The following is a 71,813-nucleotide window of genomic DNA, read 5'->3' as shown; positions in this document are numbered from 1 at the left end:
CCCTCCTGTCACGTCTCAAACACAAAAATTTTTACTTCCATTTCACAAGTCAGTTTGCCTGAAAGTTCCTACAGTGAGAGAGTGCTGTCACTGTTTTGTTTGCTAAGCTAGACAGAGAGTGCTTCTGCCATAGCTGGTTTTGACCGTCGTATCCTGGGAGACAGACGCCGGGATTCCTCAAGCACTCGACCAGTGAGGCGGCGAAATCTATTTTAAGGAAACTGCTTCCGTGCAGGCTTCGGTTTCGTCTCTTTACCCTTTTATTATTCTGTGTATTTTTGTTGAAATTTAGTTGTAATTATTAGCATGTGTTCTTAGTATATATATAATTTGATTTCTTCATAAATCTATTTATTTAATTTCAAAATTTGAACAACAAACACAATGAGCAGTACTATCAAACAAGTTGAGCAATTTACCCACCAGTTTTGCAGGAGCCATATTAATGGCGTATCCACCCTGTAAATGGTTTCTTAGTAAGATACCAAAATAAAGCTGGATTGGAAACAAACCAATATCAGACTTACCTGCTGGTGAATTTTAATTCGCTCCTCAAGAGAATTTAGTAAATTTTTCCACATGTCCACTTCTGGTACCCGACTAGTTTTTAAACACTTCAAAATAGCTTGACCCAACTAGTTTTTAAACACTTCAAAATAGCTTGACCCAACTAGTTTTTAAACACTTCAAAATAGCTTGACAGTATCTGAGACAGCACATACACATTATATGATGGAGGGAAAACAGGCACAGCCATTTCTGGAACAAAAGTCACATAATACCTACTTTAAAGAACCTGAAACCTTTCCCACCTCAGCCAGCATGTGTGCAAAGATAAGCTTATATGGTTGAAAGGGTAGTAAACTGAATTGAGGATTTCCAAGGACCTTTGAATATTCATACAACTCTGTCCTCTATCCAAATTTCACAGAAGGTTATTTCAGTTACATTATTCAGGAAATAAAAAATGAAGAATTTCAAAATTCACAAAGCAGATGAAGACCATAGATTTATCTACCACGTAGTGCAGAAAGTGGACAAAATAGTGCCATTCATAAAATATAACAAAAATGTAAAAATATTCCCCATGAGCATTAAAACAAAATCACTAGAAGAATGTATTAGAGCATTTGCCCACTACTGTTATATGCAAACAATTAAAGGGAAGTGCAGCACCTGAATAGCCTCAGGACTAGCATATATTCTAGGGAATTTCAAATGATCTGCACCAATGAGACAGATTCGTGCAGTGTCTGAATATGACTCGCAGTTTGCTTCAGCTACTAAATAACAAATGTGGGCAGCAGTAACCTGCAAAAAATTGGTCTTATTAACTAAATACAGAAGATGATACACAGAAGATTATCATCTTGCATGTGCTATTTATTGCTAAGGTGTTGCATAAAAAGAAATTTAATAATAAAATGTTAGATTTTCATTCTTTGGAGCCTGTTAAAGAAAAAACCTCTGTTCAATTGAGCTTAACAACTAATTGGTTTAGTCGCCCGTGAAGTAAATCATCACACCTACGGTCCAACCAATTGGAAGAGAATCAATAGATTCATTTTTGAATTGAGAAATTCTTCAGAAACAAAAACAACATAAATTATACACTTTTTTTTTTCTTTTCTTTTTTCTTTTATATTTCCTCAATTTTCCCTGCAGTGATAAGTAAAATTTTAAGCATGAGAGGAAAAAAAACCTAAACCTCAAAAGAATCCAAACACAGCATTCCTCGCCCCCCTCCTTCCATAAGCAATCTCCAAGATGAATAACCACAAGCTCATCATCTTTTGTTCTGTTTGCGGTTATGATGGCTAAATTCTCCTCCCATTCATCAAGCATAAAGGTAGCTCCAATCTGTAGTTCATGCAAATCTAAATAAATAAATAACTGAATGAACAAAAAATTAAACAGCTATGCAGGTGAGATTGTGCCAGGGAAATCTAATGCTATGACTGCAGCATGGCTTGAAAGTAGGACATCATATGCTTAATGATCACCAATTACTATTAGGTTTCTTTTTCTAAAGTTCTCATACAGAGTTTACAAAAATATAGGAGAAATCTCGAATTTGAGTTGTTAAACCTATATAACTAATTGATGCGGTAAACATACTCCAAAAGAGAATGTTTCAAAGGCTTTTTAGGATTGGGAAAAAGAATCCATAGCATCATTAGCTTCAGTGGAAATATAGTTTGGGTGAAACAGAATTTTAATAATGTACTATTAGAACTGCATGGTATCCAAGTTGGTGTTTGGTTATGTGGTTTTTTATATTTTATGTTTGGTTATGCGGTTTTTTATATTTTATTCTTGACTAAAATTTGTTGATCCATTATAGAGGTTTAGAAGGTTTATTTCCTCAAATTTCTTCATCTAGAAGTTTCTAGTTTTATAGATCTGTTACGTAAGGTAGAGTTCCCATACCGTAAACATTCAAATTTGAGCTGGGTTAGAAGCCTATTATTGGGTTGTAATCATGTCTATTAGTAACTTCCAACCTTTTTCTTATGATGGAATTTAAGACTAATTTGGATGAAAATTGAGTGAATCAATCTATATTCTGCAGAAGGTCAATTTGGTCTTTAAAATTTCAAGAATTTATCATGAAATCCCTTGATTTAAGATGCAGTTACAAGTTAAAGAATGGTTTCCTTAGGTTAAAGAATTAATGATAAACTCTTCTATAGTCACGTGTTAAGTAATGCACTTATCTCTCCATTTCTCTCTTTCTCTTCTTTTTTTTTTTTTTGGGATAAATAAAACAAGCTTTATTGAGAAAGCATCAAGGTGATGCAAAGAATACAAAAGTTAAGAACCAAAAGACACAGCACATAAAACGTAAAACAGAAATCTCAAAGACTAGCTAATCAAGCCGTCCACAAAAGCCAACAAATCTAGCTCAACGGAAAGTTTGACCCAACTATGAAGCACCAAGAATAACCGGCTTTCCAACCATGTAACCGAACGAGTTAAACCCTGAAAATTGCGCCTGTTATGTTCCAACCAAATCAGCCAAAATAAACAATGGGCAGCAAGTAACCACGCCTTCCGACGCCGTTTCCCAACCTTCCCCCCACCCCAACTCTGCAACAACTCCATTCATGGAACCATTTTGTTTAAATAAATAGATACAAAAAGCTTAAAACCGATAGGCATATGCACCATCAAGTGTGTCAGCTAAGCTCACTAGTGGGATCGCAAATTTGCTTTAACAAATTTGCTTGAACTGTTTTAACAAATTTGCTTCTCCAATGTGAGGTAAGTACAGGCCCTTTACTTTTTCAAGGAAATATCTACCATAGACCTATGGAAATTGAGTTTCAACCCTCAAGATTCTCTTACTCAAGTTCCAACCCTCAAATTCGAAATGCTACTTCCTTTGGCCTCCTTTTGCTCTTTTTTACATAGGTAAAATATATCCACTAAAGGTGCCAACCAAGTCAAGATAAAAAAAAAAAAATTATAAAAAAAAAATTCACAGAATTGAGTTCACCTATAAAATCTACAAAAGCAAAGGAAGATAAGCCAAGAATGAAAACTATGAAGGGAAGACATCTTTAGCTCAGTATGCTGATTCCTCGCCCTCCACACGCTACATCAAGCACATAAGTGCCAGCATCCATGCTTTCCCCATCCTCTGGAAGTGACACTCACCTACACAACAGTCGTATAACTAGAGGATTAATCTAAGCATGACCAACTGTATACCAGAAGTAGAAAATAACATTCCCCAAATCCCTAACCAACTCATTCTGAAGTAAATGATCCACACTAATTCCTTGGCTTTCTTGCACCAGCAGCACCAATTAGGGAGCAAAAAACCCCTCTTCCCCAAATTGTCAACACGGATAGTAAACAAAAAAAGACACTTTATAGGAACTCCCATCTTCCAAATGCTACTCCATGGTAATTTACAACCCATGCTACCCAAAAAGAGAGAATGGAAGAATGTAATTGAGAATTTTTCATTCGTTTCCTTTCACTTCATCACATCTTCCATTTCTCTAGGATCCATCCCATGCAGGAGCTCGAATCCTCTGCCTCCAATTCCCAAGCCTATACCACTGTTGCCGATCAAAAGGAAAAAAAAAAAAAAAAAAAAAAAAAACCTATACCACTTTAATGAATTAAGGCTCACTTACACTAAGATTGTAAACCAAACCCAAAATAAGGATCCAGCCCCACTCTTGAAAAAATAAATCCCTTCTCCTGTTGAATACTTAATGTTTTTTCCTCAACCCCACTGAGACTTCATTTCTATTCCCCACACACAGACAAAAGCACGCTAACCCAAGACCTATGTGGAAACGTTCAGAATTTATTTTTCCAGAGTATTAGCATCAACTTGATAACCTATTCTCAGTAAACATGTATCAATCTTCATGATAATGCATGGTTATGGCTAATAATCAGTCATATGGATGGATTGTTGCATTTGAAGTCCAAAAAAGGAACTGAAAAAGACACTGCTTGTGCAGTAATAAATTGAAGCCAAGTAGTTGAGATATAAGCCTTTCCTAGTAGAGTTTGGAACTAAAAGTGACAGTAATGAAAAAAAAAACATTGGCAAGACAATAAGATGTCTTTTCAAGTTTTCAGCAATAGTTCGAGCTCAGATATCACCTCAGAAGAATGTTGAGATATTAACTGGCGAAGAGCCATTTGTTTCACAGTAGCACCATAAAACTGAATAAATTCAAAAGAAAGATGAGAATGTTAGCCTTAAATAAAAATACGTTGATAAATTAGGGACCAAGTCATTCCAAATATGCCTGGAGGACACCAAATGGAAGAGAGAAAAAGCAAACAAACAACCTGATCACCAAGTTGAGCTGCAAGAACAAGGGCTCGCCCCCACAATTGACCTTCTTGTGCACATTGTTAAGCCTCTCTTATTCTACCAGAAACCAGAAGCTTCTGCACCTTAAAGGCAATAGTAGTAGCCTAGGGAACCAATAAATATTTGTTAAAACGAAGAAATTCTTGAACTCAGTGACAAATATTTGGAGAAGCCAAGCAGAAGAGACTTGTCTACCTGAATCTCTCCTTCACGTGGCAAGTTCTGCAAGCAGCGACTAGAAGCACCATATTCACTAACATTCCTCTTCTCTTGGCAGATGCAAAGAGCTTAGCTACAGCAGATTCTAGAAAATCACTTTCCTAGTAAAAATAAGCAACCCAGAAAAAAGCCATTTCTCACTAGTCAAAACTAAAAGAGAGCTGTCAAAAAAGAGGAAATAAAAGGGTAAACCAGTGGGTTCTTTGTTAAGAGTTTATTTTAATTATTGTTATTTCTTTGAATAAGTCTATGTTGTACTGTTCTTCTGGGAGTCAGTTGTAGTGTCCTAAGTTTTAGGAGTATTCTATTAACTTGGAAGTCTGTTAGTCATGGATCAAGATTAGTTCCATATTATCTGCTAAGTTTGTTTAGTATATTCTATTTAAAGTTGCTTTCAGTCAATGAATAAACAGAGAAGTTTAGCAACATTCTTCTTTCTATTGCTTTCTGTTTTTCTCACAGTCTTGAGTTTTTGTGGTACACATCATTTAGATAATAAAGCACCAAAATATCTATGTTTTCATTAAGGATGGCCAGAGAAAGTAAAGAAAATACCCATGTGTGTGCACACACACACGGGGCTGCTTGAAATATGCAGCAGTTATATATAGGCAGTTACGAATGATGAAACTTATTGACTGCATTTGTACTTCTTTTATATCAGATCTGGAATTTTAACACTTACGTTTTATGGTGTTGCCCTCCGGCTAACTTACGTGCCCCTCCACTAATTCCTTTCCTGGCCCGGTCAAAGCCACACCACTCATGTCAGGATTAGAATGTTGAATATTGGCTACAGATTCTGGAGGTCACCCCATGTGAAAGGAGTGATCCTCATGTCAACAATGGAAGGCAACCTACCAAGGCAACCAACCAAGTCAAGCTTGGTGGCCACCAACCATGTCAAAAGTCAAGAATGAAGGCTCTCCCACCTACTCCTTTGTGTATAAATAGAGACGGGAGGGAGAGGATATAAATCATCAGGTGTGGAGCTGAGAGGTGTGAGTTGAGAGCAAAGAGAGAGAGAATTACCGAGAGTGTGTAATTCTTACCATTTGTTCAATATAGTGAATCCGCTGCCCGTGGACGTAGGCGACTTGCCGAACCACGTTAAAACTTGTGTGTTATTGCTTGTTTGAGTTCCCTGGTGTGCCCCCGATCCACAACAATTGGTATCAGAGCTCGGGTTGCGAAAAATCGAATTTTTCCCGAAAGTGCCCAGATTTCGAAGTGCTCAAAATCCACTTTTGACCATACCAGGAGGAAGAACTCCCCGAGAGGAGTCCAGAACAGCAAAAACAGAGCCAAGAAGCCTTCACACGCGCCCTCACGCGCTCTCTGCACAAAGCGCGTGTGCCCCAGTCGCACCACGCGCCGCCACGCGCCGTTCAGTTACCGGCGCGTGATCTCCAATCTCACCCACGCGCCACACGCGCGGCTCCCAGGTAGAAGACGAGCCACGTGGCGCCACGTCATCCGCCACGCGTCCGACAGTCAGGCCACGTGTCAGACACGTGTCAGCCACGTGTCAGCCCAGTCAGCCTGAGCCGCTGACCAGCCGCGTTGACCAGCTGTCAAGCCGTTGACCGCGCCGCCGATCCTCCGTTGACCGCGCCGCCTACGCCGTTGACCAGCCGTTGACGGGAGAAATTATCCGGTGCATCTCAGCGCACCAGATTCTGCAGATCTGACCCGTCCAAAGTGTTTTTGCCAGATCGGAGCCATTCGGAGTCCGTTTTTGACGATCCAATAGTGCTTCCCAACTATTTGGAGTATTCCGGACACATCTGAACGGTCAGTTTTTTGAATTGAAGTTTCTAAAAAAATGGCAGAATCTAGAGCATCCGAGTCCGTAAGTAATCCAGCCAGTACAAGCACTTCTAGGCATTGGACCCCGGTGTCCCATGCCAAGTTCGAGGTAGAGAAGTTCGATGGAAGCAGCAACTTCGGTATGTGGAGATGCGAAGTTAAGGATATGCTTGTCCAAATGAACCTGCACTTCACTCTGGGAGACAAACCAGATGACCTGGACGAGATAGAATGGGAGAGGGTGAATCTCCTGGCCTGCAGTTCCATCCGACTTTGCCTTGCAAAAGAGGAGAAGTATGCCTTTACAGAATATGATATTGCGAAGAAGCTTTGGAAGGCGCTGGAAGATAAGTTCATGACAAAGAGCATTGAGAACCGGCTCTACTTGAGGAAGAGGTTGTTTCGTTTCGACTACATTAAAGGTATTTCGATGAACGAACACCTAAATAATTTCAACAAAATTATTACGGATTTGAAGAATTTGGATGATGACGTTGGTGATGAAGACAAAGCACTGTTATTGTTAAATTCCTTGCCTGACTCGTATGATCATCTCACTACTACTTTACTGTACGGTAAAGAGAAGATCAAGTATATTGACGTTGCAAACGCCTTGGTGAACAATGAGTTCAGAAGGAAAGATAAGTCCGCAAACAGGGACTCAACATCCGAGGCATTAACAGTCAGAGGCAGAACAAATAACAGAAGAAATACAAGGCGAGGAAAGTCTCGCTCAAAATCCAGGGGGAAACCTTCAGACAAAAGACGTCTTGCAAAAGACGAGTGTGCAGCTTGTCACGAGAAGGGACATTGGGCAAAAGATTGTCCAAATAAAACAGAAGAGAAGGTGAATATTGCACGAGATGGAGATAATGATGAAGGAGGAGCCTTCACAGTTTCATCATATGGCCAGTCAGATGAATGGATAATAGATTCCGGATGTTCATTCCATATGTGTCCTAACAAGCAGTGGTTCTCGAGCTTACGAGAGTTCGATGGAGGAGTTGTGCTGATGGGCAACGACCAAGCTTGCCAGACAAAGGGGATTGGAACAATTAAACTGAAGAGCCATGATGGAACAATCAGAATTCTTGAAGATGTACGGTATGTACCAGATCTAACCAAGAATCTCATCTCAGTGGGAGTTTTAGACTCCAAAGGTTACAGAATAACCATGGAAGGTGGAGTCCTTAAAGTTGTTCGAGGAGCATTGGTTGCAATGAAGGGTACTCGACAGGGAAATTTATATTTCCTAGATGGCTCTACAGTCACAGGGAGAGTGGCTGTCTCCACCAGCTCAGAAGATGATGCATCAGACACTTCCAAACTTTGGCACATGCGCCTAGGGCATGTCGGTGAGAAGGCTTTACAAGGGTTGGTAAAGCAAGGCCTGTTGAAAGGCGCCAAGACGGGGAAGCTTGAGTTCTGCAAGCATTGTGTATTGGGCAAGCAAACAAGAATCAAGTTTGGTACTGCAATTCACCGTACCAAAGGGATTCTAGACTACGTCCACACCGACGTATGGGGTCCTTCCAAGACTGCTTCGTTGGGAGGTAAACACTACTTTGTGTCGTTCATTGATGATTTCTCTAGAAGAGTTTGGATTTATACAATGAAACACAAAGATGAAGTCTTAGACATCTTTCTTACGTGGAAGAAGATGATTGAGACCCAGACAGGCAGACGGATCAAGAAGCTCAGATCTGACAATGGTGGAGAATATACATCAGATCCCTTCTTTAAGGTTTGCCAGAATGCAGGGATAGTGAGACATTTCACAGTTCCTGGAACACCACAGCAGAATGGAGTTGCAGAACGCATGAACCGCACTTTGGTGGAGAAAGTCCGGTGTATGCTGTCACAGTCTGGATTGAGCAAGGCATTTTGGGGCGAGGCATTGAACTATGCTCGTCATCTTGTCAACAGATTACCTACTGCAGCATTAGATGGGAAGACTCCCATAGAGGTATGGTCAGGAGTCCCAGTTACTGATTATGACCAGTTACGTATCTTTGGATGTCCAGCATATTTTCATGTTACAGAATCTAAGTTGGATCCAAGAGCTAAGAAAGCCATCTTCTTGGGCTTCGGTGACGGTGTCAAGGGATACAGACTGTGGTGCCCTGAATCAAAGAAAGTTCTCATCAGAAGAGACATTACCTTTGATGAGTCTGCAATGCTGAAGCAATCAGATCCTCAACAGAATGAGGAAGCATTGAAGAAGTCAGTGCAGGTGGAGTTTGAGACTCCAACAAAGACTAGTCAGCCAATTAACCATCCTGAAGAAGTCTCAGAGGATAGCTCTGAAGAGAGTTCAGATGAAAATGAAGATCCAGAGGCTCCGCAACAATCAGAACCCATTGCAATCAGGAAAGGAAAAAGGGTTACTAAGAAACCCAGTTGGATGACCGATATGGTAGCCTATGCACTTCCAATCATTGAAGACAATATTCCTTACACTTTCAAAGAAGCCGTGCATAATGTAGAAAGTGTCAAATGGAAGGAGGCTATGGATGAAGAGATCGGGTCACTTCACAAGAACCAGACTTGGGAGTTGGTGCAACTTCCAAAAGGCAAGAAAGCAATTGGGTGTAAGTGGGTTTACACCAAGAAGGAAGGCATTCCAGGCAGAGACAACATCAGATTCAAAGCTAGATTGGTAGCTAAAGGCTATGCTCAGAAGGAAGGAATAGACTACAATGAGGTATTCTCACCTGTTGTGAAGCACACGTCTATTCGCATCTTGTTAGCTTTGGTTGCACAGTTTGATCTCGAGCTCGCCCAACTCGACGTCAAAACTGCCTTCTTACATGGAGATCTTGAAGAGGAGATATACATGTCCCAGCCAGATGGTTTCAAAATTGCTGGAAAAGAGAATTGGGCCTGTAAGCTGAACAAATCGTTGTACGGATTGAAGCAATCCCCGAGACAGTGGTACAAGCGATTTGATCGGTTCATGATGAAGACAGAATACACAAGAAGTCAATTTGATCATTGTGTATATTTCCGTAAGCTTCCCGACGGTTCCTTCATCTATTTGCTCTTATATGTAGATGATATGCTGATTGCATCTACGAGCAAGGTGGAGATTGACAAACTCAAGGCACAGTTAGCAAGGGAGTTTGAAATGAAGGATTTGGGAGAAGCAAAGAAAGTTCTTGGCATGGAGATCCAGAGAGACAGGAAGAAGGGCACGGTTTGTCTGACACAAACCCAGTATCTGAAAAAGGTGTTAGACAGATTTGGCATCAATGGGAAAACCAAAGCTGTAAGTACACCATTGGCCCCTCATTTCAGGCTTAGTGCTTCGTTGTCTCCACGCACAGAAGAAGAACGGAAGCATATGGCACAGGTTCCATATGCAAATGCAGTTGGTGCATTAATGTATGCTATGGTTTGTACACGGCCTGACATCTCGCATGCTGTGAGTATGGTAAGCAGGTATATGCATGATCCAGGAAAAGATCACTGGCAGGCAGTGAAATGGATCCTAAGGTACATACATGGCACGGTCAATCTGGGATTGAAGTTCGAGAGAGATAACCGACTCGGGCAGAATTTGGAAGGATATGTGGACTCAGATTATGCTGGTGACTTAGACAAACGTCGGTCAACAACAGGGTATTTATTTACGCTTGCTAAAGGGCCGGTAAGTTGGAGGTCAACGCTTCAGTCAACGGTGGCTTTGTCTACTACAGAGGCAGAGTACATGGCAGTAACGGAAGCCTTTAAGGAAGCTATTTGGCTACATGGGTTGATTAAAGACTTGGGAATTGTTCAGAAGCACGTTGAGGTGTTTTGTGACAGTCAGAGTGCCATTTGTTTGGCAAAGAACCAGGTTCATCATGCCCGCACCAAGCACATTGATGTCCGTTTCCATTTCATCCGAGAAATAGTGAATGAAGGGGATATTCTGCTTCAAAAGATTGGTACTGCAGATAATCCGGCCGATATGCTCACAAAGGTAGTTTCTGGGATCAAGTTCCAACATTGTTTGGACTTGGTCAACATCTCTCGGAACTAAGCACCTTCGGGTGCATGGCAGTATTGATCGATCACTATGTTGGATAAAAGAATCCTCGCCAAGGTGGAGATTTGTTGAATATTGGCTACAGATTCTGGAGGTCACCCCATGTGAAAGGAGTGATCCTCATGTCAACAATGGAAGGCAACCTACCAAGGCAACCAACCAAGTCAAGCTTGGTGGCCACCAACCATGTCAAAAGTCAAGAATAAAGGCTCTCCCACCTACTCCTTTGTGTATAAATAGAGACGGGAGGGAGAGGATATAAATCATCAGGTGTGGAGCTGAGAGGTGTGAGTTGAGAGCAAAGAGAGAGAGAATTACCGAGAGTGTGTAATTCTTACCATTTGTTCAATATAGTGAATCCGCTGCCCGTGGACGTAGGCGACTTGCCGAACCACGTTAAAACTTGTGTGTTATTGCTTGTTTGAGTTCCCTGGTGTGCCCCCGATCCACAACATAGAAAATTCACAAGAAATTTCTTTCTTGTGAGATTGGGTATTTGGGTTTGATTTTTTTTTAAGTGATTTTTTTCTTTAAGTTTAAAATAAAGAAAAAAAATTTAGAAATGAAAAAAAAAATTCAAAAACAGTTGGCTTATTTTTGGTTATTTATTTATTTATTTATTTTTAATTTTAACTTTTAAGATTTGTCTAGACTAGACGAGTCGGGAAAAAAAAAAATTGACACAATTTTTATAAAAAAAAAAAAAAAAAACCATTAAAGAGATTTTTTTTTAATTAAAAAAAATGTCACTTTTTCAGATTTTTCAAACCACCCACTCATTACATGCATTTAACCGCACACAAAGGATCAAAACAAATATAAGTAATGCTAGGAATCATGGAAAAAATGTCATGACGATAATCACGAAAGATACTCTACCTTTGAATTACACATACAATAAAACACCACACACTAATCAAATGATGAAAAATCGTTATGATACATTTTATGATATTTTTTTCATAATCTCTAACATTACTCAACCAATATAGACAAGAAGATGGTAATATATTTAAAATGTACAGATCAATGCCCACATCAAATTCCTTTTTAATTGTTTGTGTTCTTGAAAACAAAATTTGTTTCGTTTTTCCTAGTTCATGGCACGTCAAATTCAAGCAACTGCTCTCATTTTTGTTGGATATATGTGTGTGTGTGTGTGGGGGGGGGGGGGGGGGGGTTTGTCATTAACGTATGCCCTTAAAGAGTATGTTAAGCAAACTTAAAATAATTATACATTGTTTGTTATATGCACTTTTATGTAAAGCGTACTTAACATGTGTTTTAAAAGTACATATTAATAAAATTTATATATATATGTAAAGCGTACTTAACATGTGTTTTAAAAGTACATATTAATAAAATTTATATATATATATATATACTATATTATGTGAGCAATTTTTTCTGCACTATGAAAGTAAATGCTATAAGGTGCCCTTCTCTTTTTTGATTGTCTTTGACAATTGGTCAATTAGTGGTGCTACACGCACCAATAGGTATATCAATATATATTATCTATGAAAAAAAATAATTTGACCCTATAATCGTAACATTTTCATTTTATCGCTATTGTCTCTAAAAAATAGACAACAGATACATTTTTGACCATTCATTTTTTCGAGACAAACACAATAAAATCAAAATGTTACGATTGTTGAATCAACATAATTTTTTTTATGAATGATATACATTAATGGCCCTACAAAATGAACAGTTCAAATAATCGAAACAAAACTCGTGATAGCTCTCATGAACCCTTTAAGTTCTCTCATATTGAAATGTGAACCTAAGAGAAGCCCAACTCCAAAATTTTACCTCCCTTTCTTTTTTCTTTTTCTTTTTTTCTTTTTTTTAAAATAGAGTTTCATTGTCAAAATAGATCTTGTTTAATAGATCTTAATGTAAGATTCTTTAAATATTAATTCGAGAATGCTAGAGACACCAAACTTTTTACCAACAAATGTACCAAATCACTCACATCCACAACCATGTGAGTGATTTGCTAGATTTGTTGATATCCCTAACGTTTTCTTATTAATTTTATTAAAAATCAATATATACATAAAAAATTATGAAAATTTAAAATTAGACAAATTTCACTAGTAGTTTTTATATTTTGTTACTTGTGTCATTTTGGTACTTACATTTATGTGCGCATTTGTCATAAAAAAATATTAACAATTGGAATCAATTAGACCAATTTGAAATAAAGTAAAACATTTCAAGCCAAATTTGGTTAATTGAAATTATAAGAAACAAAATAATTCAAGGATCAAAATACAGGCACTAGCAGTATAATTTGCCTTCCAAAATTTAAAAAAGTTAAAAGAATATTTTTATGTTATCAGTTGTGTGCTTCTATCCTTAGCGTGCCAAACATCAAAATGATGTTTTATGTCTATGAAATGTTGTTGATGAAGGGCATTTGGTCAAAACCTCATTTTCAAAAATCATTCTAAGATCTTATAATAAATAGGTAAATCTAAAGTTATATTCATATAATTTGTTCAACTTCCTATTCATGAATTTGAGTTGCCAACCCACCAAGTGTTAGGGTATTTAATTCACACCTTAAGTGCTAGGTTGTAATTTGAGAGGGGAATTTGTTCCAGACAAATGGGCCGAGCAAAACCTGTGTGCCTTGACCTGGCAACCGTGCCACAAAGTCCTTGGCAGATGAGATCGAGCGAAGCAGTGGATTCAAATCTTGGACTAAGGTAGGTGAGATGAGTGTTGATTCTAGTCGAGCTACAAATCTCGGCCGAGCTACATCAGCGTCCCCCGAAATGAGGCCAAGAAATGGTCAAGATGATGTGACCCTCAGCCGAGTTGCAAGTTGTAAAGGGTTGCATAAGGCTAACCAAGATGCAGGCCAAGGAAACTTGGCCTACGAAGTTGCTCACGGTGGTCTAGCAAAGCCAATCCGGTCTGCAAGGTGTTAAGGCAGACCGAGCTATAATCAGCTCGGTGGATATATGCTACGTGGACCAATTGGATTGCAAATAGGAGAACCCACCTGTCATACGCATCAATACCGTTTGGAAGTTTAGCTAATGTTGTTTGGCAGTATTGACGCGTACATGTGTAAGGCAAAAAAATGATAGTATGTCCACGAGTCCAAGAAAGAATGAGCAAGGTAGTGTACGCACAAACTATATAAGCTCTTCGGCGCCTCCATGCAAAAGGTCTATAACTTTCCTTATTGAGAGCTACTTTTGCTTTTGTCTTTCTTCTCTCTAAAAAGGTTCTAACTTGATCATCGGAGGGGTTTTTCGACTACACACTGGCCGAGTAGCTCACTTTTGTTGTGCTTTCAAGCTAAGCGATGCCATTTGGAGTAACTTGGAGCTTAGACATTAGGAGTACGAAAGTAAAGAATATTTACTCCCCGTACAATTGGCACCGTCTGTGCAAATTCGATATACGAACCTTGTTATCCAAGCTTTTCTGATCACTTTACATGGCAAACAACAATGACATTCTGATGTCCACCGTCAATGGGATCACGACAGAGTTTGTTCGGAGGTGCGACCACTTGCCTACCGTTCAGACCATGACTAGACTGGAGACCTCTGAATGAGGGTTACATGCAAATGCGCGAGACAAACGCACAAGGAGTTCAAGGCATTCACAGAGCCCTAAAGGGAGACGGCAATGGTGCGGGTCTCACACTCAGCACCTGGAAAGCAAGATGAGAGACCAACCTCATCTACAAGATGGTGACGTAGATGGAGGCCATGAAATGCCAACTGAAGGGAAGGGACACTGCTGGGGTAGGAAACCACAATGAGCGCGCCCAATCCCACTACTCTAGTAGTCGGAGTCGACGACCAACTCCTTCACTCTCTATGTCGAGGAGTTTTAGAGCCACCGACTTCATCACACCAGCAGAAATGTCTCGCCCTTGAGATAACAATTATTGTCTCTCGCGTTTGTCGACAACGTCAAGATACTCGTACTCCCCTCATTCGGAGGATCTATGAGACGTTTTGGAGAAGCAAGCGTGTCAGCAGGAAGTGTCAGCGCTACAGCGGCTAGTCCCCGGAGGGCGTCCAAGTGAGGAGGTCATAATGACGCCACCACGCTTGGTGGCATACATACCATTAGACAGAGACTTGGCAAGGCTGTGCGCCACTCCTTTTTCCCTTGAGATCAAGAATATGCCGCTCCTCACTAGCTTTCACCAACTAAAATTCACGCTCTATGATGGAAAACCTGATTCGCTTATGTACTGAGCCACTTCTGGCAAGTCATGGTTGGCCATCGGCGAAATGATGCCTTAATGTGCCTTATTTTCCCATCAAGTTTAGGTGAATTGGGTCTGAAATGGTTCGAGAGGCTACTGGAGGAAAGTATTGAAATGTGGCAACAACTGGCAGAAGCGTCCGTCACTAGATTCAAAACAAACACCAAAACGCCCAAGGAAGTTGACCATTTTTTAGGGGTCAAGATAGAACCAGGTGACTCTTTGAAGGCATACAACGCCAAGTATTGGGAAACTTTCAACGAGATCCTTGACTGTCTAACCAACCTAGTAATCACCTAATATAAGCGTGGTCTTCTAGTTGGACATAGACTCTGAGACTCGCTTACAATGAATCAACCGTTGACCATGGAGTTGCTTATGCAACACATCAATGAGCACATCCGAGTTGAAGACGATGTAGCTACAACTATTGTGAAGGCAAATCCAGTAGTGGCAGACAAGAAAGTAGCCGGCAAGGTTCACGTGGTTGACGAAGGAAAAACAGTCTGAACAACCACAGAAGAGAGCAAAATCGTGGAAAAGGCCGCAATAACAAGAATCTCAACTTTGATTGGGCAAACTAACCCCATGATGTTGCAGATGAGAGCAAGGATCCTCTAAAGTGGTTTTTCCCTAAAGTTTCCTAGAGTGCTACATTGTGTGGTTGAGATTTACTGGCAAGTCACATCAGAAAAATTGATGTCTCTTGCCAGTAAATCTCAACCACACAATGTAGCACTCTAGGAAACTTTAGGAAAATTTGACTCTAGAGGATCCTTGGTGTGCAGATGATGCCAAAAGAAAGCTGAACCCCCGAATTGGCATCACCATGGTCTTCAAAATTCCAATTTACCATATCCTTAGCGAGATTTGTGACGAGGCATATGTTTTGTGGTTGGCTAATTTGGGCAATGTCACGCCCCAAGTTTTATTACTCGAAATTATAACCAAAACCTTTAATACAAGTCCATTTTATTAACTACAATTATTACAAACACCCATTACATGGGGTAACAACAACATTGTTCTCTCTCAAATAATACATGTACAAAATTCACATTGAAATACACCTGAATCTCTCATTTACAACAAGCATCTCTCATTTACACTATGACCAAATAATAGAAAATAAACTCTTCAATCTTCAATCTGGCGTTCCAAACTTTGTTCCTGAAAAATGGTTAAAATAATTGGAATGAACACGAAGTCCAGTAGGAATCTTCCCTGATTCTAAACAATATAGTCCTTAGATATATGAGATCATGAAGTGCTAAAGAGTGATATAAACATAAATTCTTTGTGCTCTTTTTATACTCACATTACAATACATATAGGTAACACCATTCTCATAAAGGAAATTCATGAAAAACTTTTCAAAGAAAAATCCTTTCATTTGTTTCTGTATCAGTCAAATATATGTTTCGAAAAAAAAAGTCTTTTCAAGAATTCCTTGCTAACTTTATCTAGAATTATAAACATAGGAACGAGTCATTCTCCTACATGTCACAACACATTATAACCCATTATAATCCACATAAAATGAACCCATACAATTCCATATATTCGACTTAACCTAATCAAAATTACTCACTTTCCATTATCTCAAAAACCCATGTCCAAATCTAATTATAATCATTTCACACAATCCAAATTGGACACCGACTCCATTACCAAGCCTTAACATCATACCACACGCTTTACTGGTCACAAGCCGGAGGGAATGTGGAACCTCACGCTTTACCGGTCACAAGCCGAAAGGAACGCGGAGCCTTTACGCATTTCATTAACCCACACGCTTTACCGGGCGCTACTCTGGAAGGAAGGCGGAACCTTTATTAAACGCCATGCTTTGCCGGCTCAAATACGGCAGGAAACAGACTCCAAGGCAACATTACAATCCATCAATTTCTTAAGTCATTGCTCATTATGAATTGTGGGCAAAGCCAACACATTCATTAATCATTTCCATTACTTATTAGCTCAAGAATACGTACTCATTATTTTCCACCATTCTCTAGTATTCATCAAGTCATTCATTGTTACAATCCCAACAAAACCAATAATAACATTCATTATTTTTATCACAACATTCATCCAATAGCACATCCACTAAGAGCTTTTGGCGCATTTTTAGAAGCATTCTCAATTCTTATATTTCAATGGTCTTTTAACTTTTCCACAAAATTATCAAATCTTCATACTCAATTTCATAACACAATAATCATCATAAATTATCCCCAATTAATTAATTTAATTACTCATCTTAATTTCTTCAAAATAACCTTTCTATACAATCGTTATTTTCTAACCATTATTCATCGTTATTTATTCTCATCTTCTACAAAACATGAACTCAATTCCATAAATCAAATGTTAATTGAAGCTGTCTTTACTCCCAACATAGATTCCATGACTAGGGTTAAACATAAATTAGGGCTTTTTGCTATTTAACACAAAACCACATTCTCATGACCCAAACATCATATATTCCACTTAAATCATCAATTTAAATTCCATAAATCAAAAACCCTAGCTCCCTTCGCATGCCATTTCTAAAAATCTCCTCAAAATGAGGGTTTTATGCAATAAATAGTATCACCCATCTATCCACAAGACAATATTGAAAAGAAGCAAGGAAAATCCCTACCTTAAGCAAGGAGAGAGAGAAACTTGAATTTCTGACTTCAATGAAAACACGATCCGCTTGGATGGATTGAAAGCCCTTGGCACGCTCTACAACCTTCCTCAAGGGACCTAGGTGAGAAGATGCTTCTAGATGAGTAGATCTAGTAATCTAAGTGGGAAAAAGTTGGGTTTAGAGAGAGATGAGAGAGGCTCATGGTTTGAGAGAGAGAAAGGAGGAGAAAAATGAAATGAAACCATGCTTGGAGCCTATTTATAGTAGTAGAGAAGTAGCCCTAAGGTCAATAAAATAATAGGCCCAAAACCCCCAAAGGTAGGGCCCATTTGAACCCCAAAATCTGAAAAAAAAAAAAAAAAAAAAACATGCAGGGGTCGACCCTTCGGGCAGTGGGGTCGACCCTTTAGGTAGAAAAGACAATCTAGCACAAGCAAGGGGGGGTCGACCCTTAGACAAGAGGGGGTCAACCCTATTTTCCAGCAACCAACACAAATTCTGCAACATAAGAGGTCGACCCTTCCCAGACTGGTGTCGACCTTATAGAAAACTAATAGAGGCATTAAGAATTCAAACAGGTATAACTCTCTCGTTCGGACTCCATTTTAGGTCGTTCTTGTGTCCAAATCGAAGCCCGGGAAACAAGCTTTCCAATGGTTCTAGCCTCACATTCAAATTCAAAGTGTGGAAGGGGAAAAGAGCTAAAGAGTGAAGGTTGGTCAAAAATGAAAACTCAAATTTGGGGCTTTTCATCTAATCTTGCCTAAATACCTTGTTAAGGCTTCAATCAAGATTCCAAACACCACCCAAGGGTCCTCAATTATAATATTTAATGTTCATTTTCCAACCCATCAATACCAAGAGTCCGACAACCACACAAGTTTTAAGGTGACGAGCACCAATTTACACCAATCTGATACGTATTAAAATCCGAGCAACTACAGGCGACGCCAAAAGAGTTTTTAATTTGAGGTACCACTGCACTTACCACGACGAGCGAGGGCATTGCATAGAAGATTGCATCCCTCTGAAATAACACCTAGAAGAGCTGGTGGCAGCCGAGCATTTAGACCGTTACATCGACGAAGGTGTCAAAATCACACCCCAAGGTCAAGCTGAGCCTAACAGCTTAGTCGCCTTAGACACCCCTCCCTAAGGTTTCATCAATGTAATCCATGGGATCATTGAGCCAGCACGGGTATGCGAGCTCAGAGGGATGATTAAGAAGCTGAACATATGAGGGAGTTTCTATCCGTTTAGTGCACCATGAAGAAGAGGAAGACTGAGGTGAAAGATGTCCTTAATTTCTCAAATAAAAACGTGGAGAAAATCCAAACCCCACACAATCACGCACTGGTCGTCACGATGTGCGTCAAGAACTTCGATATCATACGCATTCTGATTGACCAAGGCAGCTCGGTCAAGATGATATATTATGACGCTTTAAGTAGCTCAAATTGGAAGACAAAGACTTAGCCTCAGCGACCTCGCCTCTGGTTGGCTTCAACTCACGACTAGAATGGCCAGTTGGGAAAATCATCTTACCGGTCAAAGCAGGGTCTATCATCAAGCAAGTGGAGTTTTGGGTATTGAAGGTACCTTCAACTTACAACATGATCCTAGGCAGAGGATCACTTCACATTATACAAGTGGTGGCGTCAACTTACCACTAAGTAATGAGGTTTCCCTCTACGACCGGGACAATAGAGGAAGTATGGGGTGACCAAGTGATGGCCAAGCAATGTTTTGTGGCCGTAAATGGAAGTAGAATGGCTAAAAGCTTTATGCAAATGATCAGAGGACCAAAAGATCAGAAAGTCCTAGACGATGTCAGTAAGAAAGTTGAAGATAAGGCCGTTGAAGACTTGGTAAAAGTAAGAATCGACGAAAACGATTCGAGAAAGTTCTTTTTGCTTGGGTCATCTTTGTCTTCCTAAGAGCAATTAGAGATTGTGAATTTCTTGGTGGCTAACATTGAAGTGTTCGCATGGACACCTTACGGTATGTCTACCGTCAATCCAAGCTTCATTTGCTACCAACTCAATGTCTTTCTAGATGCCCAGCCAATCATACAAAGAACACGGTGATCATCATCTCATCATGCCGAAGTGGTAGCAGAAGAAGTTAAAAATTTACTGGAAGTGGGGGCAATCCAAGAGGTACATTATACTTAATAGATTTCCAACACGGTGGTTGTACCTAAGAAGAATGGGAAATGACGAGTCTGCGTCGACTATAAGACCGTTAACAGGGCTTGTCCCAAAGATAGCTTCTCATTACTGTGAATCGATCAATTGATGGACCTTATGGCTGGGCACAAGAGACTTAGAGTCTTAGACCCTTACCACGGCTATCACTAGATTACCATGTATCAGCCGGACTAAGAGATTACTTCTTTCACAACCCCAATGGGATTATTCTACTATAAGGTAGTGCCCTTTGGGCTAAAGAATGTTAGGGCCACATTCCAGAGAATGGTCACCAAGATGTTCACTCCTTTACTTGGCCGAACTATGGAGGCATACATCGACGACATGGTGGTCAAGAGCAAATGTGAGGCCGATCACTTGACTGACCTAGCTGAGATGTTCAACATTCTTGGGTGGCATAAGTTACGCCTCAATGCATCTACGTGCTCCTTCAGCGTGGGATCTGGAAAGTTTTTGGGCTTCTTGGTGACCAACCGAGAAATTGAGGTAGACCCCTCCCAAATCAAGGCCATATAAGAGCTAGAAAGGCCAAACTCAGCAAAGGAAGTTCAACATCTCACTGGAATGTCAGCCGCACTTAATAGATTCATAAGTTGGTCATCAGATCATTGTTGCCCTTTCTTTCAAGCTCTAAAGTCAAAGTTCTCATAGGACAAAGAGTATGACCAAGTATTGGCAGATTTGAAGACGTACTTGTCATCCGCTCCATTTCTCATAATGCCGAAATCGGGTGAAAAACTCTTCTTTATTTGGTCGGTTCCCAATATGCCATCAGTGCGGTGCTCATTGGAGCCGAAGGCGTGCAGTACCTCTTAATCTTCTATGTGACCAAAACCTTGCTATTAGTGGAGCCAAGATATTTGCTACTGGAGAAGCTCGCTCTGGCACTCATAATGGCTTATAAGAAGTTAGCGCACTATTTTCATGCCGACACAATCATTGTGCTAACGAAATTCCCATTGAAGGCCTTATTCGAAAGGGCAAACTTCTCTAGTCGGATTCTAAAGTAGGCAGTCAAACTGGGGCAGTTTGACATCAAGTTCTAACATAGAACCGTCATCAAAGCCCAAGTGTTGGCCGACTTTGTTGCTGAGTTCTTACCTAGGACTTACCCGGTTTGCCTAGTGGATCTTACCAACACAATCGAATAAAGGGGAGTGGGCACCGCGGAAATTACAAAGCCTACTGTCCCTCCAACCAATCCCACGAAGTCAGCCGAACAAAGTGGAGAAGGCACTGTGGAAATCGCAAGGCCTATGACCTCACTAATCTATCCCAACCTACCAGACGAACAAAGTAGGAGAGACATTGCAGAAGTTGCATGCCCAATCATAGAAAGACCGCAACCAGAACCCAATAATGCATTGATGAGTTTGGAAATATCAAGATAACCTGTTGGACCCAATGATGCATCGCTAAAGGAGAAAGAGGCCATACAACTTGTAGTCTATGACGGTGTGGTCGAAATGGAAATAATTGAGCCACCAAGTCAACTACGCCAAACAATACAAGCAAAGAAAACTTGGATCTTCAAAAATCTCAAGATCCCTCAGAATGTTGGAAGCTATTTGTCAAGGAAATGTGAAAACTTTTTGTTGATGGCGCTTCGAACAGACATGGTGTCGGACTGGGTATCGTTTTAATCTCGCCCGATGGCTTGACCATAAAACATGCAATCACACTTGGGTTCCCAACATCGAACAACTAGGCCAAGTATGAAGCACTGCTAGCTGGGCTAAAAAGTGTGCTTCGACTAAGAGCAATCGAGTTAATGGTCTATAGTGATTCAAAGCTTGTTGTCAACCAGGTGTCCAGAGAATACGAGGCCAAGGAAGACAAAATGGCCAAATACTAGACCCTGGTAAGGAAAGAACTCAAGAAGTTTCAAGCAATCAGAGTCAAACAAATTGGTCACGAAAGAAACAGCTGAGCAGACAAGCTGGCCGGTCTGGTTTCCATGGCCAACAAATCAATGCCGGCCCTCTATTGATTGAATTCCTTCCAAGGCCTAGCATTGAAGAACCAAAAGTAGCAGCAGTACTTTGTGTCGAGTTAGGATCCTCTTAGATGGACCCTAGTATAATCTTTTTGAAGGATAGAGTTTTGCCCACCAACAAGAAAGAAGCAAACAAAATTTGGGCTAAGTTTGAGCGGTTATGGCTCTTCTCGTTTAATGTTTTGTATAAGAAATCTTTCATTGGGATATACCTGAAATGTGTCCATCCACGCAAAGTCGAAGCCTTTCTCTTTGAAATCCATGAAGGCATGTGTGGAAGCCACATTAGGAGAAAATCTCTATCTTACTACACTATTTCACAAGGGTATTGGTGGTTGTGCGTGCAGGCCGACGCACAGAAATATGTGAGAAAATGTGAAAAGTGCCAAACGTTTGCATACTAGATTCATCAACTAGTCAGAGAACTTTTTCCCCTAATGAGTCCTTGTCCAATTATGATGTAGGGGCTGAATATATTGGGACCACTCTTAACCGTACCAGGCAACCGCAAGTTCTTCATCATTATGACAGATTACTTCACCAAGTGGGTGGAAACCGAACCTTTGGTGACCATCAAAGAAAAAGATGTGAAGAAGTTTGTCTGAAAAAATGTGATCACACAGTTCGGGGTTCCAAAGGCTTTAATCTCAGGTAATGGCACTCAGTTTGACGAAAAACTCTTTAGGGGATTCTACGAAGAATTGAAGATCGAATTTTACAATTCCATGCCAGCATACCCCCAGTCGAATGGCCAGGCTGAAAGGTTGAACGAGACCAATTGTGATGGATTAAAGAAAATGCTGGAGAAAGCAAAGGGAAAATGGACCGAGGAACTTCGTAATGTCCTCTAGGCTTACTGAACAACGCCAAGACGTTCAACCGGGGAGACACCTTTTGCCTTGGTTTATGGCATGGAGGCAGTCATTCTACTTGAGATCGGCATGCCTACCATTCGGAGTGAAAATTTTGAACTAGACCTGAATACGGAAGTTATTACTCTAGAGTTGGGCCTCGCAAAAGAGCGGAGAGAAAAGGCGTTGATCCACATCGCAGCATATCAACAGGAGTTATCCGAGAATTATAACAAGATGGTTCATCCCAAACAATTCAAGATTGGGGATTGGGCTTGCGCAAGGTGATAGGTAACATCCTCGTACAGAGCAAAGGAAAATTGGGGATAAACTGCGAAGGACCTTACAAGATCACCGGTTTGGCAGGTAAATGAGCATACTACTTAGAAGATTTAAATGGCCAAGCAATACCCCGACCATGGAACACGGCCAACCTGAATTTATTTTACTTCTAGTTCAAATCTTAATGTAATTTCTCATTTTTTGATGTAACTTCAACTTTCGACAATTGTTCGAAATAGTAGTTTGCTTTGTGTGCAAATTGTTGTATTTTGGCATCCCTTCATCTAATATAATACTGCGGTTGAAGGACAATAAGTTACCAGACCACTTCTTCCTGAACTGATTTTGCTCAACTCCAAGCTTCTTGCCGAGCTGATTTTGCTTAGCATGTTGAGTTAATATTTTGTTCAACTCAAAGCATTATGCCGAGCTGATTTTTGCTCGGTAAGTCGAGTTGATATTTTGTTCAACTCAAAGCATAGCTCGGCAAGTTGACTTGATGTTTTATTCAACTCAAAGCATTTTGCTGAGCTGATTTTGCTTAGCAAGTTGAACTGATGTTTTGTTCAACTCAAAGCATTTTGCCGAGCTGATTTTGCTCGACAAGTGGAGTTGATGTTTTGTTCAACTTAAAGCTTCTTGCCGAGCTAATTTTGCTCGGCAAGCTGAGTTGATGTTTTGTTCAACTCCAAGCTTCTTGTCGTGTTTATTTTGCTTGGCAAGTTGAGTTGATGCTTTGTTCAACTTCAAGCTTCTCGTCGAGCTGATTTTGCTCAGCAAGTTAAGTTGATGTTTTGTTTAACTCAAAGCGTTGTACCGAGCTGATTTTGCTCAGCAAGTCGAGTTGATGTTTTGTTCAACTCCAAACTTCTTGTTGAACTGATTTTTCTCGGCAAGTTGAGTTGATATTTTGTTCAACTCAAAGTATTTGGCCGAGCTAATTTTTTCTCAACAAGCTGAGTTGGTGTTTTGTTCAACTCAAAACTCTTGGCTGAGCTGATTTTTCTTAGCAAGATGAGTTGGAGTTTTGTTCCTCAAACCCCTTTGTTGTGCTGATTTGCTCAGCGAGAACTAAAGTTGTTTTGTTCAAAGTTCCCTGCCGAGGTGTCGCTGTTCGGCTCAAAGTAAAAGCATGCATTAATTTGGAATCATTGATGGCAAAAGTTTATGAAATTTCTATTAATAAAAACTTAAGTACAAAAGTAGGGGCATTGAGCCCGGTTACATCCATTACCAAAAACAAAAGAAAATGAAAAAAATGTGAAAAAAAAAGTCAAACTAAGGGAGAAAGATCATCAGCAAAATTATCTCCAGCTACAGCATTCTCCTGTTCGGTCACAGAGACCTCATTGCCCTCACCGAGCTCCTTCTACGTGGCATCATCCTTTTCTTCAGTTTCCTCATCTTACAGCGCCTTGAAAACATCCTCGGTATAAGAGGTCATGTAGTTCGGTAGGAAGTGAGGGGGAAGAGTGGTAAACACCTCGGTCGTGGGCCCATGTCCAAGTTTCTCATAAGCTTCCTTCTAGCCGGACTTGAAGAAGATGTCCTTGGTGGCATCAACCTGATTGATATGGCTCTCTTTGATCTCCTTGAAGCTCTTGTCTTTGGTTTTCTTTCTCAGTATGAGACTTCTCTTTCCTCAGCTTCTCCAGCTCTGCCTTTACCGCATCTTTATCTTGCTCGGTGCTAACAAGTTGGTTGAGGAGCTTGGCATTATCAGCGTTAGCCATCTCTAGTGAGGCCTTGGATCGTCCTAGCTCGGTCTCTAAATACTTTCCTTGTGCGGTCCTATTAGCCACCTTCTGCTGAAGATTGACAACTTGCTCCATCACTAAATGAGTTTTCTGAATTGTCTGCAAGACAAAAGTGTTAGAAGGAAAAACCGAGCAAAAAGTTTGACAATTTTCGCAAAGCACTTATGTTGGCCATGGATTTCACTGCGAATTTGACCATCCAGGTGTCTAGAACGTAGTCGCTCTCATATCAACTGGAAGCAACAATGCCTTTGACAGGTCAAAGGGAATTAGATGCTCTTTGTCCCCTAATGGAAGCATTCTCAAGGATAGCCTCGCCCTGGTGCTTCAGCTCGGGCTGCCAAAGGGGTGTAGGTTCAACTTCCTTAGTCGCCTATTTAGTACTTAGTTCGGCCACTAGTTTGACCTAGGAATTAGTTGTGCGGGCCCTCTTGCCAGCTCTGTGCAACTCTAAAATGCTGAATTAGACGGCGGTGGAAGCCAAGGCCAACACAGTTGCTGAACTTTGACCAGCAGCTGGCGCGGGCGACGATGAATTGGTAGGTGGGTCGGGGGAGGTAGCAGTAATGAGGTTCTTGATCTTATTTCTTTTCACCATTTCCTCTTTTTCGGTTAAACATATTAGTGGCACGTCATGGAGAGTTGGATCTGGTGGAGAAGAAGGTTCAGCAAGGAAATCAATCACTTTACTTTTGCACCTTGCCGAATATTGATAGGTCAGCATGTAACCAAGAAAATCGTGGTTGCTACGCTTCTTGTACCTTAGCGCGGCCCTTACCACATCTTCGTTCGGATAAGGATACAAGGCTTGTAGCTTAACAATACCTGCAAAAGAAGATTAGTTAGCTCGAAATAACAAATACTAGTTGAAACCATCATTTGTGTGGCCGAGCGTATATTGGCATAATATCTTGGCCAAACCTAGATTCGAGTCTAACCAGTGGTTTAGCTCAACAACTCCATTTATTATTCGAAAAGTGTTGGTGAATACTTGTGTGGGGCACAAACTGGTCTGTCTTAAGAACTCATAGATCAAGGGTTGAACTAGGAAGCGGAATCGTTCTTCTACTATGGATAGAATGGTAAAGGGGAAAGCATTCTCTCTACCCCAAGGAAGTATCCCTTCCTTGTTGAGCTTAAGATGTACGTCAGTTGAAACGTCATAGTCCTTGCAAAACTCAGCTAGTTTGTCCGGCATGCTTACCAAGAAGCGATAACCCTCCATGGAGCCCGGTGTAATCTGATCGGTGGAATGTGTTGGACTAGTTATGAATAGCAACTGCTCGGCCTTTGAGAGTACTTGTGTTGGTGTTACTAGTCTCCTAGGACATTGTATGGTGGAAAACCAAAGTTAAGTGCAAGTGGTAGCACGGTCGTGCGAGTGATCTTGGTTTTAGCTCGTTCGCGCAGATAAGTTGTGTATTAGCTCGGTCATGCGTAACAGCTAGATGTTACCTCGGTTGTGCATAAGGTTGTAATCTAGCCCGGTCACCTAGCTAAGCTGGATTTTAGCTCGGTCGCGCAACTAAGTTGGGTTTTAGCTTGGTTCTATACGGTATCGTTGCAAACTCTTGGTTTGTTTGGTCCTAGTCGATTTTTAGATAAAAAAATGAAATTTTGCCAGTTTGGCCCAGATCCTCTCATGTTTATCTCAAAAGATGAACAATACATCCATGAATGAAGAATCAGAGGCACTTTAACTCTAAAGATGGTGTGGAACCCTAGTTTACCCAATTTTTTTAATGGTTTAAGATGCTATTACTTTGTTTCGGATGCGAGTAACACAGTAGGGGCTCAAGAACATGAAGAACTTCATGAAGAACAATAAAGAATACTAATGGATATGAAAAACTTATGGGTTAGAGCTCGAATCGATGCTCTAATCAGTGAAAGATGCTCTAAAGACGACAACGATGCAGAATTCGCAAAAGGAATGCTTCGATTTGGGCACAAAATGCAAGAAATCGGGTATATGAGCTTTGGGTCACTAAGTTTTCCATCGGAGAAGATGATAAACAATGAAGACGAAAAGGTATAAGCAGTGGTTATATATGTAGAAGGTAAAAAGATGCCATGAGTTGAATTTTGGGGAAGAGTACATGACGGCTGGATTGTCGGTACGGGGCCATCGAGGAGTTGCCACGTGTCTGCAAAGAGACGTGATGTTAGACATTGGAGAAAATGCCGTTGAATACGGAGGGCTCACGAACCGAGCAAGATTGACAGCCGAGCATGGAGTAGCTCAGCTGGGAGATGTAATTCTAGTCATGCAAATGCAGACGAAATTAAGGGGCAATTAAGAAGAGAATTTATGCTAGACAAATGGGCCGAGAAAAACTTGTGTGCCTTGACTTGGCAATCGAGCCACAAAGTCCTCGACAGATGAGATCGAGCCAAGCAGTGGATTCGAATCTTGGACTGAGGTAGGTGAGGCGAGTGTTGATTCTAGCAGAGCTACAGATCTCATCCGGGCCACATCAACGTTTCCCAAAATAGGTCCGAGAAGTGGTCGAGATAATGTGACCCTCGGCCAAGCTACAAGTTGTGAAGGGTTGCATAAGGCTAACTAAGATACAGGCTGAGGAAACCTAGCCTATGGAGTTGCTCATGGCGGTCTGGCAAAGCCAATTCGGTCCGCAAGGTGTTAAGGCAGACCGAGCTATAATCAACTCGATGAATGTATGCTACATAGACCAATTGGATCGCAAGGGGAAGAATCCGCCTAGAGTATGTGTTAATACCATTTGGAAGTTTAGCTAATGTTGTTTGGCAGGATTGATGCATACACGTGTAAGGCAAAGAGAGGATAGTATGTCCACGCGTCCAAGAAAGGGCAAGCAATGTAGTGCGCACAAACTATATAAGCTCTGCAGCACCTCCATGCAAAAGGTCTGCAACTTTCCTTACTGAGAGCTACCTTTGCTTTTGTCTTTCTTCTCTCTAAAAGGGTGCTAACTTGATTGTCGGAGGGGTTTTCTGGCTACACACCCGCCAGGTAGCTCACTATCGTTGTGCTTTCAAGCTGAGTGACGTCAGTCGGAGTAACTTGGAGCTTAGACGCAAGGAGTGCAGAAGTAAAGAATATTTACTCCTCGTACATAATTTATAGAGATAATAAATTTAAGATAAATTCACTTTTAAAAATATAGTAGAGGAAATAAAATTAAAGGAAAGTTGAACTAAGAATTGAATATTTGAGAGATTTAAGATAAAGATTTCAAAAAATGTATGAGAGATAATTAATGACAATCTATCGATCTATGGAAACGCAATTTACATTTTCATAACATGATACATAGGATACGATTGTTTTTTCTGTAATTGGAAAATTTATCTAGAACTCACATCCTAAAAAAATATGTACCAAAAAATTTCATGAATTTTCTTGTAGTCTATTTAGTCCCGTTGAATTTGAAAAAGGTACACCGTAAGGTTGTTTTACAATATTTCTTAGAGATTTCAAATGTGAGTATATTTCATTTCTACATTATTGTCTTATTAAGTTTTAATCTAAAGTTGTATTCACATAATTTGTTCAACTTCCTAATCATGAATTCGAGTTGCCAACCCACCAAGTGTTAGGGCATTTAATTCACACCGTAACTGCTAGATTGTAATTTATAGAGATAACATATTTAAGATAAATTCTCTTAAAAAAATATATTAAAGACAAAATAGGCTATTTTAGCTATAAAAATAAAACATCACATCCAATCCATAATCATTATATTCTTCTCTCACAAAAAAAAAGTCAAAAAAGCCAAAAAAATCCTTCCCAAACCAGACTTTTTACCCCAAGCTAAAATAGCAAAAAAAATCAAAAAGCCAAAAAGCCAACCCACTTCCCAAACCAACCCTAAGAGAAAATAAAATTAAAGGAAAGTTGACTATAAGAATTGAATATTGGAGAGATTTAAGATAAAGATTTCAAAAAATGTATGAGAGATAATTAATGACAATCTATCTATCTATGGAAATGCAATTTACATTTTCATAACATGATATATAAGATTACGGATTTTTTTTTTTTTTTTTTTGTTTGGAAATTTACCTAAAAGTCCCATCCAAAAAAAAAATAAGTATCACAAAATCACATGAATTTTCTTGTAGTCTTTTTTTTTTTTTTTTTTTGATGATCACATTTCTTGCAATTTACATGTGCTAAAATGGCACAATTATTTAACAAATTATCTTATTTGGGTCACATCACCTCTCTACCACATCACTTCAAATCCAACTCAAATTTCATATGTTTTCATAAAAAGTAAAAAATTATACTAATCTAGCACTTCTCCAATAACCCCTTATTCCCATTGAATTTGAAAAAGGTATACCATAAGGTTCTTTTACTATATTTTTCAGATATTTCAAATGTGGTATACTTCATTTGTGCATTAATTATTTTCTTATTAAGCTTTTGTCAAATGTATCATTTTTAAAATGTGACAATGTAATATTATTTTAATAAATGCACTATTGTCGTATTAAACTTTTACCAAATGTGTCATTATTCTTAAAATGTTACAATGAGACATTTGTGCACTATTGTCTTATTAAATTTTTGTTAAATATATCATTCTTAAAATGTGATAATGTGACATTATTCTAATGTGTGCACTATTGTTTTATTAAATTTTTATTAAATATGCCATTCTTCTTAAAATGTGACAATAAGATATTTGTGCACTATTATCTTATTAAACTTTTGTCAAATGTGACAATGTGATATTATTATATTTTAATGTATGTACTATTATCTTATTATGTTTACAAATGTGGGTATGTTTTATTTGAGAGATTTTAATGTGAGATAGGACTTATAGTTTTATAAGAATATTTATGGGATTATGGTCTATAAGCCATGAATATATAATTTCTTAATAAATAATTTAGTTAAATTATTAATTTCATATATACATAAATTATTTTTTATTAAATAATTATAAATATATATTTTTAAATTATTTTTCCCGTCGTCACCCCTTAGCCCATGTGCCTCATCACCTCATAACAATCATTAGCACGACTCCACCCTTGCGATGCACAACTTCCATTGCCCCCCCTCTGCGATGTATTCTCCGAGACTTTTCCCACTTTGCAATGTACAAGCCCCACCGACCCCGCTTTAGATACAGAGAGAGAAATTGAAATTTATGTAAAATAGGAAGGTGTTAAGACGTTGAAGGGCAAAAGATGATGGGGCCAAGAGCGACGACCACGGATGGTGGCTATGGTTAAAGTTAAATGTTTAAAATTGATGAAGATAAAGAATATTATTTAAAAATTATTATTACGAATTGAGAAAAAATAAGAATTTTTAGTAGTTAGTGTGTACTAAGGTTTCGTTTGCCAAGTGATGATTTTAGTCAAAAAATAAAAAAGTTACTAAATAAATCAAAAAGTTAACAATTTATACTAAAAAGTCAAAAATTCATTTTTCTCTCTACTTTTTACACATTTTTTCGTAAAAAATCAAAAAAAACTTCCAAACATACTAATTTTTTTACATTATATTTTAGTCAAAAAATAAAAAAATTACTAAAAAAGTTTGTTTCCAAACGAAGCGTAAGATATTCTAAGTGTTATATAAATCAAAGTTGCCCACATAATCTGCTAAATCAAATTTTATTGACAAATCTATCTCATAACTTTATTGTTCTTTCATTTTGTCATATCGGTGGAAAAAAAAAAACCCCAGGCTTTGAAAAATTGGGTTAGGATTCAAGAGGAACAAGAAAATTTGTTTTCTGTTTTCGAGTAAGTATTTAGTTTTTTCTATCATTTTATAGATTGAGATCCTTTACCTCTTGTGTTGAGTCTGTGAATACACATCTGTGTATTTTTTATTTTTAAATTGATCTGGTTATTTTATTTATCAATTTTATTTTATTTTTTGATCTTGTTATTTTCCATTTTTTTTATGCATTCGAATTGTTAACATCCGTGTATTTTTTTAAAAAAAATTGATCTGGTTATTTTCCAATGGTTTTCATGGATATTTTTTTAAATTGATTGGTAGGTTTTTGGTACTGATATAAACCCATTCTTCATCCAATTGGTTTCATCGTTTAAGGGGTTGGGACTGAAAAGGAGTGAGAGACATGCCTCCTCAGTCTTCAGGTAATTTTTCTAAGATCCAGATTTCACCATTTTGGATTTGCTATTGTTTTATTTTCTAAATAGGGCAAATTACGATCCCTCTACTTTGATCATTATAATTTCAATTGACTTAATTTTTATCATTATTTTATGACTTTATCTCAATTTTATCCAATTGATTACAATTCTTGGCGGGTGTTATATTTTTAATGACAAAATTATAAATTTATTCAACTGAGTGAGTTAACATCAACCAATTCAGTATTAATTTTTTGTAAAATTGAACCAAAGTGATAAATTTTTTTTTTTAAAAGTCTAAAATTATGGGTAAAAAGTGAGTCAATTAAAAGTGTAAGGATCAAAATAATGACAAAATGTAGAGACATAATTTTCCCTTCTAAATGTTTTCTATTGCTTGGAAACAAGAGTAAATGCTTTTATAGCATCTTCCTTTCTTTTTTTCTTTTTTATTAGGGTAATAAAATAGGTTTACTTCAAACTTTGGAAATTTTGATGGCATGAGTGGAGTTGGAAAAAAATAAATAAATTAAGGTATGATTTACTTGTCAATATTCTGTGTGAATTTTACTTATTCAAGTAGATTTAATTTTTTATATTTCATATTTTATATTTACGTTGTATTTGGATTATCTCGATAGAAATTTGGATAGGAAAAGAAAAAGGGAAATGGCGAAAAAATTTAACTCATATTGTATTCACAAAAATTTTCAAAAAAATTTAGGACTGGACACAAAGGGTCATGATAACAAATACAAAACTATATTTTATAAAAATGCATGAAAATAAAAACTGTTTCTTTATTTTTTTAGATTGGGAATACTTCACATTTTATCATATAAAAATGATAAGTAATTTTCCCCATTTTAAATATTGGGAAAGAAGTATGAACCCCAAAAAACATAATATCTATTTTAGAAAGTTATCTGACGTCACAAATTTAAAATATGATAGTATCAGCTAGTCATAGGTTGTCCCCTTATCTCCGAATCAAACGTGACCCTACTCTATCACTAGGCCACTTCTCATCTTTGATTTCAAAAAATTACTTTAACTAAAAAATTGTCATCTCACGATAATTGATGTCATAACACCATGGAGTAGTATAACATTGACTAAATTTTAAGGACATTTAGGTTTTGCAATATATTAATCGTGGCCTTAAATTGTTTCTGTTAAAGGTACTAAAGCACTAATTTGAATCACATTCTATCCTTAAACGCTTTCTCTGACGGTAATAGGGCACCATGTGAATTAGACCAATTCTAGTCTGTCTTGGATATGGTACAAACTTGCTCATTATACATTGGGTCAGATTCAAATGTAGGATGTAGTTCTTTTTTTGATTTTCTTTTTCTCACCTTAATTGATGCAAATTTGTTCAAGCATTATGTTATTGAATTGTTCTATATGGAACTCATGGATTTAAGTTAGTCTATATATATACGCACACACACATTGTATTGTTTTATGAGTTTTGAACAGTCTAATTTGTGCAATGGAATCCATGTATTTCATACATAGAGGTCAGGGTTAGTAAAGATTAGCAAGTGAAGGTATGCGTTTACGGATCTGGTCAAGATCCGATTGGAATTTGGTTTGAATCTACTCTCTCTCTCTCTCTCCCTCTCTCTGGGTTTTGTTTGAGATGGAGGTGGCTGATTATATTTTGAGTGATGATGATGATGATGGTGGTTGGGGATTATGGTTGTGGAGTTGGTTCGGTGGTGTTAGAGGGAAGTAGAGGTACGGGATTGGAACTTCAGTTATTAAGGTACCTCAAGGGTACGGCAAAAATGTGTTTGTGCTTTAGAGATGCTAAACCAGTCTTGGAAGGCTATACGGATTCAGATATGGCAGGAGATCTTGATGGTAGAAGATCTACATCAGGAATTCTGTTCACTTTTGTAGGGGGAGCTGCGTCTTGGCAGCCCAAGCAGCAAAAGTGTGTTGGCACCATGCCCCTAGTTCAGAAGGTCCTTCCCAAGTACTTTTGACAATTACTCTAGCTGAGACTGAGATTCATCATTCCAACCACCAGTGCTGGTATCACTGCTTCATCAAGCTTGAACTTATCAAGATCGAGTAAACTTTCCATCCCTTCAAAAATTTTGTTCCTTTTGCTCAGATCGGAATTAGTAGATTCAGGAATGAACACAATAGGTTTGGGCTCATTGGCAGGTATAATGTGTTGGCTAGGGTAATGGCTGGTTGTTGGCAAGCTATGGGTGGGTTTTATGTTATTGGAATGGCAATCTATTGCTGCTAGGGAGAGGGTTATTGACAGTTTTAAGATATTCAGGTGGGGTGATGACTTTGTTGTCAATCAAATCTTGAATTTCATGGCGAAGGCGAAAGCAATAGTCAGTATGGTGACCGTACTGTTGTTGGAATGCGCAATATTGGGTAGGGTCGTGTCTAGGTGGGAGAGGATTAGGGAGAGGTCGAGGATTGAGCGGTTTGAGATACCCTTTCTCCATCAGTACGTTCAATGCACAAGTTAAGCTCATATGGAGTTGGGCGAAGGTTCATTTTCGGGAGGAGAAAGCATTAGGTTTAGTAATATTGGCAAATGGAGTGGCGGGTGTTGGTCGGGTATTCATAGGCTTGGGACTAGAATTAGGATAGGTGTTTCGGGTAAAGCATTATAGTTTCATGTTGGCCTTTTTCAACTACAGCTCACCCCAAGATTGGGGAGCTTTTTAACGGGATCGAAACCCCAAATATTAAATCTTCCACCGTTCCATGAAGGTTTTCAATCATTCCCTACATCTCAGCAGTAGTGGGTTCACCCATTTGGTGCCCTTGGCGTACCTGAACTAGACTAGGTGCATCCATCATGCACAAATCAGTACTTTCTGGAATGAACACCTTAGAATTGGGCAAATGGGCCGGGGTGATGTATATACTGGGGTTGAAGGTAGATGGGAGTATATAGATGAGGTTAAGGTGGGCAGGAGATATTCAGTCATGGATAAGAAGTGGGTTGGTGGTAACATTAGGGTCTTGAGGTGGAGCTATTGTCTGGTTGTCAATGAGATTCTAAACCTCATGGCGAAGGCGGTAGCAACGATCAGTGCCATGACTACGTTGCTGATGATACATGCAGTATTTGGTGGGGTCATGTCTGGTAGGGAGTGGGTTAGGAAGAGGTTGGGGATCAAGGGATTTAAGATACCCTTTTTTGATTAGGACTTTTAGTGCGTTGGTTAGGCTGATATAGAGGAGGGTGAAAGTTCTGCCTTGAGCTCGGGTTGGGCCGGTTGTTTGTGGGTTGGCATTGGCAAATGGGTCGACAGTTTTGGGAGTGGTGACAGTGTTGCTTTCCGTGGGTTTAGGAATAGCATTGGCACTCCCGAAAAACACCCTCCTTGTTGGTTCACTTATTCTGGGAATAATCCCTCTGTTAAATGCACTCTCAATCTGAACCCTTAATTCATGCAAAGTTTTGAAAGTAAATAGTGGAGCAACTATTAACTTTTGTAGCATATCATGCTCAAGGTTTTGCACCACTATTCGCACTTGGTCCCTCTCAGAAGGTCAATCTGTCATTTGTGCGGCCTTTTCTCTCCACCTTGCAACAAATTCCACAAAAGGTTCTCCAGGATTCTAGTAGGTTACTTCAAGCTCTTGAATGGTCATTTCAAGTTGGGTATTGTAAGAGTACTGATTGACAAACGCCTTAGCCAACTCTTCCCAATTCTGCTTCACTTTATCCTTCAACTTGGCATACCAAGTGGCTACTATACCTGACAAGGTTCTTCCTTACAAAGAGAGTTTCTGAGGCTTAGTCAGAGCCATTGGTTTCAGTATGTCCAAGAAAAGCCGAATATGTACCATAGGATCTCCAGACCCACCGAAACGGTCAATGTGTGGCATTTTGATTCTGTCTGGGAGTCTTACGACAACCTCGGTGTACCCATCCTCAATGTCAGGAATGAAGGTAATTCCCTGTGCCTTTTTGAATTGCTTCTTAAGGTTAGCAATTTTTAACAAGGTCGGATCAAGATCATTAGTATCAAAGGGATAAAGCCCCATCATTAGGCTGCACCAGGGGTCTGAAAACTCGAGCTTGAGCCAACCCTTCTCGGGGATCTGGACCTTGCAAATCTTCAGTTGGCAGAGGTGGATCAAAGTTCGATTGGGGGCCCGGGACTGGAAGTGTAGTAGATGCCCCAGATGGGCGTTGCATTTCAGCATTAGTCTCATCCTGCATGGTAATTCCCTGGTTTAACGCCGCTATCATGGCCACAACTTCTTCTGGACTGTGTCATTACGGGTCTGCTGAGTTGGCAATCGGGAAAATAGATGGGTGTAAGCCAAGAGTTGACTAACAAGGATTTCGACTCGGTTATATTTGATGGGATCGGATCTTTTTTGAGCTGGCTTTTAGGGATCAGATGGACTAGACCTTTTGTTGAGTGGTTTTTTTTTTTTTTTTCTGGAATTAGATGGACTATAATGGGTGAAGGCTGGTACTGCTCCTTCTCTGGTTCAGACAAACCTAGCATTAAAAACAAATGCTCCATCAGATTGGGATACCGGATATGCTGGTCAAAGCAAAGTAAGATACAATTTTGGACCATGGTTTTGGTTTTGTAAAAAATTCACCCATATCAAACACAAACCCCTGGATTTTGACCCAAATATGATTCTGATATGATCCTCAAGTTTGAAAGGAATCGCCTCAATATTAAGACTCTCCGAGGATTGCATCATACATTTCCAAAGATTTCACATTTTGCACAAAAGCATTCAAAATACCCCTATGAGAGGTTTAGGGTTTCCTTGTCCTAGTTTCGTCAGGAGCTAAGGTTCACTATTCAAACAATGCGGTTTCACGCAATCCTGTATTTGTGTGAGCATCATGTCCTAGTTTGGAACAGTCCCTACAGCTTTTCGATATGCAACTAGGCCAAATGGTCAAAAGGGTACCTCAGCAAGACTACCTAATATAACTCTCGTACCTAACATCGAGAAGTGAAAGGAGAATCAAATGGTACAGCGGTAGTCCAGATCCAAGGGTTGTGTTCCCATCATGGCAGAGCTCGCGACTGGTCAACCTTTTGGCAAGCTTTTTAGGCAAGCCTTCGGCAAACCGTCCAAGAATAGCAAATGGCAAACACAGTGACTTAGGCGCACCAATGCAAATGCAATGCAAAGAAACATATAAGTGTAGATAAAATTTCACATTGTGAAGTTCGAGTCAAGTTCTCTAAATCCCCAGCATAGTCGCCAGAAACTGTAGCTCGACTTTTTTGTGCCCCCTTTCAGAAGTTCGAAATATGCCCTACAGTTCGGACTCCCGCGGTTCTAAATCTGGCCTCACAAGTGCAATGTGAAATAGATAATCACCAAAGAGTCCAAATCTAACAAATCTTTTGGAAAATCGATTTTGAATCAAAAATGCCAAAAATGGATTGCTTTGCCAGATACAGAGTTACCACCTAAATATTTTTGAAAAATTTAGGAAACCCATGACTCATGCCAAAGGCCACGTGTCCGTCATCACTAAGATTGTCTCGACTCGGGAACTTGGGTACGAGAGAGGAAGGTCATGAATCAATTTGAGCACCCCCACTTGCCCAATCAAAGATTGGCCTCTACTAATCATGACATGAATGTTATCAATATTATATTCTCTTGTTCCGATTTATTAGGCTATCATTGCTATGTAATGCACACAAACAAGTATAGAAACTTTGCAAGAATTAGAACATTTCGAGTCATGTTTGTTTGTAAAATTGTTTCGAATATGTACCACTTGAAAAAGTGATCGCATATAAACACCAATTCAAGTAACAAGTCTTCATCCATAGGCATTCAAGTAGTTATAGCACTTAAGTAATTAGTCTCATGGCAAGCATGCTAGACATGGCAAAAATCACATGTATGCAATATGCTAAAGCAAGTAAAGACTCACCTAGTACTCTAAGCCAAAAAAGAAATGAGTCAGAAAAACTCATGATTCCTAACCATGCAATATGACTAATACAATACATGCCACATGCAATTACTAGGCTCGACTACTAATATAGCATATTAAACAATTAAATAGCATGCGATCTAAGCACGTATTCAGAGAAGTATTTGAAACAACAATACAACTAGAATGATGAGGCGAGCCTTGGTGCATGCAATACGAATGGATGCAGACATGAAGTATGCTAAACAAAACATAATGTCCCTAAACTAACCATCATAAGCTAGTAAATAAAAGGGAGAAAGACGTGGGGTTGGAAGACATACACATTATTACATTGCGCTCTCACGAAAGTGCGTCTGAATGAATAAACTAGCTAAGTTAATTAAGCTAATTATTGCGACATAAATGAATAAATAGCTAAACTACTTAACTAATTATTACAAACCGAATTAATTAATTATTCTAGCTAAATAGTAATAGCATCACAACTAGTTAACTACTTTAATTAATTAAATAATTACAATACAAGTGCAATTAAAAAAAATTAAGTAAACTTAAGCAATAAGCTAATTAATCCGCCTCGGGAAACAAGCGATGTTCATGCGTATGCTCGGTTTCCACTCGAAAGAACCACCGTTTTGCTTCCGGAGAGCCTCTGTTGCACAATAGAACACATACACTGCTGCCCACTTCTAGAATAACTCTGTTCTGCTTCAGAAATACACTGCTGAATTTTGCATCAGTGGCCGGCCTGCCAGTGATGAAAGTTGCCAAAGGTTTAAATTTTGATTTTTGCGTACTAAAGTTTTAGTCGCTAAATGTTTAAATTTGACTTTTGTTTACTAGATTTTTAGTCGCCAAAGGTTTAAGTTTTGACTTTTGCCTATAAATATTTAGTTGTCAAAAGTTTAATAAAAAATTATTTTACTTTTAAAAATATATATGATGACTAAATTTAAAATATATGGCGACTAAATATTTAGTCGCCGGAGGTTTTACTTTTAGCTATTAAAAATATTTTAGTCGGCAAACATTAAAAGTACTTTTGCTGTTTAAGTGTTGGTGACAAACATGGCGACTAATGTTTTTAGTCGGCAAAAGGTTTTGGCAACTAAAATAATGCTTTTAGCGACTAATATTTTAGTCGCTAAATGTGGCATTTCTTGTAGTGATCAACGAGAATTTCTCTTCTATACATTTTGACAAACACTTTAGCATGCAAGAATTCAAACTTAAATCAATTCATCCCATTTCTTCTAATTTCAAGCACCTAAATTAGTAGATTATTAATCTACACATGGGTTCTTCAAATAAATCATTATGTGATGAGATGCCTAGAAATGACTAAGTGTCTAGAAGTGATCATTGGGTGTAAGATAGAAGGTGAAGTTATGGATGTGTGGAATGTGTTAACTTTGTAGCTAAGAGAGGTAAATCCTAGTGAGATGTCTAGGTGATGGGTTTGACCCTTTGATTTTGTGTGTGTAATATCTCTTGTTAGCTAAGTGCCTAGGGAAAGGAAGATAAAATTCTAGTGGAAAGTTTACTTAATAGTTAGATCCTTGGAGTTCAATGATGTAAGGTGTTGAATTGCGTAGACCAGCATACCTAACGATTCGAATTTTAGGTGCTTGTGTTGAATTGGGTGTGTCTTGGAGTGGCCATTTGAGGTTAAAGATTCTAGAGTACTCGGTTATAAGCTAGATAGATGATTAGTCTTATTTGGTAAAGTTGGTGATTTTGGGTGGGAATGGCGAATGCTTGGGGGATTAGAATGGCTTTGTGCCTTGGTAGTAGCTTTGTGTTTTGCGGTTGGCTTTATGCCTAGAATGTCTTTAATGAGATGGATGTGTTCTCTTTTTGTTGCCTTAGTGGCTAGGTGAGTTTATGTAACTTACTAGAGATAAATGAACAGCTACTTCTTGGAACGATTATCTAAATGTAGAGAATGGATGAGAACGTAATTGTAAGTGAAATACATGTTATGCGTGGATGTGTTTATATATATGTATGTATGCTTGAGTTGTATCAGATAGTTTGCGGTGTTGCGTCATGGGCTATATATCTCTATGTGAGAGATATGATTAATTGGTTTTATGTTAATTAGGGTGGGAATGATATTAATCTTAAATTGGGTGGCTACCCTTATGGTTGAGTTTGTTATTATGTTTAGTGGTGTAAGCTTGGAATAATGTGGAATGCGTACAATCTTGGTTGAATAATGTGTTCTTGTGAGCCTTGGGTAGTGGAGTACCTACCTTCCTAAGGGATTGAGTCTCTAGGTATGATTTTTGGAGGAGGGGGTTGGAGTTATTGAGAAGCTAGACACTTATTGGTGTAGGTTGTAGTGTATGCTTGGTTGTGGATATGAAGTTGTGTTGATGGCTAGTTTACTACTGATTTACAGTACATGTTTTGAATCTTAAAATGTGTTCCTTAAAAATAATCCACCCACTTGAGAAGATCATGCTTGTATATATATACTAAGTCCTTCCCTGTCCTATTAATTTCAAATTTTCCCATTTTACTATTGTTAGTCTATTCCTACTCAAGCTTGGGCTTATGTAGTCAACAAAAAATTTTGGTTAGGGTGTAGAGCAATTAGTAAGAATTTTTTTGGAGACTTAGCTTTCTATGATCCTTGTAGGCTTTGAGCATTTCTATTATTGTAAGGCCGTGAGGCCCCTTTCCTCTCGTTTATAAAATTTATAATTTAACTAATTTGCATATCTTGATTATGAGACTTTGCTTCTATGAATTTTTAAATATAGTCTCTTAACTTAGAATTTTATGAAATTTCCATGTAATGTTCATACATGAGTATAGTATATGTGGTAAAAAATTCATATTGAAATATTTTCATAGAAAAAAAAATGCACAAACTGATCGATGATTTGTTCGCTATTAGAACAGAATTTGTGTTTTTGATTTTCCATTTTGTATCGGACTTTGAATGTCAAGCCCATAACATGAGGTCAATTTTGCTAGGTCTAGTTGGGTTATGTTAGCCCCAATGGTATTAGAGAGGAGAAACGAATTTCTACTTAATAAATCATGCTTAGGTTAAATTAGATTCTGCATAATTAACCTTTCAAAAATCGAGGTGTGACAACATTGTTTCAGAGCTTAACCGGGTTTGAATACCTAGGACTATGGGAAGTGACTGAGTCCACTCTTAGTGTTTGGTCAGCATGAGTTAATGCTTGGAGAATTTGTATGGTTGTTGTTTCATATCAAGAATTTTATAGTGGCTAGAGTTGTGTTTTTTAGCTTTCACATATTAAATTCTTTCGTTGTAGATTACTTATGGATTTCTGTTTTAAATCTATTTGGTAGGAAATTTCCTCTTTGGGGTACTCAACCATGAGGGTACAGTTGAACTTATGGATTTCTGTTTTAAATCTATTTGGTAAGAAATTTCTTCTTTGGGGTACTCATCCATGAGGGTACAGTTGGGTTTGATCATTTGGGCATCGATGAGAAAAAGGATGTGGAGAAGTGGTTTGAAAATACTCTTTGGATCCAATAGGACACTTGTGATCCTCAGTTAGTCACTTGAAAATGAATGAACACTCCGGTCGGAGGTGCCAGAATTAGCACTCCGACGGATAAGTCAGTGTATACTCTCTTGGTTGCTTATATCTCAAGTTAAACTTGCTTGTTCTCACATGCCATTCTTTGGCTAATGTTCCTCTATTTATATTTTTTCTTTGGGCCTCCGGGTCAGGCCCACCCTTAATCCATTGCACGTTTATTTATTCGGCTTTTGTTCGGCTGGTTGGAATGCCGATTAGACTATTCGGCTCTGTGATCGTCAAGGGTGAAGCCGAATACAAATTTCGTCTTTGGCTATCCTCATACCTTTATTTGGCTTTATTGCCCCCACAATATTTGGCTCCCACAATTGCCCCCCAAACATCCTATTAACACTAGTTAGTCAGCATGTTTGGTTTCGAACAGTGTGTTTGGTTTCGGATGTGAAAAGTCAAGGAAAGAACAGCGGCTAACCTCATTCCAATGTATGTCAAAACACACGTTTTTTAGGCATCATTACTTCTTCCCTCCTCTTCATACGCTTTCTGCATTTAATGCGATTTGAAACTACATTGTCCCTTCGAATGTAAGTTCTTTTTGAATACTCAAAGCTTCTGGTTTGCCTTTTGATATACCTCCATTTCGCGACCTCTGCAACTTCCTCCTGTTTCTCATTGTCTCTTCTGCTTCTTGTAAGTTTTCTTCTCCTTCACTTCGAATCCCATTTCCTTGTTTATTTTTAGTTTTGCATAATCCTTAGGCTGGCTAGGATTGCAAAACATTTGAAAGAACTCCTTTCTGCGGATCGAATTTTCGGTTTTCGATGCCATTATTCAATCCCCGACAACGTCCATCTGTCACTCGTGGCAGACAACACCACTGATATAGAGAGGGTTGATGAGAGTACAATCATCTTTCCTCTCCTATCGATTGCTGAGGGCAGAGTCCGTTTTCCCCTTCACCCATTTTTAAGGGCCGTCCTTCGACATTGGGGATTAATCCCTTCCAAACCTAATGTAAATTTTTTTCGAATCACAATGGGGATTATAGAGTTGAACCAACGTCTTAGGATTAACCTTGGCATACTTGCAATTCGGCATTGTTATGCCTTAGCCAAGTCTACTGGCCAGCTGGGACGCTATTTTCTCAGGGCCAAGGATACCAATCAAGGGTGCTGCACCTGTAAAGTATAAATGGGGCGGGTGGTGGGTGCGCGGAGGGGCCATTACTGCGTTCAGAGTCAATAAATTGAGGGAGGAAAAGAGCAGTGTGGACAATTTATGGATTGCAAGAAGATTATTCTTCAACAGCAGAGGAGAAGGGAGGACACTCGTGGAGTTGGACGAAGAGATGAATCGAGGTAGCGAGCTTACGGGCACGGGGAGCAGGACGTCGAGGGAACGTGAAAACGCCAGTCCCCACATCGTTGAAGTAGGTCACCCAGAAGAGAAAAACAGCAATGAGGCAGCTCCTTTCAACCACGCTCGAGAGGAGAAACCAGTGCGACATCGCGCACATTAAGTTTTGCAATTTTTGTGGGGAACAAACCGATGATGGAAGCAAATTCAATTGTGCACTACCCAAATGTGGCAGTCAAGTTTGCTCAACAAATTTTTCCACCAGAAGTCCAGCAGTCGATGGTCGGTCGACCTGATTTCAAAGTGTTTTGGGAGGGCATCCATGGAGTGGTGAAAGGGCTGTATACCGCCTATGAAATCGGCATGCGTTTTCGTGTCGCGGGACGGGAGATAGAGCAGAATGAGGAACGCATTCGAAGCTTAGAAGCTCGCGCGGAGAAGGCTGAGCACGAACTAAGAAAGGTCAAAATCGCCGAGGCACAATCGACCAGCGAAGCTAACCCGATTGTGGAAGAAAGGGTGACCTAACGGCTTATAAGTCATGCGATTGCCGATCATAATATGGCAAGCATGTTTGCAATAAAGGCCGCAAAGACCAGGTCTTATGAACAAGGCTTCCACGATGGCCGGAAAGTTGGGATACAGAGGACTAAGGAAAAGCTCGCCGAGGAGGTCTGCCGATGCGAGAACCGTGGATTTATGCCCGAGTGGGTCAAGGCTCTCCAGGCCGCAGGGGCTCTCCAGGTAGCAGGCATTGATTCGGCGTCGCTCTTATATCAGAGTCATCATTTTCCCTTTGCGGCTTTCGAAATCGAGAAGAGCGATGACTAGGGGGATGCCGAATAAAACTGAACATATTGTACCACTCTACTGTAGATTGGGAGCAATTTATCTATTATCAATTAATTCAATGAAACATATTATTTTAAATGTTTGCATGTTTCAATTTATGTTTATAAATTCAGTTACGATCATCTTTCATTTTTCGTCGACTGCATTTATGCTTGTCAATCATTATATTCATGAAAAGCACGCCGAATTCGGAGGCCTTTAACTTGGCCAATTGTGAATTTCACGAAGGGCACTCCAAATCCGTAGGCTTACTCGGCCCAAATGTGTCATACACGGATGGGGCTCCGAATTCGGAGGCTTTTAACTTGGCTAACCGTGGATATCACGAAAGGCATTCTGAATCCGGAGGCTTACTTGGCCAAAGCATGTCATGCACGGATGGGGCTCCGAATTCGGAGGCTTTTAACTTGGCCAATCGTGAATTCCACGAAGAGCGCTCCGAATCCGGAGGCTTACTCGACCAAACCGTGTCATGCACAGATGGGGTTCCGAATTCGGAGGCTTTTAACTTGGCCAACCGTGGATTCCACGAAGGGCGCTCCGAATCCGGAGGCTTACTCAGTTTAAGCGTGTCATGCATGGATGGGGTTCCAAATTCGGAGGCTTTTAACTTGGCCAATCGTGGATCCCACGAAGGACGCTTCGAATCCGGAGGCTTACTCAACCCAAACGTGTCATTCACGGATGGGGCTCCGAATTCGGAGGCTTTTAACTTGGCCAATCGTGGATCCCACGAAGGGCGCTCCGAATCTGAAGGCTTGCTCGGCCCAAGTGTGTCATACACGGATGGGGCTCCGAATTCGGAGGCTTTTAACTTGGCCAACCGTGGATCCCACGAAGGGCGTTCCGAATCCGGAGGCTTACTCGGCCCATGTGTGTCATGCACGGATGGGGCTCCAAATTCGGAGGCTTTTAACTTGGCCAATCGTGGATCCCACCAAGGGCGCTTCGAATTCGGAGGCTTATTTGGCCCAAACGTGTCATTAACGGATGGGGCTCTGAATTCAGAGGCTTTTAACTTGGCCAATCGTGAATTTCACGAAGGGCACTCTGAATCGGGACGCTTACTCGGCCCAAGCGTGTCATGCACGGATGGGGCTCCGAATTTGGAGGCTTTTAACTTGGCCAATCGTGGATCCCACGTAGGGCGCTCTGAATCCGGAGGCTTACTCGGCCCAAGCGTGTCATGCACGGATGGGGCTCCGAATTTGGAGGCTTTTAACTTGGCCAATCGTGGATCCCACAAAGGGCGCTCCGAATCCAGAGGCTTACTCGATACAAGCGTGTCATGCACGGATAGGGCTCCAAATTCAAAGGCTTTTAACTTGGCCAATTGTGGATCCCACGAAGGGCGCTTCGAATCTGGAGGCTTACTCAGCCCAAACGTATCATGCACGGATGGGGCTCTAAATTCGAAGGCTTTTAACTTGGCCAATCGTGGATCCCACGAAGGGCACTCCGAATCCGAAGGCTTACTTGGCCCAAACGTGTCATGCACGAATGGGGCTCCAAATTTGGAGGCTTTTAACTTGGCCAATCGTGGATTCCACGAAGGGCGCTTCGAATCCGGAGGCTTACTCGGCCCAAACGTGTCATGCACGGATGGGGCTCCGAATTCGGAGGCTTTTACCTTGGCCAATCGTGGATTTCACAAAGGGTGCTCCGAATCCGGAGGCTTACTCGGCCTAAACGTGTCATGCATGGATGGGGCTCCGAATTCGGAGGCTTTTGACTTGGCCAATCTTGGATTCCACAAAGGGCGCTCTGAATCCGAAGGCTTTCATCTTCGAGCTAAAATTTCATATAGTGAAATGAGAAGTCTTGAATTATAAAAGTGAAAGTTGTACATGGCGAATATTCAAAACAAGTTATCATGCCTCACAAGTCGGGTCATTGATAAAACTTATGCAAATGCGTTGAATTCCAAGGACGTGGAAGACTTCTCCCAGACATGTCTTTGAGCTGATATGCCCCTGTTCCTGTGATCGAATCGATCTGATAGGGGCCGTCCCAGTTAGGACCCAGCTTTCTGTCAGCCAGAAGTACTTTCTTGAGTGGTATCAACTCGTGGCGTAAGGTAATTCATAGTAAACTTGTGGAAGTAGAGCACAAATGGTGTATTTTTAACATAGTTTAGGTGCTGTGGGACATTGTTCTATATTTTGGGATCATTTTAAGTTATCTAATCACTCAAGTTCCAGCTAGACTTTTGTCTTGGGGTCATATTGGATATTGACAATCTCCTATAAATGTATGCCATGCCTTATGCTACATTGTTTCTCCAAGATAGCAACAATCAAAAGAGTAGTAAGAACAAATAAAAAAAGTAGCAATTAAATGTATAGCATCTAACGACTCCAGTAAAGAAGGCCAAGAAAGCAAAAATAAAGACATGGTTTCAAGGAATAACCTACTAAGAACAAGTGCTACAACATTCTCCAAAAGACAAACATAAGGAAGCATGGACGATGCTGGTTGTTTTATTGGTAAATTGCTAATTAGTCTTATATTGTAGGGACTTCTTATTTTCATCATGCTCTTTAGTTAAGTACACTATGTTAATAGGCGTCTCATGTACTCTTTTTCATTAATATGTATAAAATCACAAGAAGCTTTCGTAAAACGTGCCACATATAACATATGTGCAAAAAAATTAGTATATATATTTAGTTAAATTTGACATACCTTTTGGGAATGTTGTGGATCATAACTATTGTGTGGTTGTCTTCCCCCAGCATTATGCGGGTAATGTCAATTTTGTATTCTTGCACACATGAACTAGTTTCCTCGTTTTCAAAATCTGAAAGGTTGACATCAATTAAGCACACATGTTTTCATAAAAATAAAAAGGTAAAGTAACTTTTACCTCCTTGTAAAGGAATAATTCCAACTGAAATTGGTCCTGTGATCAAGAGTGGTGAGGCATCAGAAACATATCACTGCCTAATGAATAGAAAAAAATCTAATTGGCAGTAATCATACCAGGAAAACTTGTTGAGCTATTAGCAGAGCTGTTTTCTTGCACATATGGATTAGATCCATCTTGTACAAAATCTGAAATTTTAAAATCAGTTAAACATGCATGTTTTGAAAAAAAAATCCCGTAGTTTAGATTTAGTATGTTTTGAGTTGTCCTAATCACTAATCAAGGAGCTTAAAGATCCTAAACTAATGTAAATGACTTCAAGTTTAGATTATGTTTTGAGTTGTCCTATTCACTAATCAAGGAGCTTAAAGAACTTAGACTAATGTTATTGACAATTTGATGTTAAGTGAGAAATTTTAATTAAGATTAGTGATAACTAAGTAGGATTAATTAGTACTAATCAAGATTAATTAAACTAATTGGAGTGATTAAGATCTAACCTTGATTAATTAACACTAAGCTTGATTAGCTAAGCTAAAAAGGGAGGATTAGAGATTTGGTAAAGCATGCAAGAAGGTGAACCATCCACAAAGGAGAAGCATACACACACCACACCTAGGTTCCTTACACCTCCTACTAAGAAGATTAGGTTAGGTTGCACCCTTGAGAGACAAGTGTCTCTTTTCAATTATATATTAAAAAATTCAGCTTAGAGGGGAGAGAAATTGCTGGAAGTTTGAAAGCAAGAAGAGAGGTGACAAGAAGAAGAAAAGAGAAAGAAAAGGATGAACAAGAATTTGAGCTTGAAGATCTTGAACCTTAGCATCCGAACCTTTGAATTGAAGTAAGTTCTTCACTATATCCTTTGTTTTGATCATCACGACTATTAAAAGTTGGGGAAAGATTAAGTTATGGTGAAGTTAAAAGATATTAGGGTGATGAGAATTCTTGATGAAAAACTATGTTTTGATCTTGTCACTATTAAATAAATAATGTTTTCATGTTTTTCTACAAGTTTTGGATGTTTTACAATAAGTTTTCATAGTCCCAAGCCTTAGAAATGAGAAGAGAAGACCTTACAGAAGCTAGGAAATTCGAAGTAGAACACAAGATTCAGCATTGCATGAATCTGCACGTGCCTCAATAATCACCGCAAGTGCGGCAAGGGTCCCCGCACAAAGAACCCAATAAACCATTAAATGTGAAACTATTGAATTGTCTCAAACTATCACCTAGAACGACGACATGCAAAAATTAACATAATAGAAAATATTAGACTTATTAAAAGTAAAACTATTGAAACTTGCTTTCTGCGCTTTAAGCCTAAAGTAAGTCTGCTCTGCCAAGTCATCCTTGCAACAATCTCTTATTGTGTCAAAAGCACGGCAAATTTCTACAGTAGTCTTTGATGTTGGTTGTAGCATCCAATCCCTGGCTCTTGTAGCCAAAAAATTTGCAGCCTGATTTCCCTCTCTAGGGATGTAATCGAACATGTATCTCTTGAACTCTTTGAGAGGCAATGTCCTGTAGGTACAAAAAATGCATTAATGCAATGAAAAAATATCATTTGAACAACTTCTAAATAAAAATAAATAAAGCAATAATTCATACATGTAGAGATCACAATATTTCATTGGTAATTCGCCGCCTTTAATAGCTTTAACAATGAATGAGTTATCCAACTGTATTAATATCTTTGTGAACCCATATTGTCGAGCTAGAATGAGGCTACATTCGACAGCTTTTAACTCAGCTTCATAGCTGTCGCATACACCTCTGAGTGGTATAGCATGCATAGCTTTGATCGTACCCAAATGATCTCGGAAATCCACCCCCGTTGCCGCATAAACAATCCCACCTATCTTGATGAATGACGCATTTGAATTGATTTTAATCCAATCCACAGGAGGAGGAATCCAAACAGCCCTACCAATAGGTTGTTCCAATAGTGGAGTATTAATCATACTCGACACCTTAATTGTCTTATCTTTAATAAATTTCTCAAAATGACAGTACTCATGCGGACCCAATTTCAAAAATATATCCATATACTCCTTCACGGAAATGTATATGGGTTGTGCCAATTTTGATTGCAATCTATACAAGGTACGGAGGTAGGGTAAATGTTGTTCTTCAAATTGGGTTCTCAAACTAATCTCAAATGCAGTCAACGTACAATAATCTCTATTTCTAACTAAAAAACTAATCAAATGTCTTACGCGAAAAAAAACCATCTTGAAACCTGCAAAATTAATAAAAAAACTACTCTCAATTTCCAAGAAGATATATGCATAACAAAGATAGTAACACTATCATTATATGAATACTCCTCTTCGCTTATTAATTGATTCATGCCATTCAAGTAGAATCACATAATATTTATTTCAAAATTTACATTTTCAAATTTATTCAATAATCTCTTTTTTCTATTATTTTTTTCAGTTACAAATAGAGTAGTCACATAGATTAGACTTCAAGTACGAAATGAAAGACTTAGATCAGTAGTAATATTAAAATCTAGCATTTTATTTTTGTGATAAGCAAAATAAAATTCAAAAACAGATATAACAGAAAAGTACAAAAGCAAAAGAGCATTTTCCTAGCACAAACAACAGATAACCAGCAACAACAAAAATGCTAACACATCACCCAACCACTATCAATCTAACCACTATCATTCTTACTAGAGGCTACTATGTAGAGTGTCCCACCCAAATTCTCAAAAGGTTAATTATGCTGAATTAGCGTGATTTATTAAGTATAAATTCATTTATCCTCTCTAATACCATTGGAGGTAATACCGTGTAGAGTGTCACATCCCATTTTTTGCATTTCTTTGCCACATCTTTCATCCTCTTTCGTGTCTTTTTTCAACCAAGTTCCAAGTCCCAAATTAATATGCCATTTGCCCAATTTAAATTTATAATGCTCCCAATCAAAACATAATATAGTATTCCATTCAATTTGCTTTATTACCGAGGAAGAGTTCACTTAGTGATGTGCAAAAGAAATACGGTTAATCCAAATAAAATCAAACACTATTCATGTGTATATATATAACATAACCATAAAATCTTCTATTATGGAGACCACAAACAATCCCCAATTTAATCATTAAAACTTGTTTCTCACTATGGCATGGATCTATTTTTCGAGTGTTGAAGAATACAACAATTAATAGGAAACTCAATTAAGTTGGTCACCCAACTACCAAGCCCAAATATACCACCATTGTTCAAGACCCCCAACCTCACAGACTAACCCACTATCTCCCTTACTTTCTCGTCATTCACCACAGTCGCATTCACAACCATTAAAAAAAGTACATAAGTGTAGGCAATCTGCCTAATTTCCAGCGTTGTTCACTCTTCTCTAATAGTTCACTAAAAATAAGATATAAACACGAATAGCATGAACTTTTACTACACATATTAGAGGTCATGTGGCCAAAATTCCAAAGCATTTAAATCTCAAAAACTATATTTTATGTGAGTCCAAATTCATAATTGCTGCACAGATTTTTTATTTTTTGAAACAAAATTTTATGTCACCTTTAAGAAGTCTATTTTCATCCCTCAATTTTTCATACCATAAAACAAAGTATAGCTATGAAAATGAATTTTGAATCAAATAGCAACTATTCAGATATTTCAACAGATTCTATTCATTTATTTTTGAGTAAATAAATTATACAATAATATAAGGTCGACTCGGTTGCCTTGAAAGTACTATTAAGGTTGACTCCTCTGCATGTACTTTTTTGAGTAAATAAATTAAACAATAATTATTGTTTAAATTCTCTGGCCCAAGCATGTTGCTTGGAGTGGTATCAACTCGTGGCGTGAGGTCGTCAGTGACTACCGAAGGATCTTCCGTCACGCCCGCCATGGATGTGCTGGAGTATTCCCACAGACGGCACCAATTGTGGAGAAGTGGTTTGGAAATACTCTTTGGATCCAATAGGACGCTTGTGATCCTCAGCTAGTCACCTGAAAGGAATGAACACTTCGGTCGGAGGTGCCGAAATTAGCACTTCGACGGATAAGCCAGTGTATACTCTCTTGGTTGCTTATATCTCAAGTTAAACTTACTTGTTCTCACATACCTTTCTTTGGCTGATGCTCCTCTATTTATATTTTTTCTTTGGGCCTCAGGGTCAGGCCCACCCTTAATCCATTGCACGTTTATTTATTCGGCTTTTGTTTGGCTGGTTGGAATGCCGATTAGACTATTCGGCTCTGTGATCGTCTAGGGTGAAGCCGAATACAAATTTCATCCTTGGCTATCTTCATACCTTTAATCGGCTTTATTGCCCCCACAATATTCGGCTCCCACAAAGGACAAGAAGTACATGTGTGTCTTGTGTCTGTATGTAGTATATTTCAATGGTATGCATTAATGGGTTTGTTACGGATTTTGCTATGATTGGGAATTTTGTTGTGGGTTTTGCTATGATAGGCAACTTGTTGGGTTCGTGGTTGATGTTTGTCAAGAAAAATTTGTGATGTAATGGGTTTGTGATTAAGAATTTGTGCCTTGGTCGTGATGGCGGTAGGTGTTAAATTATTGTTTAATTTATTTACTCAAAAATAAATGAATAGAATCTGTTGTTGAAAAATCTAAATAGTTGTTATTTGATTCAAAATTCATTTTCATAGCTATACTTTGTTTTATGGTATGAAAAATTGAGGAATGAAAATAGACGTCCTAAAGGTGACATAAAATTTTGTTTCATAAAATAAAAAATATGTGCAGCAATTATGATTTTGGACTTACATTTAATTGTTTTTGAGATTCAAATGCTTTGGAATTTTGGCCACGTGACCTCTAATATGTTTAGTAAATTCATGCTATTCGTGTTTATATCTTATTTTTAGTGAACTATTAGAGAAGAGTGAACAATGTTGGAAATTAGGTAGATTGCCTACACTTATGTACTTTTTTTAATGGTTGTGAATGCGACTGTGGTGAATGGTGAGAAAGTGAAGGAGATAGTGGGTTAGTGTGTGAGATTGGTGGTCTTGAACAATGGTGGTATATTTGGGCTTGGTAGTTGGGTGACCAACTTAATTGAGTTTTCTATTAATTGTTGTATTCTTCAACACTCGAAAAATAGATCCATGCCATAGTGAGAAACAAGTTTTATTGATTAAATTGGGGATTGTTTGTGGTCTCCATAATAGAAGATTTTATGGCTACGTTATATATATACACATGTATAGTGTTCAATTTTATTTGGATTAACCGTATTGCTTTTGCTCATCACTAAGTGAACTCTTCCTCGGTAATAAAGCAAATTGAATGGAATACTATATTATGTTTTGATTGGGAGCATTATAAATTTAAATTGGGCAAATGGCATATTAATTTGGGACTTGGAACTTGGTTGAAGAAAGACATGAAAGAGGATGAAAGATGTGGCAAAGAAATGCAAAAAATGGGATGTGACACTCTACATGGTATTAGCCCCAATGGTATTAGAGAGGAGAAATGAATTTATACTTAATAAATCACGCTAATTCAGCATAATTAACCTTTTGAGAATCTGGGGGGACACTCTACATAGTAGCCTCTAGTAAGAATGATAGTGGTTAGATTGATAGTGGTTGGGTGATGTGTTAGCATTTTTGCTGTTGCTGGTTATCTGTTGTTTGTGCTAGGAAAATGCTCTTTTGCTTTTGTACTTTTCTGTTATATCTGTTTTTGAATTTTATTTTGCTTATCACAAAAATAAAATGCTAGATTTTAATATTACTACTGATCTAAGTCTTTCATTTCGTACTTGAAGTCTAATCTATGTGACTACTCTATTTGTAACTGAAAAAAATAATAGAAAAAAAGGGTTTATTGAATAAATTTGAAAATGTAAATTTTGAAATAAATATTATGTGATTCTACTTGAATGGCATGAATCAATTAATAAGCGAAGAGGAGTATTCATATAATGATAGTGTTATTATCTTTGTTATGCATATATCTTCTTGGAAATTGATAGTAGTTTTTTATTAATTTTGCATGTTTCAAGATGGTTTTTTTTCGTGTAAGACATATGATTAGTTTTTTAGTTAGAAATAGGGATTATTGTACGTTGATTGCATTTGAGATTAGTTTGAGAACCCAATTTGAAGAACAACATTTACCCCACCTCCGTACCTTGTATAGACTGCAATCAAAATTGGCACGACCCATATACATTTCCGTGAAGGAGTATATGGACATATTTTTGAAATTGGGTCCGTATGAGTACTGTCATTTTGAAAAATTTATTAAAGATAAGACAATTAGGGTGTCGAGTATGATTAATACTCCACTATTGGAACAACCAATTGGTAGGGTTGTTTGGATTCCTCCTCCTGTGGATTGGATTAAAATCAATTCAAATGCGCCATTCATCAAGATAGGTGGGATTGTTTATGCGGCAACGGGGGTGGTTTTCCGAGATCATTTGGGTATGATCAAAGCTATGCATGCTATGCCACTCAGAGGTGTATGCGACAGCTACGAAGTTGAGTTAAAAGCTGTCGAATGTAGCCTCATTCTAGCTCGACAATATGGGTTCGCAAAGATATTAATACAGTTGGATAACTCATTCATTGCTAAAGCTATTAAAGGCGGCGAATTACCAATGAAATATTACGATCTCTATTTATATGAATTATTGCTTTATTTATTTTTATTTAGAAGTTGTTCAAATGATATTTTTTCATTGCATTAATGCATTTTTTGTACCTACAGGACATTGCCTCTCAAAGAGTTCAAGAGATACATGTTCGATTACATCCCTAGAGAGGGAAATCAGGCTGCAAATTTTTTGGCTACAAGAGCCAGGGATTGGATGCTACAACCAACATCAAAGACTACTGTAGAAATTTGCCGTGCTTTTGACACAATAAGAGATTGTTGCAAGGATGACTTGGCAGAGCAGACTTACTTTAGGCTTAAAGCGCAGAAAGCAAGTTTCAATAGTTTTACTTTTAATAAGTCTAATATTTGTTATTATGTTAATTTTTGCATGCTGTCGTTCTAGGTGATAGTTTGGGACAATTCAATAGTTTCACATTTAACGGTTTATTGGGTTCTTTGTGCGGGGACCCTTGCCGCACTTGTGGCATGGTTATCAGAATCCCGATCCGGATCTTACGATCCTACGATCTTACGATCCATTTAAGTACAATCGATCCGGATCGTGTAAAAATCTCCTTATAGGTAGGATCTTTCGATCCTGGTAGTGGGATCTTATAAGATCATGGAATCCCGATCCGAATCTAATCCTATCCGATCCAATTTACAAGTCTTATTTTGTATTGTATGACATTTTATTGTAAATTTTATGTTTATTGTCTAAATACCAATTTACGTGGTCAAAATAAATGATAAAAATTAAGTCGTATTGAATCAAATAGACTAAGAAAAACAAACTAGGAAACAAACATTCAAATATTGCGGTAATTTAAGAAAATTAAATAGTCGGAAAAACAAACTTAGCTTTAGCGGAGTCTAACGAGGGTAAGATGATTGCAACGTTATCCCAATTTTTGGAGAGATTATTTTTGTGACTTGAATCCGCTCCACCAGGGATGCTAACGACAAATCTTATCATTCGGTTAAGCTATTCTTTTGAGTTCTTAATCTATTTTCATATCCAACTTTATTAAATATTTTTTCTTCGCTTTTTATGCATTATTGTAGATTATGAATTATTTTGTTATAGAATTCTTCTTCTTCTTCACCTTCTTTTTTGATAAAATACAAAACTTTTACCATCGAGTTTTCTATTGTATATTATTATATGTACATTTTACATGGAGTATTATATTTTTCACAATATTTTCACTTCTTTTTAATAAAATATAGGCTCATTTTGTGTATACTTTATAATAAATATTTATTTAAATTAAATTATTATGTAATTTGTCTTTTTCGCTAGGATCTTACGATCCTCGATCCGATTCTACGATCCGATCCTATAAACACCTCCAACAATCCAACGTAGGATCCCGATTTTAACAACCTTGACTTGCGGTGATTATTGGAGCACGTGCAGATTCATGCAATGCTGAATCTTGTGTTCCACTTCGAATTTCCTAGCTTCTGCAATATCTTCTCTTCTCATTTCTAAGGCTTGGGACTATGAAAACTTATTGTAAAACTTTCAAAACTTGTAGAGAAACATGAAAACATTATTTATTTCAAAGTGACAAGATCAAAACATAGTTTTTCATCAAGAATTCTCATCTCTCTAATCTCTTTTAACTTCACCATAACTTAATCTTTCCCCAACTTTTACTAGTCGTGATGATCAAAACAAAGGATATAGTGAAGAACTTACTTCACTTCAAAGGTTCGGGTGCTAAGGTTCAAGATCTTCAAGCTCAAATTCTTGTTCATCCTTTTCTTTCTCTTTTCTTCTTCCTGTCACCTCTCTTCTTGCTTTCAAACTTCCAGCAATTTCTCTCTCCTCTAAGCTGAATTTTTGAATAAATAATTGAAAAAAGACACTTGTCTCTCAAGGGTGCAACCTAACCTAATCTTCTTAGTAGGAGGTGTAAGGAGCCTAGGTGTGGTATGTGTATGCTTCTCCTTAGTGGATGGTTCACCTTCTTGCATGCTTCACCAAATCTCTAATCCTCCCTCCTTAGCTTAGCTAATCAAGCTTAGTGTTAATTAATCAAGGTTGGATCTTAATCACTCCAATTAGTTTAATTAATCTTGATTAGTACTAATTAATTCTACTTAGTTATCACTAATCTTAATTAAAATTTCTCACTTAACATCAAATTGTCAATAACATTAGTCTAAGTTCTTTAAGCTCCTTGATTAGTGAATAGGACAACTCAAAACATAATCTAAACTTGAAGTCATTTACATTAGTTTAGGATCTTTAAGCTCCTTGATTAGTGATTAGGACAACTCAAAACATACTAAATCTAAACTACGGGATTTTTTTTTCAAAACATGCATGTTTAACTGATTTTAAAATTTCAGATTTTGTACAAGATGGATCTAATCCATATGTGCAAGAAAGCCGCTCTGCTAATAGCTCAACAAGTTTTCCTGGTATGATTACTGCCAATTAGATTTTTTTCTATTCATTAGGCAGTGATATGTTTCTGATGCCTCACCACTCTTGATCACAGGACCAGTTTCAGATGGAATTATTCCTTTACAAGGAGGTAAAAGTTACTTTACCTTTTTATTTTTATGAAAACATGTGTGCTTAATTGATGTCAACCTTTCAGATTTTGAAAACGAGGGAACTAGTTCATGTGTGCAAGAATACAAAATTGACATTACCCACATAATGTGAGGGGAAGACAATCGCATAACAGTTATGATCCACAACATTCCCAAAAGGTATGTAAAATTTAACTAAATATATATACTAATTTTTGTGCACATATGTTGCATGTGGCATGTTTTATGAAAGCTTCTTGTGATTATATATAAATTAATGAAAAAGAGGACATCAGACGCCTATTAACGTAGTGTACTTAACTAAAGAGCATGATGAAGATAAGAAGTCCCTACAATATAAGACTAATTAGCAATTTACCAATAAACCAACCAGCATCGTCCATGCTTCCTTTTGTTTGTCTTTTGGAGAATGTTGTAGCACTTGTTCTTAATAGGTTATTCCTTGAAACCATGTCTTTATTTTTGCTTGCTTGGCCTTCTTTACTGGAGTCGTTAGATGCTATACATTTAATTGCGCTACTTTTTTGATTTGTTCTTACTATTTTGATTGTTGCTATCTTGGAGAAACAATGTAGCATGAGGCATGGCATACATTTATAGGAAATTGTCAATATCCAATATGACCCCAAGAGAAAAGTCTAGCTGGAACCTTGAGTGATTAGATAACTTAAAATGATCCCAAAATATAGAACAATGTCCCACAGCACCTAAACTATGTTAAAAAGACACCATTTATGCTCTACTTCCATACATTGTCCTTTTGTGACTAATTTCTCTCTCTCTAAAGTGCACACTTATTGTTGATAATTGGTTTGAACATAGAAATGCATAACCTCACAATTGCACACTTCTACTAAACAAACAATAAAAGAAGAAAATAATTTTATTATCTCTTTGTTGGTAATTCGTAATAGCGAAGAGACTATTTGATGTCTAATGAAAAAATATAGGCAACTTAAAATCTACTATGCTTATGAAAAAGAAAATGAAGATAGCATCTAGATGAGAAGAAATGCTCCAAATGCAAACCTCAAAGCACTGTTAGAGTGCAACCCAAATATCTAATGACCTTGATATTCTTATTCTTGTTTACTTAAATTTATTTTTTTACAAGAAAATCTGGGTAATTTACATATGACGATGATCATCATTGGATAATTGAAAATATAGCACAAAAACAGCCTATGCAAAGGTAAGCATTGTTACACTTTAGCTTGTAATGGTCACCTTTGTTGCACTCGGGCAGGGAGGTGAAATGTTCTTAAAATATATCACTTTGATTTGACTGATTGTGAGAGAGAGAGAGAGAGAGAGAAAAGAGAGAGAGAGAGGGAGAGAGAAAGGAAACAACATATTTAAACTGCCTAAAGATGTAGTTTTTTAACCCATATCATAAGTGTTGTTGGTCATATTTGTGCTTGCTGATATTGATTGAAACTATAGTTAGTCCTTGAATAGCAATTTACAATAACATAGCATGAGCGTAAATTTTCACGCTCGAGCGAGACTTTTTACCCACCAATAGGGAACGTGATCTGGGTTTAGACAGTCGTGAGATAGGTTAGTTTTACCCTACTGATGACAGTGTCGCAATAGTAATTCAACCTAGTACGAGAGGAATCGTTGATTCGCACAATTGGTCATCGCGCTTGGTTGAAAAACCAGTGGCACGAAGCTACCATGTGCTGGATTATGACTGAACACCTCTAAGTGAAAATCTGGGCTAGAAGCGATGCATGTGCTCGCCGTCCGCTTGCCGACCCACAGTAGGAGGCGTCTGGCCCTCAAAGGCACGTTTCGTTGGTAAAGCCCACACGGCGGATAAGTCGTGCAGGCCGCCTTAAAGTACAATTCCTATCTAAAGTGGCAGGTAGAATCCTTTGTAGATGACTTAAATACACGACGAGGTATTGTAAGTAGCAGAGTGGCCTTGCTGCCACGATCTACTGAGATTCAACACTGCGTCGCTCCGATTGGTCCCTCCCCACCCCTTTCGTGACCAATTTCCCCCGAGGATGGGAAACAAGTAATATAGCCCAAGTGTGCGACTTGACACACAAAAACGATTTACGTGCTTGCCGAAACGAAATTCCTAAGGCTTAAGTGGAATGCTAACACTTTACGATGAGTTGTGCGTCGACAACACGTGTTGAACGAAGTCTTTCATCTACGCGACGGCCTGGGCTACGGCACTTGGCAAGGCCATGGCCTGGGTATTAAGCACGTGGCCTGCACCGTGGCCAAGGCCGCAGCAATTGTCAATGTCGCAGCCCGGGCTACCACGCACGCGACACACGACAAGGCCGCATTTTTGTTTGCATGCGCGCAACAAGGCTATGGCACTTGGCAAGGTCACGGCCTCAATTGCAAGTGCATGGCCTAGGTGGTGGCACTTGCCAAGGCCGCAACCTCAATTGCAAGTGCATGGCCTAGGTGGTGGCACTTGCCAAGGTCGCGTCCTCACTTGCATGTGCCCGGCCTAGACTGCAAGCACACAGTTAGGGCTCCAGCAAAGGCTGCGTCACTTGCCAAGGCCGCGGCCTAGCTTGCATGCGTGTGGCCAAGGCTGGGGCACCTAGCAAGGCCACAGCATAGGTCGTGGCACAGGCCACAACCAAGGCAGTAGCACTAGCCGCAACACAGGCCAAAGCCTAGGCCGTAGCATAGGCCGCAGCCAAGGCAGCCAAAGCAACAGCACAGGCCAAGGTAGTAGCACAGGCCGCAGCCAAGGCAGCCAAAGTAACAGCACTGGCCGCAACCAAGACAGTAGCACTGGCTAAAGCCAATACCTAGGCTACAGCCAAGGCAGCCAAAGCAGCAGCATAAGCCACAGCCAAGGCAGCTAAAGCAGTGCCACTAGCTACAACCAAGGCTGCTTTATCCACAACCGAAGCAGAGTATATTGCCACAGCGGAAGTTGGGAAAGAGATGTTGTGGTTAAAGCGGTTTCTCCAAGAGTTGGGATTAAAGCAAGAAAAGTTCATGGTACATTGTGATAGCCAGAGTGCCATACACCTGAGCAAGAATTCACTGTGCCATTCTCGCACAAAGCACATTGATGTTGGATATCATTGGATATGAGAAGTGATAGAAAAGTAGTTATTAAAACTGATCAAGATCCATACAAATAAGAATCCAGCTGACATGCTTACAAAGGTGGTTTCGAGAGACAAACTCAAAATTTACAGAGACATTGCCGGGATGGACTTCAAGTGAGAAGTCAGTCATGCATGTAGGTATGGAGGGAGAGAATTGTTAGCTCCCACCCTCATGCATGAAAGCAGAGAGTCATGCAAAGATGGGGTACGGGGACTTCCACCTCAAGTGAAGGAGGTCTGAGCTGGGCATCTGCAAGACCAGCTCTCCATTCTCTACACGTTTTTGCCTTTGTTGACTCTCACCATTAAGAAGGTAGAAATTTTGGTGGGTTTGCCTCTCTCTCTCTCTCTCTCTCTCTCTTTGTGTATAAATAGAGACGGAAGGGAGAGGGTGAATGGATCATCAGAAATTTAAGAGGTAGAGAGCTGTGAGTTGAGTGAGAGTCTTTCTCCTCCTTGTTTTTGTATTTGCTCTGTTTAGTGAAAATTCTCATTTCTGCTCCATGGACGTAGGCATTGGGCCGAACCACATAAATTTATGTGTCTCATTTGTATGTCTGATTGCTTCTTGTTATTTTCTAGGTGTCCATGATCCTAACAGTTATTGGGCAAACAAGTGGGAGAGTTTGATGGTGGTTGATGGTAATGTGGGGTGGGTTAGGAAGGGGTTTATTTGAGGGTCAACGGTGGTGATGGTGACAATGGAGATGGCAGGAGAGGATGGGGGAGGGTTAGGGATGGTGGATAGGGTATAATGTGGTAGCCGATGGTGAATGGCAAGCCATTGGAGTTATAGAGAAAAAAGAAAGGATGAAAGGGAAGGTAAAAGGTCATTTTTGTCTTTTTGACTAAAGATTTCATATCTTTGTAATTAGTTTTGGACATTTCATCAATATTGGAATTATTGGAAACATCCCAGTAATTTACCATTATTATTTGTCCTTTCCCGTTTTTTCCATTTTGCCCTTTGCTATATTAAATTTTCATTTTCCCCCCTAATATCTTATGAATTGGATGCTTGGATTTTTTTATGAATGTATATTTGTCTCTTTGACCAATTTTTAAGTTTGTCAGAGATAAATTTTCAAGTCATTGGTTATATAATAATTATATGGTATTGTTCTTTATTCTTATAATATATTTATATGTAATATGAAGAAAAAGAATTATATTTTTTAATCCATGTTATTGTATCTTTCGATACACAATACAATACGCTACACAATAATCACGATTCTACAACAATGCTTCCAAATCAAAAGCTTTTTTTAGTGTAACTTCTTTGAGTTGTCAAAACATGCTTATTAGTACAAGCTACATTTTTTTAGGGTAAATTATAAATACACCTCATGAGCCTTGCTTAAAATACAAATTATCCCCTGTGGTTCAAGTTTCTAATTGTATAACAAATGAACCTTTTTATTAATAAATTATCAAGTTAATTAACAATTTTTAATGCTGTCAAAAAATATTTCAATCAATAATTAAGATAATTCAATTGTTGTATAGGAGGGTAGTTAAGAATTTCATTTTTCTATTAATTATGCTAAATAAAAAATTCTAACAATAAGGTATTTGTAATTTCCAAAACCATAGGGGGCAATCTATATTTTAAGCAAACCTCAGGGGTGTATTTAGAACTTACCCTTTTTTATATTTATCTTCTTTTAAGAAAGATTTTACTCACAGTTAGCTAGTCGTGTTAGTAATATGCTTTATTCTTCATGTTAAAAGGCTCAATAAATGTTAGTGTATTTCTAATCATTTATATCAATTCATATTTCAATATCCACTTGATTTTCTATATATATATATATCACTATAATAAAAATCATTTTTCACAACGTATAAAATTGTTGCTAAAAGTCAAAATTTCATCGCTAAATGTCTTTTGCGACAATTATAAAATCACCGCCAAGTTGTGGCCATTGCGCTTGAAAACCATGCCTATAAAAGCCAGGTAAAACTTACAAACAAGCCAAAAATTTGAATTGAGACAACAGAGTTATTTCAAAAAGATAACTATGACAATCAAGGAAAAAATTAAATCAAATATAAAAGCAACAAACTTGCATGCAAACATTACAAACAAAAGTCTTCAACCTAGCTTGAGCCAATCTGTCATAATTTGTGGTTACTGTTGCAAATATGAAATGAAATTTCAGTATCAGGGCCGAATAGTTTTCTCTCTCCACTGTGAATGCCCTCACATTCATTGGGGCAAACCACCAGCTTGTCAAAGGGCAAGTTTATTTTTTTCTTCTCCTTTGCACAAATTCTCTTAACAAGGTTATAGTGATGGATTAATCCACTAAGAAAACTCGTTCCTAGTAAATAATAAAATAAGTATAGGGTTTTTTTTCCTTTTTTTTTTTTATCTCTCCATATGGATATTGACATAGTCGAGGCTATAACCATAGAACTCTTTCACTTGGGTTCTCTATTTGGGTTTAACTGCCAAGAGGCTACTAAAAACTGAAAGGAAATCCTACTTATTACTCATCTTCAAAAGGAAATCAGGAAATTCAGTATTTAATTTTTTCTCTATCTGCATGGGGTTCAAATAATTAAGTTTTTGTGTATTTATGGAAGATTTCAATATATCTACATTCACCTAAACAATTGAAGATTTCAAGTTTTTGTATATATCAATGTTAATGTAAAAGTTTTGAAAAACTAACCATGAACCAAGTTCAGCCTCTACAAATGGTTGAACAAAAAAACTACTACTATTTTCTATCCTACAAGTTAGAAGCATGAATACTACCAGCGATCCAAGACATCTATACCATGATGATATATATGCATGCTCTTTCAATTTAATGGTCCGAACCAATTAGGCCAAAATGATTTAATTTTCTTTTAGCTATTGTTAAAACCTATTAATACACTTCTTTTGACCTAGATACTTATATTCAATTATCAGGGTTTGTATGAAAACATAACACTTTTTTTTGAGTTCAATAATATCGTTGATTATGAGATTGAATGCAACTAATATTTCTCGAGAAGGTTGTTGTGGAAAACAAGACAACGACAAGAAGTTTCCCATGATAACAAATCTACTATCAGAACTTTTCCCTAATAAAATTACTATCGACATGCTAAAGGTGCCTAGTATATTTTTAGGTTGTTACCTGTTCACCATGTATTTTTTCAAAGTATCTAACGATAGGCATGCAAAATGATGCAGGATGAGACGCATATGGCTGTCCTAAAGCGTCAATTCCCTAAAGACTCTGAATTCCTAAGAGTAGAGGAAAAATTTATTTGCCTTTGCGATGTAAGAAACTACAAGATGTTATAGTTTGTAATATTTCGTCTTTATGATACTAGCATGTGTAACATATCTCACAAATAAAATGTGGCATTTTGGTCCATTTTTTCTTGAAGTTATATCTTGTTTTCTACTTTAGTACTAATTAAATTTCATTTTTGTCAATTTTATTGATGATCAGTTGTAGTCATGTGACAAGAGTTATTACTTGTCTTTTATGAATTTGTTTCTTTGGCTCATGATTTGCAACTAAAGATAATTCTTTAATACTTGTTTGGATATGAGTGCTAGCAAACATACTTGTTTTGTGGTTTATTGTCATGGTCGAAATAAGTCTTTTTGGCCCAAATCTCTAGTCCAATCTCAAATCCTACAGTTTGTGTGTAAACACTTTGTTTCTTTCATCCGAATTAGATGCATGAGAGCAATTCAATTTCTTGTAGAAAATAGAATAGGGATTCATTTTTTGACTAGTGAGTTTATTTGGATTTTGGTATTCTTTGTATTGGATTTTTTAAAAATATGGTTCAACGGCACAACAATTTGATATTAGAAGTTTTATTTACAATTTTATAATGTGATGTCTTTAGTATTTTATTTACATTTTAAATGATAGTTTAATTAGGAGTCTTATTAGTATTTGGTTTCCTATTTTGTGGTATGCATTGAATTGTGATACAAATACCAAATCATACCTCGTAGAAACATCTCTCATGATTCAAGTCACCAACAATATGACTAAAGATCAAATCACTCAGGTCCGATTGGAATTTTTTTGTTCTTATTTTTATATTTGCAATGAAATGTCACTTATCTTTTGTTTTATGAAATTTAAATTATCCCTAATATATTATGAGTTAGATGCTTGGATATTTTTATGAATAATTTGTCTCTTTGGCCGATTTGTAATTTTGTTAGAGATAAATTTTTATGTCATTGGTTCTATATATGAAAAAAAAAAAAAAAAAAAAAATCCATATTCATATATGTTAATGGTATGATACACTACACAATACATGAAAGTAATACAATCATACACAATACATCGACAAAAATGCTTTCAAATTAGAAGCTTGTTTTAGTGCAACTTTTGAAGACATGTTTGCATTGTTGAGATGACAAAACATGCTTATTAATATTTTATTTTTGTTTTCTTTTAAAAAGAATGTTTATTTCACTTTTCACCCTTATAATTTAACTCAAATTTCACGTTGGTCTTTATTGTTTCAATTTAAATAATTTGGTCCTACATTTTATGTTCAATTTCAAAAATCATAAATTGACAGGTTTCCCAAAATCATAAATTTTAGCCTCCAATTCGAATGAAAGGACCAAATTGAAGCTGAAATTAAAGTGTAGGGACTAAATTGTTCAATTTGAAATAAGAGGGACCAAAATGAATTTTGATTTAAACTGTATGGGCGAAAAGTGTAGTCAACACTAAAAGACTTTCTCACAAACAACTAGTTAAAATCAAATTTTGATGTTAGTGATATGCTTTATTTTTCATGTCAAAAGCCTCAATAAATGTTAGTGCACTTCTAATCATCTGTATCAATTCATATTTCAATATCTACTTGATTTTCTAAATAAAATTTTGTTAATAAGAATATAAATTATAGGGGGCTTTTATTGGCCAAGTTGGTTTTGCTACCTTAAATTTTCTTTGCTTACTTGTGTCACTAACACTTAGGCATTGGCTAGTAAATTTATTATCTATTTCTTATCAAGACCACTCCAACCCAAAGTTGTTACTCTTTTCCACTTTAGTTAGGAACATACCAGTGTGACCAAAAAATTATATCTTATCTTTTTTCCATCTTGTGTTTCATTGTTTGGGGTTCCTTATTGTTTGAGGTTGTATTATTTGCTTGAGGTGTACATTTCCATGCTTAGAAAAAACTTTGATTTTGTTTTGTAATATAAATCAAGAGTAAGGTTATTAATGACAAATCACACAAAAAGGCTATTTCGGGCAAAAGAAATAATTGGTAAGGTTAGAATAGATGTTGTTTATATATAGAGTGTCTTTTGTTGTTATTAGTAAGGATATTATTGTTGTTATGTTATTTGATCAATATAAATATGGACTGAGGTGGAGGGTATGAAGCACAACCCTAATCCCTATTCGTATAATTTTTGTTTACTCTTCGTCTTCTCTATTCTTTTTCTCTCTATCCCTAACCTTAATCTCACATATTATATAATTCAACTGGTAAGACGATCAAACCCACCCTATCTTTTGTATGATCTCACTTTCCATTTTTTTATTTGCTTCTCCCCAAATTCTTGAGCCTCAGTCCTAGTGAAGATCTAGGGATTCAACTTCAATTTGATTACAAGTGAAACAAGGAAGGAGGTTTTTGGTTGGGTAGCAAAGCATTGACATTTGAAATTCGATATGACTTGTTGGAACAATCTTTTATATACAATAAATAAATTGAAACAAAATCAAACAAATAAAATAAAGAACGTACCGAATTTATTTTTACCGAACCGAATGAATATTTAAAGACCAAGTCGAGTGTATGACACTCTGTCCTTAAGACAGATTCGCCCTGCTATGGTGCTTACGGTTATGTGGCGTCTATCTCCCAATATACAATGATCTTCACAAATTTGTAGTAGCATTCCAAACAAATTTGTCCGGTGAACTAGAACCTAGTGTTCTATAACTCTCTGAAATTTTTCCTAAAATAATATGAAGAATAAAGGATGCAAAAATGATAGCAAGGAAAATGAATTTTTGGAATGAGAGGTTGCTGGAAAGTGGCCTGCTATTTATAGACCTAAACAGGTTCAATTATTCAAACTGAACGGGTGGAATTTGAATCCAGCAGGTGCAACATTTAAATTGAACAGATACAACACTATTTCAACAGATAACTACTGGACAGTTAAATCTGTTGAAACTACAGCAGTTTAAAAACCTGTCTAGAACATTTTGAATCTGTCTGGTAGTTTGAAATTGTCCGAAAAATTGAATCTGATGAACCTTAGTTTGAATCTATTCAATCTGCCTAACAGATATACAACTACTTTGAACAGATGCAGTTCAAAAAAATAGACAGATCTACAGAACTACTGGACAGATTTGAATTTGTCTGGGCAGTTTTCTAACTGTTCAATAGATGGGAAATTTAGTGGAATTCGGATCTGAAAAGAGGCACAAAAATTGGACAAAAATTTGAATTTCAAATTCAAATTTGGAATTAAATTCCTGCAATAATTTTTGAAAAAATTCAAAAGAATTTTGTCTAAAAAATTAATATTAGAACCGACCCGACCCACAACCGTGCCCGGCACGGCTCGGCTCGACCAAACGAAGGGACAGTAGTGGCGCGCGCGCGCGTGTGTGGTGCTTTGGGCTAAGGTTTTATTTGTCCATAACTCCTCCCTTCTACAAACTTGGGATGCCCCTTGGGGCTCAACCCAAGTATTGTACTGTAGAGATTATATACTTACAAAAGCTCTCTTAAAGTTTCAATATGGGACAACCAAGAAACCTACATTTACTTCTTTAAATTTCCCATCCCATGATCCCAAAAACGATGTCAACTTTCCATTCACTCATAAATGGTTTTGACGAACCGTCTTTACCATGTGACTTGCCATGCGGCAAGGAACACGTCACCTTTTCGGACCCACTCCAAAAGACGTTTGGGCTCTCTCAATCTTGGGCTCAAAGTAAGCCCAAAATAAGCCTTTATAAAACCAATTTTCCAATAATCCCTCACATGAATGAAATTTGACGGAGAGAAAAAGCAACAACATGATCTAATTACAAAGAGTACAGAAATTAGAAATATTCTGCAAAGGATAGATAGCTTTTGGCTTTGAACCTTCCCTTGTGAGACACTATCGGATTCACTAGCTAACCAGTGAACATGATGTCTTGAACTGTTCAGCTATTTGTGTAAACCAAGACAATAGAACTCACACAGTATATCCCCAGACACAGTTTAGTTCTCACTATTGTGTTCATTTTGGCTCTGAATAACCTGGTCTTTCACGAGTGCTCTAGAGAATTGTAGCCCTTCACAAATCTCATAGAACCGGCCCAGTTCACACTCACATAGGTGATTCTTATGAAAAGTATCCTGCCATACTCCACTAGGTTTATCTAGATATAAGAATCATTAAAACTTTACTTAACCTTAAACACTGCAGACATCACTATTTCATCATAGAAATGGGTAGGAGTTTGACTCCTAGATGATCCTTATGAGTCATTCACAACTCAGTTGTCTCTTTGAACCTAGATCTTGGGATCTCCAGTAAACTAGGTTGGGTTGCCGTTATGGTAACCCTTATTTAATAGGCTTTAGTCCCATTCCCCTCAATGAATTGTCAACTAGCTCTCTTGCTAACCCTTTGGTTAGTGGATCCGCTATGTTGTCTTTAGACTTCACATATTCAATGGAAATAATTCCATTAGAGAGTAATTGTCTTACAGTATTATGTCGACGACGAATGTGTCGTGACTTACCGTTATACATATGACTCTATGGTTTACCTATTGCTGATTGACTATCACAATGTATACATATAGCAGGCACCAGTTTTGGCCATATTGGAATATCTTCGAAGAAGTGGCGAAACCATTCTGCTTCTTCCCCTACTTTGTCTAAAACTATGAATTTTGATTCCATAGTAAACCTAGCAATGCAAGTCTGTAACGCCTTCAAAATAACAACATTAAAGCCATCAGATAAGACATGCATTTACATATAAACTATCCACATTCTTTTATTCATTAGAGTTCCATTACAGAAGTATTACATGTTAATCAAAACAAATTGCCCTACGGGCTTACAGCTTTCCAAGTTAACACTTGGTTACAACAAAAGAGTACTAACTCGTTTACACAATAAGCCCTTGGCTTGAAGTTACATGTAATACATCAAAGTTAAGCGACAAAAGTATGTCCGCCTCTAGCCTCCCAGCTATGTCCTTGGAGGTGGCATGCTACCCGCACCTGAAAATGATGTTCCCATATAGGATGAGCCATAGCCCAGTAGAAATATACTAAACCAACCATGAACAATGACTAAAATATTAGCAATTGATAGATGGTCAACACTGATACAATCACATAAATCACATATTTATGTCATACGACTTATGAGTCCAAGTTACCTTTCATTTTCCCTTTTTCAACAGATAGGCATATAAACTCTATCCACATGCTCAACAGATATGTATAACAACGATATCCACATTCACAGATAAGCATATAAGCTATATCCACATTCACAAAGATAAGCATATAAGCTCTATCTTCACTTCTTTAGACAAGCATATGAGCTGTATCTACGGAGTTCATCCCCTATCTTCTCCCAACACTATCCGGTTTAGAGGTACATCCCCTATCTTCCCCTAAACCGCGGAGTACATCCCCCATCTCCTCCTCTACACTTAACGTATATAAACACATTGGTTCTATATACAATCACTCAATACATATATGTAATGTATTCTATCAACCGTCAAGTTCCATGACACACTTCATTGATTAGTTTCAGTTTGCCTAATCATCATGCATTGTCTACAACAATCACGACTATCCTCCACCGATAGCCCAAAGCAGTTATTTCTAAACAGAAAATAAATGCACAAATGGATATTCAATCAACATTTCTTTTCCTCATTTCTCACCATTAATTATCCCAATTAATCAAACAATGTAATTAGGCCATTTTCCATAATTACCATTTCAACCCTTAGGTCCCATTTTCATCAATGATTTAACATCAATTCCATTTCTCTATGCCAAACATGCATCTAGGTTTATTATGAATAAAACCCCAACTTTTGTAAAATTACACAAAAGCCCCAAACTTTCACAAAATTACCAAACCAACCCCAACATCTCAAAATACCAAAATTTAAAGACAAAATCCATAGAGAGGAGTAGGATATCCCTACCTCGAAGTTTAAGCCAAAAAGGAGAAGAAGACTCGAAGATCAACGTGCTCCAAATCCAAACTTTTTCAGATTAGAACGATGCTCTCAACGCCCTCTATCTTTTTAACAAAGGCTCTAGGCTAGATTCACACCTTAGGGAGATCAAATCTTAGAGAGGGTGTAAGTTTAGAGAGAGAGGGTCTCGGATTTAGGGTTTGGATCAAAAAGAAAGTGAAAAAGTGAAGTTCAAAATCGCTACTGTCCGCTGATATAAAACACTCTCGCTCGAGCGAAGCCTTGGTCGCTCGAGCGACCAGACACAGAAAACTCTCACTCGAGCCAAGAAGTTCTCGATCGAGCGAAGAAAAACCCAGACCGCTCGAGCGAAGGAATCTCGCTCGAGCCAAGAAAGGCAACTCTCAGGTCCAGAACCAGACGCAACACTCGCTCGAGCGAAGCCACCCTGGCTCGACCCACCAGACACAAACTCAACTCTTGCTCGAGCGACAAACTCCTAGCTCGAGCGAAGGGCCAAAAATCTGGGCAGCAACACTAGGCTCCCAAGCACAACCAACCTGAAACAAACCTGCCCAACACATCCTATAACTTAATAAGAAGCAAAAAGGATGCAAACAAGATAATAAACAACTACCAACATCCACGGACACATGTCCGGATCACTGTACAACAAGGGTAAACCCGGGATCGCTATAACCTCCCCCCCTTAAAGAATTTCGCCCCCGAAATTAAGCACAAGTTTTCAAAAACAGGTTTTCCTTCATTTTAGACAATGTTACAATTTAACATTCAACAATTCGACCCATTACCGGTCATCTCATCCCTTTAACAAGAGACATATCACAATATGTAAACAACATATGTATTTTCAACATGCATCAACATTATGCACTATCTTTCCAATTTCAACAATATATTCAACATATATAGTGTTACATTCAACTTCCATATGAGGCAAGTTCCAAAACATACTTCCAATAACCAAAACATTTTCATTGTTTTACAACTTAAGACATATATAAAAGCTCTTAAGTTCAACAAAATGCAAAATTTAAATACAAGATCACATATCAATAAACAAGTCCGGATATTTCTCACGGACTCCCAACTCACGTTCCTAAGTGGCTTCCTCCACTCCGTGATGTTTCCACAAGACTTTCACCAAAGGAATGGTCTTGCCACGCAGGACCTGATCCCGCCTATCCAAGACCCGAACCGGTCTCTCCTCATACGAGGCATCCTCATCTACCTCTAAATCGGTCCAATCTAATACATGTGATGGATCTGGCTCATACTTCCGAAGCATACTCACATGAAACACGTCATGCACTCCGGACAACTGCGGCGGTAAGGCTAACCGATAAGCAACCTCACCAATCCTCTCAAGGATCTCAAAAGGACCAATAAACCGAGGGGACAACTTCCCACTCTTCCCAAACCTCATCAAGCCTCGCCTAGGTGATATCTTCAGAAAGACATGATCACCTACCTCAAACGCCAAAGGCCTCCTCCTACGGTCGGCATAACTCTTTTGTCGACTCTGGGCTGTAACAAGCCTCTTACGGATAAGCTCAACTTTCTCCGTCGTCTCCCTAACCAACTCCGGACCCAACAAAGGTGCATCACCCACCTCGGCCCAACAAACTGGAGACCTACACGGTCGGCCATACAAGGCCTCAAACGGTGCCATACTGATGCTAGACTGAAAACTGTTGTTGTAGGCAAACTCTACCAATGGCAAGTGCCTCTCCCACGTCCCACTGAAATCCAGGACACAACTCCGAAGCATATCCTCGAGGATCTGAATAGTACGCTCGGATTGCCCGTCAGTTTGAGGATGATAAGCCGTACTAAAGGTCAACTTGCAAACTCAGCCACAATCTAGCAGTAAAACAAGGATCTCTATCTGAGACGATCGTCACTGGGACCCCATGCAATCTCACTACGTCCCGAATATACAAATCGGCAAGATGATCTACCGAATCTCTCACGCGCATAGGAATAAAGTGCGCCGACTTAGTCAACCGGTCTACTACCACCCAAATAGCATCACTACCCCGCTGAGTCCTCGGAAGACCTACAACGAAGTCCATAGTGACATGCTCCCACTTCCACTCGGCAATAGGCAAGGGTTGCAACAAACCCGCTGGCCTCTGATGCTCGGCCTTCACTTGCTGGCAAGTAAGGCACTTCGATACGAAAACAGCCACATCTCTCTTCATACCCCGCCACCAAAACTAGCGACCCAAATCCTGATACATCTTAGTACCTCCCGGATGCACCGCAAGGCGCGAATGGTGAAACTCTTGGAGTACTTCCTCACGGCAAGCCTCCGGTACAAACAAACGGTCCCGGTATCTCACACTCAGGTCTGGATACACCGTCAAACCCTTCTCAACTGTCCCACTGGAGATCTTCTCTCGGAGGGATTCTACCTCGAGGTCACCTCTCTGTGCCTTTAACACTCTAGTCACAAGTGTAGGCTGCGCAACAACAGAAAACAAGGCCGCAGCCTCAACAGATTCGCCCAGTAGCAAATCAAACTCGCCAAGTGCTCCCAACATCTCCCATTCCCGGATGGCTATACAAGCTACATCACTAATGGTCTTCCTACTAAGGGCATCGGCCACAACGTTGGCCTTCCCCGGATGATAGTGCAACTCAAAATCATAGTCCTCGATGAACTCCATCCATCTCCTCTGCCTCAAATTCAAGTCTCTCTGGGTAAACAGATACTTCAAACTCTTGTGGTCCGAGAACACCTCGAACTTCTCACCATAAAGGTAGTGCCTCCAGATTTTCAAGGCAAAGATCACTGCTGCTAACTCTAGGTCGTGTGTGGGGTAATTCTTCTTGTGTAATTTCAACTGACGTGAGCCATAAGCTACCACTTTCCCTTCTTGCATCAACACACAACCCAATCCCTCTCGTGAGGCATCACAATAAACCGCATAACCCAACCCTCTCTCCGGAATAATCAACACCGGAGCGGTGGTCAATCTAACTTTCAGCTCTTGGAACGACTTTTCACAAGTCTCACTCCACACAAACTTGACTCCCTTCCGAGTCAGTCTAGTCAACGGTGACGCTAGCCTGGAGAAATCTTTCACAAATCGACGGTAATACCCAGCCAATCCCAGAAAACTGCGGATCTCAAACACACTCTTAGGCTGTGCCCAATCTTGCACTGCCTCAACCTTGGATGTATCAACAGACACCCCTTCCCCGGATACCTCGTGGCCTAAGAATTTGACTTCCTTCAGCCAGAACTCACACTTCCCAAACTTGGCATACAGCCTATGGGCTCTAAGCAACTCAAGCACCACTCTCAAGTGTTCCTCGTGCTCCTCCTCGGTAGGCGAATAGATAAGAATGTCGTCCACAAAGACGACCACAAATCGGTCTAAGAACTCCCGGAAAACCCGGTTCATCAAGTCCATAAAGACTGCCGGTGCATTGGTAAGCCCGAATGGCATCACCAGAAACTCATAATGGCCATACCGCGTACGGAATGCCGTCTTCGGAATATCCTCTTCCCTGACCCTCAATTGGTGGTAACCCAATCTCAAGTCTATCTTAGAGAAACAACGGGAACCTTTCAACTGGTCAAACAAATCATCTATACGGGGCATAGGATACTTATTCTTAACCGTAGCCCGATTCAACTTCCGGTAGTCAATACACAATCTCAAGGCACCATCTTTCTTTTTAACAAAGAGGGCCGGTGCTCCCCACGGCGAAACACTAGGGCGAACAAAACCCTTATCTAGCAATTCCTGGAGCTGAACTTTCAACTCAACCAACTCCGCTGGAGCAAAACGGTAAGGTGCCATAGAAATCGGCGCCGTGCCGGGCACTAAATCAATAGAGAACTCTATCTCTCGGTGAGGTGGCAAACTAACAAGATCTTCGGGAAAAACATCCGAATACTCACAAACCACCCTCGATAACACAATCTGGGTCTCATCACACTCACAACTCTCAAAGCTAGCAAGTAGACCCCTAAGCTCACTTCGCCCTCGCGAATCATACCCCGGTGGCAAAACACTACTAACCCGGTCTCCCAAGAAATGGAACCACTCCCCGCTCAAGGTACATAATGTGACCCTCTGGCGGTAGCAATCAATAACAGCCTGGTATGACGATAACCAGTCCATACCCAAAATAACATCAAAACCCTTCATGGGCATGACAACAAACGGAAAAGGAAGCCTATAGTCGGCGACCTCTATATCACATCCTCTAACACCTTGTTTCAAGATCAACTCACCACCCAAAGGCGATACCACACAAATGGGAGATGCTAACTGTGCTAACTCCAATTCCAAAACCGATGCAAATGCAGCAGATACAAAAGAATGAGATGCACCCGTGTCTATCAACACACTAGCAACCGAGTTGCAAAACAGAAAAGTACCTCTCACTACTGATGGAGCCGGTACTAAATCCTGCGCGGTAACAGCATACACGCGCCCCGTAGGCCCCTGGTCTACCTGCTCACCTCTCGGAGCAAAAGACTGCTGCACTGACTGGGATGACGAAGCTCCCGGATTGGCCCTCGAGGCCTGCACAGACTGAGCTGGCTGAAAACCCTGCGTCTGCCTAGAACCAGACGCTCCCGAAGTGGCACTCAACTGTGGGCAAAACCTCTTCAGGTGCCCAGGTTGTCCACACTGATAACAAGACAAGGGCTGCCCCCTGCCCAAACTCTGACTCTGCGGTCTAGCTGAAGAAGAAGCAGCTCTCTGACCCCCACCCTTCTGCGGGCAAACAGAAAC

The 71,813-nt window shown here is 38.7% G+C and overlaps 2 long non-coding RNA genes across 7 annotated transcripts; one reads left to right on the top strand and one right to left on the bottom strand.

Annotated features, from left to right (window-relative positions):
* Positions 1-378: 378 nt before the first annotated feature.
* On the bottom strand, positions 379-5,188 carry LOC114289618 (uncharacterized). 3 transcript variants are annotated; one of them, XR_014328843.1, is made up of 6 exons: positions 5,042-5,188; positions 4,822-4,950; positions 4,630-4,692; positions 1,709-1,860; positions 528-1,311; positions 379-459 (listed from the first exon to the last, which is right to left on the bottom strand). It is a non-coding gene; the product is annotated as an uncharacterized LOC114289618 (long non-coding RNA). The 3 variants fall into 3 exon arrangements; XR_014328842.1 differs by having other exon boundaries at positions 385-914; positions 1,177-1,311; XR_014328841.1 differs by having other exon boundaries at positions 385-1,311.
* A 25,314-nt stretch (positions 5,189-30,502) lies between these two features.
* On the top strand, positions 30,503-61,225 carry LOC114258171 (uncharacterized). 4 transcript variants are annotated; one of them, XR_014329965.1, is made up of 7 exons: positions 30,503-30,644; positions 30,907-31,007; positions 31,474-31,538; positions 54,526-54,597; positions 54,678-54,713; positions 54,780-54,894; positions 61,027-61,225. It is a non-coding gene; the product is annotated as an uncharacterized LOC114258171 (long non-coding RNA). The 4 variants fall into 4 exon arrangements; XR_014329964.1 differs by having other exon boundaries at positions 52,276-54,597; XR_014329967.1 differs by lacking the exon at positions 31,474-31,538.
* Positions 61,226-71,813: the final 10,588 nt, after the last annotated feature.

This window comes from Camellia sinensis, chromosome 5 (assembly GCF_055761805.1).
Source record: "Camellia sinensis isolate YWXY chromosome 5, ASM5576180v1, whole genome shotgun sequence".
In the NCBI taxonomy this organism is placed as follows: domain Eukaryota; kingdom Viridiplantae; phylum Streptophyta; class Magnoliopsida; order Ericales; family Theaceae; genus Camellia; species Camellia sinensis.
Note: the sequence above shows the minus strand (reverse complement) of the source record. Positions and strands in the feature narration are given on the sequence as shown.